Here is a 65,521-nt window from a genome sequence, read left to right as displayed (position 1 = left end):
TCCAAGGGGCCTGAGCTGGGCCCTGTGAGAGGGGGGCGCCCGGGGTCTCCTGTGCCACCCAGGCCCCCTCCTAGCTGTGCTGCTGCTCCTTGGCTTCAGTGAGTAGCCGCCACCGGGATGAGACACCAGGGCCAGCGGGGTGCGTGGGGCTGGCCCGGTGCCCGGGCTGGTCCCGCTGGGGTGGCCCGGCTGCGGGGAGCCCTGCGCTGCACCATGCGTTAGCCAGCGTGCAGTCCTCAGCCCGCGTTGATCGCGGTGGATGGGAGCGGAGCAGCCGCCAGGCTGCGGCTTGCTGGGTAGCCAGTGTCCTGTCGGGGCCGGGCCGGGAAGGGTCCACCAGGGGAATCCACCTGCCCGGCTCCGACGGTGCCGGAGGGCACCGCTGCCTCGCAAAGCTCTGGTCTAGAAACGCAGCCGTGCAGAAGGGATGCAGCCCATTCCGCTCCTGCGCTTAACCCTGTGGGAGCCACGCTCTGGGAGCTGGCGGAGCCCGCGCTGCCTGCAGCTCGGCCAAGGTCGATCATGGCCTGGGGGGCAGGCCCTGGAATGGCAGCCGTGGTTCGTGCAGTGTCTGGGGCTGCCCGCCCCGAGGGTGGGGGTCCTGTGTGGGAAGGGGCTGGGGCACCTTAATCCCGTAAATTCCACACCAGGCCAGGAGCCGGAGCAGGATGGGGCTGAAAGTGGACCTGTGGAAGCTGCCTTCTCGGATTGGGGCACCCTAGGCCCTTGGCTGCCAGGGCTGGGCCAGGCTCTTGCTGAGTGTGTCTGTCTGTCCCATGCGCTCCCCAGTCGTGCTGTGGGTGCAAAGTCTGAGAGCAAGTAGGGGAGAGCTCGCCGCTGCTGGGGCAGCTCACAGAGCCTGCTCGTCCCAGATTCCCGACCAGCTGGTTCTGCTTCTGGCCACTCGCCTGCTGGGGCTCAGGGCGCGGGGAGATGGACCAGTGCGGGAGGGGGGCGAGTCCCCTGGTGGGACCTGTGGTTCCAGGGCCGTAGGGCTGTGGAGTCGGAGCCCAGCTGGGGCTGCTGCGTTCGTGGGGGCAGACGGTGGCTGGGGCAGCAGCAGCTTCTCAGCGTCTGTGCAACGTGCCCGGGATGCGTCACCGAATGTGGTCCCAGGCCGGGTGCTGGCGGGGAGCGTGACGTGCCCCCTAGTCCGTGCCCCCAGCAGGAACAGCAGCTTAGTGTGAGCCACTCAGCGCCAAAAGACTGACCTAGAACGTGGGGCAGGGGAGATCCGGGCTAGCCGAGCCCTTCCCAGCAGGGGGTGCTGTGGGGAACGGGGGGGGCTGCAGGGGGTGATCCCAGCCACTCCCAGCAGGGGGTGCTGTGGGGAACGGGGGGGGCGCGTGGCTGCAGGGGGCGATCCCAGCCACTCCCAGCAGGGGGTGCTGTGGGGAACGGGGGGGGCTGCAGGGGGCGATCCCAGCCACTCCCAGCAGGGGGTGCTGTGAGGAACGGGGGGGGGGCGTGCTGGCTGCAGGGGGCGATCCCAGCCACTCCCAGCAGGGGGTGCTGTGGGGAACGGGGGGGGGGGCTGCAGGGGGCGATCCCAGCCACTCCCAGCAGGGGGCGCTGTGGGGAACGGGGGGGGGCTGCAGGGGGTGATCCCAGCCACTCCCAGCAGGGGGTGCTGTGGGGAACGGGGGGGGGCGCGTGGCTGCAGGGGGCGATCCCAGCCACTCCCAGCAGGGGGTGCTGTGGGGAACGGGGGGGGGGCTGCAGGGGGCGATCCCAGCCACTCCCAGCAGGGGGCGCTGTGGGGAACGGGGGGGGGCGTGCTGGCTGCAGGGGGCGATCCCAGCCACTCCCAGCAGGGGGTGCTGTGGGGAACGGGGGGAGATCCCAGTGCCTCCATTGTGTGCAGGAGCTCTCACCCTTGCTGCCCCATTGAACCCCAGCGGACACTCCCCAGCCCTGTGAGGGGCTTGCCCACGGGGAGGACCACGCCGTGCCGGGGCGCTTGGAAGCTCCCCAGCCTCGCGCCGGTGCACCATAGCGGTGTTGTCAGCACGGAGCCAGTGGGACGCCCGCCCCCCCACGCCTGGCAGCCCGTCTCTCCAGCAGCCTCAGCACCCGGGAAATGCCCCCTCCCCCTCCAGGGGCTAGCGGAGGGGCTCCTTAACGAGGCTGTTTATCAGGAGCTGGCTCTAATGGGCCCCTGTGGGAGAGGCTGGGCTGGTGTGGTGCCATCCCCCCGGGGCAGCCCAAGATGAAGGCGGCTGTTCCTGCTCACAGTGGCTCCGTCCTGGGCTGTGGGGCCCTGGGGGCTTGTTCCATGGCGGGGCCCAGGCAGGGGCCCTGGGCCCTGGGGGCCGCCAGCCAAGACATGCAGTGAACCCTGTGGGGAGCGGGGCTCCGTGAGCCAGGTGGTGTCAGCCCAGGGGGCTGATCCAGCAGGACCCCCGGCCGGTCAGTTGGGCTCCCGCCTGCTGCCCCGGGTCCCACGCGGAGTTAATGACACGATTTGCTCCGGGCTCGGGGCTGTTTCTTTAATAAGGAGCCTTTTTCTCTCCTTTCACACCACATCAAAGGCAGCACTTGAAAGGTCTCTGGCTCCACGCTGGGGCGTCACCTCGCTGGCTGGCTGGCGCTGGGGGAGGAATTACCCGTCCGCCTGGCTTCGGGCCCTCGCTCAGTGGGACTGGCAGGGTTGTACAGGAAGTGTGCGGGCGGGGCTGTGGGGTCTTTGCACCGTGTGGCGTTCACAGGGCCAGGCCCTGCTACCCAGCCGCCCCCTGGTCCCTATTGCTTCGCTAGGGACTGCCCCGCTGCTGGGCCAGATGGGGTCGCACCGGGTAAGCCGAAGCCCCCCTGGTCCCCCCCGCCCGATAACTGCTGCCTGCCGCAGTGCCCCCTGCTGGCCACCTTCCCTGGAATGAGCCGCTTCTGCTGGGGACGGGGGGATCTGCCTGAGCCCCGGAGGGGAGCCCCCAGGGTAACCAGGCACTGCCATGGGAGCTAGGGGAGATGGGTGATCGATGACGGGGGGGGGCCGTTGCTTGGGAAGTTGGAGGGGGGTACAGCTGGGTCACTGTGTCTCCCCAGAGCTCCGGTATGTCTGGGGCAGGGCACCCATCCAGCGATGTTGGCATGAGTCTGGCCTCCACAGGCCATGGCTTGCTACTGAACACACAGGATTCCTGGCTTCTCCTAATGCCTCCTGTGCTGGGGGGGTGTTCACCATCTGCCCCCTTATATCTGTAGTGGCTTGGGGCCCGCATGAGATCTGGGATGGGGGAGGGGATCCAGCCTGGTGCCTGTCTCGGGGTGTCAGGCCCCAGCTCTGGGCTGTGCAGCCCATGGGGCGTGGCTCCCAGCTAGGCCACTCCATAGCAGTCAGCATCCAGCATGCTGGGTTTCGGGGAGCAGAGATGGGCAGGGATTGCAGGGGATGGAGCCATCAGTTTGGCACTTGGCATTGCTGCTCAGAGAGACTTTCTTCCCCACTCCCTTCACGGGCTCAGGGAGATGAGATAACGGCCATCCTGTGTCCAGCTAACTCCGGGTTCTGTCTCTGACAGCGGCCAGTGCCAGATGGTTCCCAGGAGTGAACAGAACAGGGCATTATCCAGTGATCCATCCCTTATCGTCCAGTCCCAGCCTCTGGCAGTCCCAAGTTGAGGGACTCCCAGAGCATGGGGGTGCGTCCCTGACTGTCTTGGCTAACAGCCATTCATTGTCCTCCAGGAACTTGTCCAGTCTTTTCTGAACCGAGTTGTACTTTAAGGCCTACACAACATCCCCTGGCAATGAGTTCCGCAGGTGCGTTGTGTGAAGTACTTCCTTGTGTGTTTATAACCTGCTGCCTGTTAATTTCATTGGATGACCCCTGGTTCTCATGTTAGGTGAAGGGGTAAATAACACTTCCCTCTTCGCTTTCCCCACACCAGTCGTGATTTACAGCCCTCTGTCATATCCCCCTTAGTCGGCTCTTTTCCAAGATGAACCAATCCCAGATTTAATCTCTGCTCATACGGAAGCTGTTCCATCCCCCTGATGGTTTTTTGTGGCCCTTCTCTGCACCTTTTCCCATTCTAATGCATTGTTCTGTGATGGGATGTGCCTTCAGGGCATGGAGAAGGGCTCCAGGCGGGCTTGGCCCGGGTGTTCCTGGGAGGGGATGAGCTGGCGGTTCGAGGTGGGGACCTGCCCTGATGTCCATTGCAAAGCGCCAGACCCTGGCACTGTGATACAGTGATCGCCCTGGGGATCAAGGGGGTGAGGGCAGTTCTGCCAGGGCCAGAGGCAGCTGGTCTGTTGTGGGGGGCAGAGAGGAAGGAGCATGAGGGGTGTTTGGGAGCCACTGCCCCGTGCCAGCTGGGCATGGGGTATGGAGGTTCAGCCCCTTTTGTTTGAGCTGCTAGGGGCCTGTGTGCATGTCCCTGTCGATGGCCAAGCTGCGTGGAGGGTTCTCCCCATCTCTCAGTGGGGCACGGGGACCTGGGCAGGGGCTGGCAGAAGCGTGGAACCCCTGGGTGCTGCTGGGCTCAGTGCCCTGCCTGCAGCCAGCCTGCGCCTCCAGATGGCAGGCCTTGGCCGCGGGAGGAGAGTGAAGTGAGAGGGGCTGGAAGCATGTGCAGCGGGGCTGGCCGTCCAGGCTGAGCAAAGCCCTGCACCCCTGTCTCCATGGCAGGGCAGAGCGGAGCTGGGGAATGGGGAGCCCTGGCCCTGCACGGCTCCGCGTGGGGTAGGCGGTGGATGCACCGTGGCTCCTGGGACGAAGTGGGAGGGCGGAGGGGGAGGCTTGCAGGGACCCAGGGGCCGTTTGCAGCAGCCAGATTGACAGCTCCGGTGTCCCACTCCTCTCTGCCCCGTGCGCCCGGGGAGCAGCAGGAGCAGGGAATGGAGGGGTGGGGACACAATGGGTGAACCAAGGGTAGGGCTCTGACCATACGCTGGGCACGCCACCTGGCAACACCTCCAGGAACAGCCAGCCTGGCCCCCTGCTTGCATGTGCAGAGCAGGGACACACGGCTAGACGCTGGCCGGCTGGACACACCCTGCTTTGTGCCCAGTGCTGCCTAGAATATTCCCGTTCCTTTCCAGCCATCTCGCTAGCAGGGCGACAGAGACAGAGTGGGAGGTGCTGCGATAAGAGCCAGGGCTAGAGCGATCCCACGCCGGGGTGGTGAAGAACCCAGGAGCTGCCCTGAGCTAGACACCGGCTTGGGCCGATGGTCAGAGTCCCTGTGAGCTGCGGGGGGCCCGGTGCTGGGTGGGATGAGACGTAATTCTGGCGGTACCGGGGGGCATAGCCTGGGCAGGACGCGAAGGAGCTGCTTGGAATGGGGAGAGCATGGGGGTTGTGCCAGCATCTCCTCGCCTGGCCAGGAAGCCTCACCAGCGATCCAAGCCCTGGAGCAGGGCCCTGCTCCGTGGGGCAGCATTGAGGATGGGGGCATCTGTGCCCCCCAGGATCTGGGCTTTGTGGACTCGGTCCCCTCTATCCTTGCCCCATTTCTGGCAGCCCCTACTCTCAGCTGGGCCGGGTGGTGCCCGGCCATGCGCCAGCCTGCAGGAGCAGATTGCCGTGTACTGGGGGTCAGTGCCTGTCAGAGAGATGCGGAGCCGTGATGGGTGGATTTGAAATTCCATTGCACGGCCTGGCTCTGTTTGGGACTTGGATGCAGCCGGGACAGAGCGCGGGATGGGAGTGAGCGGGTGGGGGGCAGGGGGAGGCAAGCAGCAAACGCTCTGGTGTCCCCAGATGGGCCCCAGGGCAGTCAGGGCCGTGGTGTAAATGAACCGGCCCTCGGCCCCATTGGCCGCGCTCCCAGGCTCCTGCCGGGACTCAGCCAGCATGCGCTGCAGGACTGCGGGGTTCCAGCCGTCTGGCCCCCGCTCAGCCCAGAGCAGGGAGCGGGATCGTGGCCTGAGCCCAGTGCCATGGCTCCCGTCGGTGTGCGGAGCCGGCACCTCGCATCGCCTGTGGCAGGTCAGCGGGTTGGCTGGGAGGATTATCACCGGCCGGGGTTTCAGTCAGGCCTGGATTAGGAGTGCCGGAGTCTCTCCTGAGTGGATCTGAGGGGATTGCCGCTGTAATCGATGTAAATGAGGCTCCCGCAGGGCCACCCTTTACGGGATTAACACAGTAACAGGATTAGCTGGAACAGGGTGAAAAATCCTTTCTTTGAGCCGTGGCGTGTGGCAGGGCCCAGGAAACCCCCCCCCGCGCACCGCGCTGCACTCCAGAGTGGGGGCTGGCAGCCGGGGGCCACCCTCCACGCCTCACCAGCTCTTGGGAGTGGAGGTGCTGGGGGAGGGCAGGAGAGGTCTGGGGTGTAGCCCGGTGGGCTAACGTCCCTTTATGTTCCCTGCTTTGCATTCTGTTCGGGCTTGGTTTGGTTCTGTTCAGTAGTGATGCAAGGCACCTCCAGGCCTGGCTCCTGGCCGCATCAGTTAGCCCCAGGCACGAGGCCTGTACGGCCCAACAGACACCCCAAGTAGTGGGGAGCTGGGAACAGAGGGTGTCATTCCTCCGTCATCCATAGACTGGGCTCCAGGGTAAATGGAGGGGGCAGCCCCAGGCAGGGGCAGGGGTGGGGGCAGCGGTGCCTGCTGGGGGACACTGAGCTGGGGCTGGATGGGCCAGGGGCTTTGGGGGGCTTTGATACCCCTGCCCATGACTAGGTGGGCAGATGCTGCCTGGGGGTGTCCCCTGGGCACAGACAGAACCTCCTCCCCAGAGAGCCCAGCTCCATTCCCATCCCTCGGCACCTGCTGCAGGGGGCTGAGGACCCTCCAGCCTGGGCGGGGGCTGGGAGTCGGGGGGCTGGATGGAGCCTGCACTGTGGGGTCTGTGCAAAGGACTGGGGGGCCTGGGAGGTCATGGCATTGGGGGAGGGGATCACTTCTGGCACCGGTGCCCAGCGTCCCTCCCTCACGTGGTGCTGGGCCGCGTTAATCTCTCTTCCGGGGCAGCCTGCAGCGAGACCCCGGTAGCCGGGGCACCACGGAGGCAGCCCCTGTCGGTCTGGTGGGGGCGGGAGGGGGGCTGTGTGTGGATTTGCCTGGGGGAGTGGCCTGGTAGCTGCTTTAGTGTGGGGGGAGCCTCACCGAGACCTTGGTCTTCTGCTGTCAGAGCCGATGCAGGGGGGCAGGGAGGGATTGTACAAACTCAACCCCCGCCAGTCTCTGGCTGCCGGTGCCCCTCGATTCCGACCCCGGCTCCCCTCGACAGCTCTGCCGGTGCCCCTCAGTCCCAGCCCGCAGCCCCTCTCCTGAGTCCCCGCTCAGACGGCTCATGGTGGTTTTGAGGCTGATTGTGATTCAGTGTCTGGAGGGGCAGGCAGGGGCCCGAGCCGCTGCCCCCCCTTTGCTTGGGGGGAGCTGGGGGGGCGTTTCTCAGCTCCATGAATGTGAGGATCGGTGCTGCCTCCCGTGGCAGCTGGGAAAATGGCCCCCATGCAGGCCCCCCCTTCTCCACCCTGCCCTGTGGCCAGGCCGGACACGGGAAGGGCGAAGCCCTGGCCTGGGAGAAACCCCTGGGGCCTTGTGCAAAGCCAGGGGTCTGGGCAGCTGCAGTTCCCAGCTGGGTCACTGCCCCCTGTCTGAGGTCTGTCTGGGCGGAGGTGGTTTGTACAGACTGCGGGCGGGGGGCACAGGGATGTGGCTGAGGGTCCCTTCCCTGCAGGTGTGGGGCAGGGCCCAGGGCGGCGCACCTGGAAGCGAGGCCAGGGGCCCTGGGGGGGGCAGTATGGCAGGGTGGGGGTCCTGAGGGGTCCTGCCCGCCCCCTGACGCTGACGCTCTCCCCCCAGCCTGCACCGGGAGGGCTACACGGTGCAGGTGAACGTCAACGACTACCTGGACATCTACTGCCCGCACTACAATGGCTCGGTGCCCGTGCGCAGGACGGAGCAGTACGTGCTCTACATGGTGAACGCGGAGGGCTACCACGCCTGCAACACCAGCCGGGGCTTCAAGCGCTGGGAGTGCAACCGCCCCCACGCGCCCCACAGCCCCATCAAGTTCTCCGAGAAGTTCCAGCGCTACAGTGCCTTCTCGCTGGGCTACGAGTTCCACGCCGGCCAGGAGTACTACTACGTCTGTACGTGGGGCCGGGCTCGGGCGGGGGGCCGGCTCGGGCGGGGGGCCGGGGCCGGCCCTGCAGCCCACAGGGCAGGGGGGTCCCCTGGGCAGCCGCAAGCCCAGAGCTGCCTCTGCAAAGCAACGGGGTCTGCATGTTATTCAGCGCCTGCAGCCCCAGGGCACCGGGGGGGCGGCCCCTGAGGGTGGGAGCGAATCCACAGCTGCGGTGTGGCCCCGTGGCACCCCGGCAGCCTCCCTAAAGCCCTGCCAGGCTCCCCCTGGGGGCAGCAGCCCCCTGCCCTGGCTGGGGGGGGGCCCTCGGGGTGGGGGAGCAGGTGTGATCTCAGGGCTCCTCGTTCTCTTGCAGCAACCCCGACGCACAATCACCGCCGGGCCTGTCTGAAGATGAAGGTGTTTGTGTGCTGTGCCTCCAGTGAGTACAGCCTTGCACGTGCGTGTGCGAATGCCCAGGGGGGTGGGGGCGGGTGAAGGGGCAGTGTGTCCGTGCCCAGCAGGGGCTCTTGGGAGGGGGTTTCGGGAGCGGGGGCGGCCCCAGGGGCAGCGGCTCCCCTGGCTCGTTAGTGTAGGGGCTGGGAGTGGGCCCCTGAAAGCTCCCGGGGTGGCCCCTGGGCTGTGACCCATCTCCTCTCTCTCCTGCCTGCAGCCTCGCACTCCGGGGAGAAGTCGGTGCCCACCCTCCCGCAGTTCACCATGGGGCCCGAGGTGAAGATTGAGGACTTGGGTGAGTGCAGGGCACCAGCGCAGCGGGACAGCACAGGGCATTGCCCCCCAGAGCCAGCACCCCCGGGCCACCTAGGGGGTGAGGCCAGGACTGGAGTAGTCAGGAGCTCCCCCAGCCATGGCTCACACCCTGTCTCCCATACAGCGTTACACACACACACACACACACAGATCCAGTGCTCACACCCGTCCCCAGTGCAGCGTCTCACACACACACACACACACAGCCAGTGCTCACACCCTGTCCCCGGTGCAGCGTTACACACACACCCACACACCCAGTGCTCACACCCTGTCCCCGGTGCAGCGTCACACACCCACACACACCCACACACCCAGTGCTCACACCCTGTCCCCGGTGCAGCGTCACACACCCACACACACCCACACACCCAGTGCTCACACCCTGTCCCCGGTGCAGCGTCACACACACCCACACACCCAGTGCTCACACCCTGTCCCCGGTGCAGCGTCACACACACCCACACACCCAGTGCTCACACCCTGTCCCCGGTGCAGCGTCACACACACACACACACACCCAGTGCTCACACCCTGTCCCCGGTGCAGCGTCTCACACACACACACACACACCCAGTGCTCACACCCTGTCCCCAGTGCAGCATCACACACACACACACACACACAGACACACAGCCAGTGCTCACACCCTGTCCCCGGTGCAGCGTTACACACACACACACACACAGCCAGTGCTCACACCCTGTCCCCGGTACAGCGTTACACACACACACACACTTACACACACACACACAGCCAGTGCTCACACCCTGTCCCCGGTACAGCGCTACACACACGCAGCCGGTGCTCACACCCTGTCCCTGGTGCAGCGTTACACACACACACACACACACACACACACACACACCCTGAACTCCCTTGTAGGGTCCCAGGCCCGGTGGGAACTCGTCCACGCTGCGCGGAGCTCGGCTCTGCATCCTGCCAGCTGCGGGGGGGTGGGTTGACTGCCCCATCCTGTGTGGCCCCTGCCACCCCCCCTCACTCTCTCTCTCTTTTCACAGATAACTTTAACCCTGAGAACCCCAAGCTGGAGAAGAGCATCAGCGGCACCAGCCCCAAGCGGGAACACCTGCCGCTGGCCGTGGCCGCTGCGTTTTTCCTCATGTCGCTCTTGGCCTCCTAGCCTGGTGTCGGCCGGCCTGGGGGCCTGGGCGCGGCTCCGCACAGCAGCTGCCCTGGCCCCTGGCGCTGGGACTCTGGCAGCGGCCGTTTGGAAAAGACAGAAGGGGGCAAGTCGGGGGGGAAGCGGGCCCCGCACCGCCTGGGCACGGAACCGTGGGCCCTGCTGCAGCCAGAGAGCCACGAGAGCCCCCCACCGTGCGGGGGTGCAGCAGCAGACACCAGCCTGGGTGCCGGAGGGATGTAGCCTGGCCTGGGAGCTGCTGCGTGAGGACAAGGAGGGAGCCTGCCCTGCCTCCTGAGCACGGGATCTGCCCCCGGACTCTAGCGACTGGCTCCTGTGGAGACTCGACTCGGCCCTTCCGGGAGTCGGGCACCCTGCATGGCACTGTCCTCCAGCACCGAGCCTCCGTGACACAGCCCCCACCGCGTGCACCGTGCCCTGGCTGCCTCCTGCCCCAATGGCAAATGCACGGGGCGTCTGTGCCCACAGCCCTGTTGAGCCGTCCCATCGCCTGGTAGCTCCACGCGGCTGGGCCGGGGGCTCTATGGTGCCAGCAGGCCCCGGACGTGGTTCAGGAGCGCCCATGCTACGGGCTCCCTCCAGACGCTGGGCCTGGTCTACGTAGCCAGCCATGGGCAATGGACGAGCAGCGCTGGCCCCAGGGCGTGGGCTGTGGGGGTCAGGGCTCCCCAGGCCTGGGGGTGTACATACCTATATAGAGATCTATACATCCTGTACAGAGAGCGGCTATCAAGAGAGATCTGTCTATAAGGCCCGTAGGCAGCAGCGCGGGCCCTGGACCGGCCTGTACATAGTCAGAAAGTGTTGGATTCTCCTTGTCTTCTGTGAAGACCCAACCTATGCAAACGCACAGACACTTTTTGGGGCACAAAAAAGCAACTTGCCCTTTTTTCAAGTGCTTTGGCTGGTGATTTTCATATTCTGCTCTTAGTCTATAAAAAATAAAAGGATAAAAAACCCATCCCTGGGCTGCTTGGATTGGGGCCGCAGGGTCAGGCGCCCTTGGGCGCAGCTGGCAAGGGCCTTTGTCAAGCACTGCCAACTTCCTAGACCCAAGGCATGCCCACCCCCCTGGCTGGGCCCTCTCACCTCTACAGCTCCCCTGGCACACTTGTGTGTGACAGCCCTGGGCACGTGCCCTCCTAGTGCCTCTGCCAGGCCCTCCCAGCTTGCATGGGGCTCAGAGCTGGGTCTGACCCCTGGCACTCCAGGGTCTGGATGCCCTGAAGTCTGAATGGGTCCAGGAGGTGCTATTGCCCCCCAGCCCTCTGGGGGCTCTTGCTGGCTGCATTCCCTGGGCCCTGCCAGGGGGAGCAGGTTCAGTCCAGGGGAGGGCTCTCCCTGTGCAAACAGCAGCTCAAAGGGCTGCCCACCTGCTTTGTCTGTGCACAAAGGGGCCATTCATGCCCCTGCACTCTGTGCTGGGCGCCTGGGGCTGGCTGGCAGCGGGAGGTGACTCCACCACCCCGGTACCTGCTCTGCTCCTTGCCGTGCGGGGGGCGGGGGGCGCGTGCCTACTCCAGCTGCCTGACCCCCTTGGCTCCTCCCCAGTGCAGGGGCTGGGGGTGTCTCCAGGCCTGGGGAAGGCAGGAGTGGGGGCTGCCCTGGGCTCCTGTGGGCGGGGGCTGGGCTGGCTCGGGGCAGAGTGGGCTTGGGGCAGGGCACTCATACCAAGCGCCCAGGGTCTCCTGTCACCAGGGACTTGGCGATTCCCGGCCCAGGAGCCCAGAGTCCAGCATGGGAGCACCAGCCTCAGGTAATGCTGGGGGGCAGGGAAGGTGGGGCTGGCCCCCCAGGTAATGGGGAGGGAGGCATAGGGTGTGGGTGGGGGCTGGGATGGTGACCCACGGTACCTCCATCGGGCCCGTGCTCCATCCTCATTACCCCAGATCCTGACATGTGGCAGGGGTGCTGGCTGGTTGCAGGGTACAGCAGCCTGGGTGGGACTGGCCCCGGTGCCCCAGGACAGAGCTCCCTTGAGCCGTGCGGCTGGTGCCAGGCCGGGTGCCATGCGTTGTGGGTGGGGCTGGCTGATAATGGCAGAGCTGGGGCCCAGGCAAACCAGGCCCTTCGAGTCCAGCCCCCCAGCCCCTGGCCTGGAGAGCTGGGGGGAGGGGAGGGGCAAAGCCAGCCTAAGACCTGCCCCCCTGCGGGGGGGGGGGGGCGCAGTCCCATGGCAAACACAGTGGGCGGAGTCCTGGTTAGCCCCTGGGTATGTAAGTGCTGACACGGGCGGGGGGCGGGGGGTGCTGCAACCCCGGCTTGAAGCAGTTCCCATCGTATCCAGGGTTCCTTTGGTTCAGTGGCTCTCAGCGCCCCTGGCTAGGTATGTCCGTGCGTGTGGCCACTCATCTGGCTCTGCGTGTGAGCATTATGTTGTCATGCAGAAGAGCATGTGTGTGATTGCGTGTCCCTGCACAGGACCAGTGCTCTCCCTCATCCAACCCCCTCCAGGGACCCCAGGCCTGGCAGAGGCAGGAGACACCCCCTCTGGATAAGAGCTGGCACCTGGGGGTGCCCCCAGGTAAGTGGCCCCCCCACCCCAGAGGGGCTCAGCCCAGCTGGGGTTGAGGGAATGCACCAGGCACCTCCTCCTGCTGTGTTTGGGGGTCCTGGTGCTGGCAGTCCCATGGCAGAGGTGCCCAGGTGCTGACTCGCAGCTGCATGCCTGCTGTACCTGGCACCCCTCGCTGGGGCCAGTTGGGTCCCATGGGGAATCCCGAACTCGCCACCAGCCCCCCCACCCCCGCTGGCCACAGTCCCTGTCTGGGCCGGTCTGTTGAGCTCCGGGGGGGGTCTTGCTCCTCCCTGGGTCTGGGCAGCAGCATTCTCCCCATGCCCCAGCTTTTCCCCGATTTCCTGCTAGCACAGGGCCCCCTGCAGTCAAGGGACCTCTGAGTAAGACATGCTCAGCCTGGCCAGGGCTCCCTACCTCCTGGGGGGGCGGGGGCAGGAATGGGAGGGCAGGGAATGGATCTGGGTTTATAGTTTGCAACCCAAATCCCTCTTCTTGCTCTTTGCCTGGCCAGTGTGTGTGGGGATGGCACGGGGGGGAGCTGCCACCATGCTCCCCTTCAGAATGGCTTGGGCAGGAGGGGGATTGGGCCAGGTCCTGCACACCTGGCCCTGCTGCCCCAGCTGTCTCCCTTCGGGACTTAGCACCAGCTTGGTCCAACCTGTTTAAACTCCCCCCTTGAATGCAGATGAGGCCTGGAGGGGCGGGGGCAGGGTTCAACCCCTGGGGGAGCCCTGGACCCCCAGTGCAGGCCCCCATTCCCAGCTGCAGCTCTAGGGGCTCCCAGCCAGCTGCCTTGGCCAGCCCCACAGCTCTGACACCCTCCCCTGTGCAGGGCAAGGGCATTCGAGGGACAGCAGCTGCTGGGGGCATGGCGGGAGATTCCCTAGTTTGCAAAAGCCTCTGCTGGGAAGTTCAATCCAACCCCAGGGTCTGAGCCCTGCCCCCCACAGCACCCCCTGCTGGGAGAGGTGATGGCTGGAGGAGGCGGGGGCTGTGGCTAATGTGTCCTGACACTGTTCCCCAGTAACACAGTAACCTTGTGGGAGGAATCTCACATCACACCACTGGCTGACACAGACCTGGCAGGATGCTGGGCCCCTGCTCCTGTGCCGAGCCCCCTGCAGCCCGCTCCACGGGCTGACAGACCCTGGAGGGATGCAGGGCCCTGGCCCAGGGTTGAGCCCCCAGCAGTCCCCTTGGGCAAAGAAACTCGGTCAGAGCAGCAGATGGGGGCGGGGGAATCTGGTTCCAGGATCCCAGCTCCTGCAGTTGGTAATTCACTGAGACTACAAAACCATTACTGCATCCAACCAGCGCCTGGCTGGCATGGGGGCAGTGCTGGCCTGGCTCGATCCCAGCTGGTATCTTGGGGCAGAGGGTGCCCAAGTGCTGTCATGGGTGCCCCGTGCTGCCCAGTGGGCTGTGCTCTCTGGATCCTGCCACCCCATAGCTCCCCTAGCTCCCCACCTGCAGCAGCTGGGTGTGCAGGCAGCTGCCTCCATGGAGCTGGTCTAGGCTTGTCTGGGGCGTGGGGAGGAGCCAGCAAACCTGCCAGACAGGTCCTGCGGGCGGGTGCTCCAGCCACGAATGGAGTTTACCTCTGGCTCAGCTGGGGAGCAGTGGCGTTTACTCACACCTGGCTGCATGGCCACCCCGCTTGCCCTGGGCCTCCTGGACTGGCTCAGCCTTGCAGCCGGCGCAGGCCTTGTGGCCTGTAAAAACCTGCACCCAGCGAGGAGGTGCTGCGTCAGGCCTGGCTCGCCTGACGCGTTTGCCAGCCATAAAGCACAAGGAGTTTGTTGTCTGCACCTTTACATACTAGCCTGACCCAATTCCCAGTTAGGGGGTCTCTGCATCTTGGTGCTGGCCAGGCCTGGAACCGCACAAACGTCTTTCCCACCCCTGGCTCCTCCAGCGAGTAGGCGCTGAGCGTTGCTGGGGCCTATGAGTGTGGGGCACACCCCAGCCTTGCTATGGGGCTGGGGGCTTTGCTGCCCCTGTTGCTCCAGTGAGCCTAACCCCGTCCCTGCCCAGAAGCGCCCCCTCCCGCAAGCAGGCTAGCCCTGCTGCTCCCTGCCCCGTGACAGGGAGAGCCTTGTGCCTGGGAGCTTAGTTATAGCTGGGGGGTGCCCAGTGCTCAGCAGGGGAGCAGCCTGTTGAGGGTTCAGAAGACCCGTCTTCCCCTGGAAGCAGAGTCAAAGGAGCAAGTGTGGCCCCAGGACCCCCCAAGCCAGCCCGTTACCCAAGCCAGGCTGGGCATGCAGCCATGTGTCCGTCCACGGGCCAGGCTGGGAGCTGCTGACGTAACTGGGGGGTCATTTCACAAAGGAGAGGCAAGCGCTCTCCTCCCTGCTGCCGGCCTCTCGGCCTCCGCCATTCTCTGCTTCCCGTCTGTCCGTCCCACCCTCCTCCTGGCTGGCATGGGGCTCCCCTTCCCTATTCCCACCTGGCCTGCGGTGGAGAGGCCTCCCAGGGGGAAAAGCCAGGCGATTTGCAGTGTGTGTGTGTGGGGGGGGTTGCCTTGGTGCTGGGGGGTGGGGGGAGGTGAGTCACAGGCCCTGGGAGGAGTAGCAGCTCCACTTGCAAAATCCCTTTTGCAACATGCCTGGAACTTGGCTCCTTTCCCCAGCCTGGCCTGGCCCAGAGTCCCCCAGCCATGGGGCAGCCCCATGCGCTCTGCAGGACTCGGGACTCCAGGGCAGGTTCCTGGTAGGGCCAGTGGTAGGGCCCTGCTGGGCTCCGTGGCCTCCAGGAATTCAGTGGGACTGCACCCCTTGTATGGGTATGAGCTGGGTATGGAGAGCGCTGGCCCTTCCAGACCAGGGGCTGCATGGGAACTCCAAGGAGTCACCGCCCTAAATGCTGCGCCCACTGGGAGAGGCCCAGTGGGGCCCTGAGGAGCTCTGAGCCCCCATGGCACCATGCTGGCACCGTGCACACATGCCCAAGCCTCGCTCTCATGGGGAGGGGCAGCCCTTGGCTGGAACCTGCCGTACCTGGAGCCTGAGAGAAGAGCTGGGGGGAGGGGGCCTTGGGAAGCTGGTCCCAGGTTCCTCTCTGGTTGTGGGGGCAGGAAGCCACAGACCCACCCAGCCTGGGACCCTGGCAGGGGATGAGGAAAGTTTTGCACAAGGGCCTCGCTGGTACCAGGCTGGCAGCAGGGCCTGTAGGGCAGCTCGGGCACCAAGCCGCCTCTTAAACCTCCGGCACGCCAAGGAGCCTGTCCCCGCCCCGGGCCCCCTGCCTCCCTGGGCCCGCCCCTTGCACAGGCTTCCCTGTGGTGCCACCCCCAGGTCTCAGCTACCTGCCTGGCTGCACGGATCACACAGCAGCCCTGGCCTTTGCTCCCGAATTAGGCGCTGGGCCAGCCGCCCCCGCCATGTTCCCCAGACCCAGTCACGTCACCGCTGGCAGGGGCCAGCTCCCACCTGGGCACTCTACTCTACCTGCTCAGCCATAAATAGCCTGCAAGGTGTGGGTCCTGGCCCCTTGGGCACCGCCCACTGCGTGCGCCACCCACCGTGTTTGTCTCGCACCATGTTTACACCTTGCACGCTCACCTTTGTCCTGCACACGTCGCCTAGCATGTGAAGGGAGAGTCATGCCTGAGTGGGCATTGCCCTGCCCTGGCACTGACCTCACCCCTACCCCTTGCCCTCACCTCACCCCCCAGCCGGGTCGGGCCCCCAGCGCAGGGGTGACCCCAAACCAACCCTACCCCCAGACCTGTCCTGCTCCTGTGCTTTGCCCAGCACGGCTTCTGCCCTGCCAGCACCGTGGAGAGGCACCCCTGCCCTGCCAGCACCTAGACTCCTGGCCCCTAGATTGGGGGGAGCTCATCATGCACCCCAAACCTCACCTGTATTGGAAATCCAGGGGCTGACAATACGATCACCCCCTTGATCTGCCAGCTATGGGGCACGGGCCTCGCCATGAGGCCCTGAGCTCCCACCCCATATGGCCATCCCAACTTCACTTGGGGCTTTGTCCCTCCACCCCCAGCCCTGAATCCTTCATCCCCACAGAGCAAATGCCGAGGCCCCTGGGTCGCCAGCTCCCCCACCACCACCTCCAGCAAGCGTGCACGGGGTGATGTCCTTGGAGTGAAATCATAGCCATAAATCCTGTTATCACCAGGCTACTGCTGGCCATGGGGGAAGGTCGCCCCAGCGCAATTGGGGGAGGGACAGCTGGGAACCAGCAGGGCTCTGCCTAGCCTCAGCTCACCCGTTGGTTGTACCCGTGCTGGTGGGGGCCTGGCTGCTCCTTGTCCCAGAAATGGGGTGTCCCGGGGGCCTTCAGGCGGGAAGGGGCCTGTCCTGGCTTGGTGTGTCTGGCTCTTTCCTGGGGCAGAGGCCCAGGGAGCTGGGCAAAGGCTGGCATGACGGGTCGTCTCACAACTCCCTTTGCCCACTGCTTCAATTCCTGCCAGGCTCGGCAACTCTGGAGCCTGGGGCGGGGGGGGTCTCTGAAGGTGCCTCATGAGCTGTTATCACCACCAGGGCATCAGGGCTGCCAGTGGTTTGTGGGGAGGAGCTGGGAGTCAGGACTCCTGGGTTCTATGCTTTATTGTGACCCTGACTCTCTGTGTGATCCTGTCCCCACTTTCTGCCTCAGTTTCCCCTGTTAGCTGTACAGTGGGGCTAACCCCACCTTCGCCCTGGAGGGTGTAGGATTAAAGCATTTTGTGCCCCATGTGGGCCACCCCAAAGGTCACTACTGGGAGATTACAAATGCATGCAAGCAGTGGCTGCCCAAGCCAAGCCAGCTTGGTGGGAGCCGGAGTCCTGCTAATGCAGTAATTAGAAGTTATGGGCTGGCTGTGAAGAGGGAAGATGAAAGAGGCCACGGTGAGGGCCCCCCACCACCACAGGAAGCAGCAGCCAGCAATGGTAGCTGGGTGCAGATGCAGATGGGGCAGGTGCTGGGGTCTGGGCAGGCTGTGGGGGCCTATCTGGGGGATCTGGCACCTTGCTGACCCCAGTGGACCTGGGGTAGTGGAAGGAAGGCCTGGCCTCGTTCTGTGGTCATCGCATCCAGCTGCCCATGTGACATGCACATTCGAGAGATGCCCTGGGGGGTGTGGGTGCTTGACCCTGACCGGCACATGGCCCAGTGGTAGGTGACTGGTGTGGGAAGGTGTGTCAGGACCCACTGCTCTAGGGAGCCCGGTGACAGCCACCATGCCAGGACTCAGAGGTGAAGTTGTCTTACCAAGACCTTCCAGCGGCTCCAGGGACCAGTCCCAGTGTGGCTGCAGCCAGCTCCAAGCCTGCGTGGGGCATGCAACATTACCCACAATCAATGGCTCATTATGTAATAAACAAGGGGAAAGTTGTTTTGCAAACGTGGCTGAGTTATCAGCTCACGAGACTCCGGTGAAGCGTCGCTCGGCAAGGCTTAACAAGAATGGATCGGTGTTCGGGGCAGACGCGAGGCATAGCCATGCGCCGGTCAGCTGGCTAAGGACACATGGGTCTGGCCTGGATGCGGGAATGGCTCTCCAAAGGGCCCCAGCGCTGCAAAGCCCCAGCCCCAGGCTGGAGCAATCTCCCTTTGGCAAAGCAATTCTACTGGGAAGGTATTTCACAATATCAAACAAACGGAGAGCAAATAGGAGTGGGGGTGGGGGAGCTGGGCATGTTTGTGGCTGGTGCAAAGCCCTGGGAGAATAGACATGGCTGATAAGGGGGAAAGGAGGCGGGTGCCTGTTATCCAGCTACCTGCCTATCAAAATCTCGCTCTGTCCCCTACACCTCATCAGCTGCTCCCCAAGCCCCACTTGCCCAGATGTTTTTGATGTCCCCAAAACACACCAGATAAAGCAGGTTCTCTGGGAGGTGTGTAGGGACAGCATTGCCTGCAGGCCAGCTGGCCGCTCTCCAGGATCCCTTCACCCATCACTGACACGCAGCCACCTCAGGGCCAGGGAGGGGTAGCCATTCTAAGGCCGCCCGCCTGCAGTCCACAGCTTAGCCGAACCACTGGCAAAACTCCCACTGGCTTCAGTGGGGCAGGAGATTGGTCTTCATCTGTGCCCAGCACCAGGCCAGGACTCTTTGGCCAGGAAGTGAGGAGCCCTGTATCCCTGCAGTGAGCAAGGGCCGCCAAGACGCCTCAGAGCGGGTGCTCAGCCCTGGCTGAGTGGCTGGCAGGCTGCCCGCACCAGGACAGGCTCGTGCCCAGTGACGCCAGCATGAGCCAGGGCTCACTCGGGTGCTGTCTAATAACACAGGGGAGCCGTGTGGGCACCAGTACAGGACCCAAAGCCACCCCCAGAGACGGGACCCAGCTCCTGGGGCAGTGTTCCCAGGTGCCTGGTTTGTGTTGCTGTGTGGCCTTGTGCTGTACTGTGTGTTATCATGGTACCGCTGTTTGTGTGTGTCACTCTCCAGGTTGTTTTGCCATAGGTGACAGTGTGTGTTGTCCTTTTGCTATTTGCTTGTTGTCTAGTGTGATGCTGTTCTTTAGCTGTGTGTGTGACTCGGTGCATTGTCATTGTGTTGTGTGTGCTGTGGCTGTGCCTGTGTGTTGTTATGTTGCTCCATATTGTGACTGTGTTTCTCCATGGGCTATTGTGTTGCTCTGTGTGGTTTTTGTTTTGCTCTGTATGGGTCTATTGCTCTGTGGTGGTGTTGTGGTTCTTTGTGTAGCATTGTGCTGCTCTGATGGTACAGCCCCATGTGTTGAACCGCCCCGTGTTGTTGTCTCTCGCTGGGGGCGGGCCGGCTCCTCCCGCCCAGGGCGGGCCCGGTACATAAGGCGGAGGCTGGGCTGCCGTGCCCGGCACACAGCGACCCCCTGGCCAGCCCCATGGCGCTGCTCTGGGCGCCCCTGCTGGGGCTCTGCTGCTGGCTGGCGGCCGCGGACCGGCACCCCGTGTTCTGGAACAGCTCCAACCCCAAGTGAGTGCGGCGGCCCCGCATCCCGCCTGCCCCCCTCCGCCAGGGAGCCCCGGGCAGCCCCCAGCCCTGCTCCAGCCTGCCCGCCCTCCTCCAGCGCCCGGCCCCGGGACCCCCGAGCCGCCCACCAGCCCGGGCCCCGGGGCGCTCGGGAAGGAGCCAAACGAAACTGGCCTGGGAACAACCCGAGGGTGCCCCCGGCTACGCCCGACCCGTGCCCCGGTCACGCGTCGGGGGATCTCGGCTCAGGCTCCGGCGGGTGCCGGGCTCTGGGACCGGCCGCCCCCGCGCCCCACGGCGGAGTTTGTAAACACGTGGGGGGCGGCCCCCGCCCTGCCCCGCTGGGAGCCCCGAGGTGCCCGGGGGCGCTGCGCCCCCGAGACGGGCTGGAGGCGAACGGGGAGCCCGGGGAAGTTCGGCCTTTGTTCGCGGCGCGCAGGTCTGCGGGCTGAGCCGGGCTCGCCAGCAGGTCCCGGTACCGATCCTTCGCCCAAGCGGCGCCTCCCTCTCCCCACCTAGCCCCCGGCTGTGACCGGCCCCTGCCAGCCGCGGCTCCGCGACGGGACCTGGCCTGAGCCGGGTGGGTCCGGGGGCCCCGGGGCGGGGAGCTGAGGGCTCCCCAGTACTGGGGCCGATCCGGGGGTGCCGGGCTCACTCTCCAGACTCCGCTCTTGCATTGGCACGGGGGGAGCCGAATAAGAGCGGGCTCGCCCCACGGGCTGCGGGAGGGGGTCAGCCCTGGCCCTGCCAAAATCCCGGCCGGTGCAGCTGGCGGGGCTAAAGTTCACCAGCCACGGGGTGTTTGCGCCAAGCGCTGGGGGGGAACCCAGCTGGCCTTTCCTTTCCCAGGACCCAGCTCCCGGCTGGACATGGGCCTCTTCCTTCCCGGGGCTGGCGGGGGGCCAGGGGAAGGCGCCAGGGGCACGGGGAAGCGCGTGCACCGGCAGGAAGCCTGTTGACAAACACATCGGTGGGGCAGCTGCAGGAGGCAGGATGTGGGGCTGGCCGTGGCCAGGCTGTGCGGAATCTGCCCCCGAGTCAGCGCCAGGTGTGGGGCTGATGGGGCAGGCGGGTCCCAGGGGGGTTGGGACCCTCTGTCCGTGCCAGGCGCTTGCCCTCGGCCCGGGTCAGCTGGGGGCCGGGGCCCTGGTGTCCCCTTCCCAGGGAAGATGGGAGCGAAGCGAAGCCCGGACTCCGCCGGTGGAATTACCCGCTGGAGACGCGCATGCTGGGAGCCACCCCCAAAACTCCCCAGCAGGAGGGGCCGATTCCCTCCCCCGGAGCCAGAGCTCTCCACCTGGGCACTGGGGCCAGGCAGAGGGGCCTCCCCAGCTGCGTGGGGCAAGCGGGGGGCTGTTGGTCTTGAACCACTCAGCTGCCAGCCCCAGCTTGCTTCAGGGTGTGAGGTCGCCGGCTCACTGGCCCCAGGAGTGGGCCCCAGGAGAGAAGCTGCTTCCTCCCCCTGCCCCAGCTGTTGTGCTGTCTGCTGCAGCCTGCCCCAGAGATGGCTGCAATTCTGAGGGTGTCTGTGACGTACCTGGACTCCAGGGGCTGGAGCAGGGTCAGGGGCTAGCTAGTTTGGGAGAGGGGAGCTGCTGCCCCCCCCCGTGCCCTCTCAGGGAGCAGAGCCCAGTTCCCCCCTATGTCACCATGTCCGAGAGCCTGCCTGCAGCGGGAGGGGCAGCCCTTGTCTGCCCCGGCACGGGGAGAGGAGCCCTAATGAGGTGATGAGATGGGGGACCAGCATGGAGCAGAGACTGGCCGTCTGCCCTGGCTAATGGGGCAGCTGCGACAGCTGCTCAAACTCCTGGCTCCCAGGGGATGAGCAACAGGACACCGAGGGAGGGAGCAGTTATTCTCTGGGACATGCCTCCCCCACCCCCCGGGGGTGTCTCCCTCCTCCACAACCCCCAGACCCCCAGACTGCATCTCCACTGAGCAAAGACAGCGGGTCTGTGACATCATGGGACAGGTTTGAGGTGTGTCCAGTGCCCACCCGGGGGAAGAGATGGGCCTGTCTGGGGGACAGGGTGATCGGCTCCCAGGAATCTCCCCTGGCGGAACCTGGAGTTCCCAGGGCAGCATTCGGTTTTTCCCTGCTCCAAGGCTCCTGGCCTGGCACCATGGGGAGCAGTGGGCCTTGGGGGTCTCGGCCCCATGCTGGGCACTAGAGGGTTTAACAGGTTGTCACACCAGGGCACATTATTTTCCCATCTGTTTCTTCACCTCATAAAATGCCCCAGACTGCGGTGGGTGGGGATGTGTGTCAGGGGGCGGGGGGGCAAGATACAGTGCTGGGAAATCAACCCCCAATCCAGTGGCTGCTCTGTTACCCCCATCCCCACAATCTGCACTGGCCCCTCTGCATCTGGGGCATCTGCCCCTTCCCTCCCTCTCCCTGGATGTCTGCCCCCCATGGTGCGGGCTGGCTGGGAGTAGAGGGCTGACTTCTTGTCAGCACAGTCTCACCCTGCCTGCATCTGCCTGCTCCGTGCTGACCGCCCTGCCCCCTGCCCACTCCTCCTGGCCCCAGGTTCCTGTTGGATGACTACACAGTGGAGGTCCGGCTCAACGACTACCTGGACATCATCTGCCCGCACTACGAGGAGGGCAGTGTGCCGGCCCGCACCATGGAGCGCTACACTCTCTACCTGGTGGAGTACGAGGAGTACGCGGCCTGCAAACCCCACTCCAAGGAGCAGATCCGCTGGGAGTGCAACAAGCCGGCCGCCCTGCACGGCCCCGAGCGGTTCTCAGAGAAGTTCCAGCGCTTCACGCCCTTCACCCTGGGGAAGGAGTTCAAGGAGGGACATAGCTATTACTACATCTGTGAGTGCCCAGGGAGCAGGGCCTGGGCTATGGTGGGGGGCACAGGGGCTGGCGGGGGTGGGGCCTGACGGGGGGCACAGGGGCTGGCGGGGGTGGGGCCTGACGGGGGGCACAGGGGCTGGCGGGGGTGGGGCCTGACGAGGGGCACAGGGGCTGGCGGGGGTGGGGCCTGGCTGGGGACACAGGGGCTGGAGTGTGTGGGGCCTGGCCAGGGCTATGGATGGGTGCACTGGGGCTGGGGGTTGGGGAAGGGCCTGGCTGGGGATAGGGGTGGACGCAGTGGGGCTGGGGGGTATGAGGCCTGGCCTGGACTATGGTGGCTCACATGGGCTGGGGCGGCCTGGCCAGGGCTGTGGTGGAGGATGGAGGCCAAGTGGGAAGGGGAGTGCGCTGGTTCGTGGGAGGCAGGGACTAATGTGCGGGTGACATGGTCTTTAAGGTGTTACATGTCCCCCACCCCACAAGGGTCTGCTCTCTGGCCCCTGCTCTGATTGGCCTGGGAGAGACCCTGACTCCGTGGGCCTCTCCTGACAGCGGGAGAAATAGCCCCTGTGGGTACGGAGAGCACAGCTCTGACCCACCCGTCTCTTGCTTACAGCAAAGCCAATTCACCACCACGGGGATGGCTGCCTGAAGCTGAAGGTGACTGTGGCTGGCAAAACCAGTGAGTATCTCTGGGGTCTTGGTCCCGCCCAGCCGGGCACAGAGCGCCCCAGCAGCCTGACTGTATCACCATGCCCTGCGCGCTCTCCAGGCATCCAGGGAAGGGCAGCCTGAGTCACTGGGACCCTGGCTCCCTGCGGCTCTGGGGGAGGGTCACGGCCCTGCGCGGGTACAAAATGTGCATCCCCAGCGGATCTGCCAGCATGGTCCATGGCTAGAAAGCGGCTCCCCACAGATTTGCAGGGCTCTAGGCATGGGAACGACTCAGGCTGCAGAGCAGAGAAGGGGTGAGGCCACACCTGGGGCACGGGTTGGCTGCTGGGGCATGCGGTCAGTAACGGGCCTTCAGTGCTGCCCTTCACCTGCTTGTCTCTGTGTTTGCTTTGCAGCTGGGACGCCGCCCGTCCACACCCCGGTGCAGAAGGTGGGGATCCAGGCAGGTACGTTACTGGCTCTGACCAACAGACCCTAATGGGCTGGTGTGGTCTCTGCCATATGAGGGGCTGTGGGGAGCAGCAGGCAGCTGGGCAAAGGCGTTCCCCATGGAGCTGTGCATCTGGCAGCCTCAGTCCAGATTCTTGAGATCCCCTCCCACTAGAGTACAGGGAAGAGCCTGCTCCAAGGCCTAGGTCTGGACTGCCAGGGCTGTGGGGGGCTGCAGGCCAGGCAGAAGGGAGCAATGCAGGATTGGGGGTCAGGATGAAGGGCAGCCACAAACTGCAGGAGGGAGCTTGCACAGCATGTGCCTGGCTGGCTCGCCGTTGGCTTGCGGCTCACACGTGACCCCGGTTGCTGGGTGTCAGCCACTGGCTGCAGCTCAGTCCCCGGACCCCCACGCCCGAGAGCTCACGCGGCTCCTGCTGTCTCTCCTCTTGCAGACGACGCGGACGTGCAGGTCCTGAGGAGTGTGGGCCAGAACTCGGCGCTGCGGAGCGGCAGCCCTGTCACCTTGCTCAGCCTCCTGCTGCCCCTGCTAGTGCCGCACGGCCTGTGAGGTGGGAGCCTGGCTGAGCCACTGGATGGCTACGGCTGAGCCGCTGGATGGCTACTGCTGCCGGGAATGGACCCTGTGGCCCAGAGAGATGCAGGCCCCCGGCTGGGCTGTTGCAAACACTCACGTGAGCGGCTCTCACGTGTGCGCACCCAGCTGGGGTCTCAGCCAGGCGTGCGTTGGCAGCCTAAGGACTTATTACGGGTCGGATGACCCAAAGGGGTCAGTATTACGGGTCGAATGACCCACAGCTGAGCTGAGCAACCAAAGCCGCCACAGCCCTGCGGGGAGCGGCCTCTCCTCCTTACTGCCAGAGAAGAGACCGCCAGAACTTTCCACCACTCGCTTTGAGAGCGGACGACTGCGGCTGCTGCCCTGGCCGGGTGGCCGGCCAGTGGCTCTGGACTCGGAGGGGGTGGGGTGCTGGCACCTCTGGCCGGCTGAGCCAGCCCCCGCGGAGTGCGCAGGGTGGACAGGCCTTGCGGGCTGGTGGTGTGGAAGTGTCCTGCAGGCAGAGGCACGTGTGCGGCCCACACAAATGGCCCATGGACAGCCTGTCGGTAGGGCTGAGCACATCCCAGGCTGGAGCAGGACCTCCTGGAGCAAAATATTTCTTCTGGCGCAGGACCCTAGTGTCAGTGACGTGGGGTGTCGGGATTCCGGACGGTGTGACACCTGGAAAATAATGTATAGCCCTGTCTGGAGCAGGTGCCCCCTCCCCAAATTCTGACCTCCCCTGGCAGTTCTGCTGACTGCACATTGGCCAGGAGCCTGGGGCTGGCTGGCCTGAAGCAGGGAGCTGGGCTGCAGGCTCCCCAAAGGAGATGAACATGTCCTCCACAATCACCTGAGGATGGAATGAGCTGGCAGCCCCAAACCCATGACACCCCCATTCCCTCTATCCACCCCAGCCTGGCCTCTCCAGAAACACTGAGAGCTGGAGTTCCTTTGGCACTAACTCCCAGCCCCATTCCTGTCTGCCTAGGCTCATTGCCACAGTATCTCTTCCTCCTCTCCTTGCCCCACCCAGGACTGCCTGTCCTCTGTAAAGCAGCCACCTGTAAAGGAAACAGGGTGGGGCAGAGGCTGAGTGTAGCTGCTGCCTGGCTGGAGTTCCCACTACCTGCAGGTCTCTAGACTTCCTGTATTCCCATCTCCACGGCCTGTGTGCGCCTCGCTGCCTGGATGGGGTGAGGGGCTCATTCAGCCACACACCTGCTGGGCCCTGCACAGAGCAGTGTATATAATGTGTCTCAATTTGTAAAGCTTCCTTTTTACCACTGAAATTTTTATACAAATGGTCTTGAATAAATACTTTTGGATACGGCTGGGCCGCTGCTGTGGGAGAAGGGGTGGGGAAAGGTGCCAACTGCACTTGTCCAACAGGCCTGGCAGGACAGTACCGTAGCACCTCTGGGACTCCCCCAACCTGGGCAACAGGATGCCCAAGCATCTCCACCTCCTCCCAAGCTTCCAGCTAAGATCCAGACCCCCCTGAAGGGGCAGCACCCAGGCCCCAGCTGGATCTCCCTGGCTAGAGCCACAGAGAAGGTGACAGGCAGAGAAAGCGACCCCTGCTCCAAGCCTGCGCTGCCCTCTCCTATCAACCAGAGGCCTCCTGTGGGTTCAAGACCCTCCCCGGGCAGCGTGCCCCTTGCCAGCCTTCTCCACTCCTGGGAAAATGGCTGGCTGGTCCTGCTGGCCAAGTGGGTTGGGCCTCTGGGGGTGAGGTGGGTTGAGCAGTGGGCTCTTGGCTACATGGCTGTTGTAATTAGTTAATTAACTGGCTGGGTTTGCAGAGAGCTTTGGAGTGGAAAATGCCAAAGCCCCTGTGGCTGACGCTATCCATTATTTCGATCTAGATTCACAAATGCTTCCCGAGCAGGGCGGAGGAGAGGGGAGGGGACTCACTCTGAAGGGGTGGGCTGAGTTGGGCCATGAATGCCCCTGACCATCTCTCCCTGCGCCCCCACCGAGCTGTGCTATGTTTCCAGGCCTCTGGCAGCTGCAGCCCCACTGGGACAGACGTGGCTGGCAGCAATGAACGAAAATCAAACAGACTCATCCAGGGCCATGCAGCATCTCTTTGACTCCCGCTCCCCAGAGCGGCCGGGCTCGGCTCCTCTCCCCTTCCCCAGCCTTGGCCTGAGGGGCGACTCCTGTCCTGGGGAGGAGGAAATGCCTTCAAAACCCTGCTCCAGGAGGCAACTCCCAGGCCAACTCCCCCTTTGTGCACCAGAGCCAGGACTGTCCTGGGAGCAGAGGTGTGAACACCGCAGCCCTGATTGTATTTATTCCCCTCCCGTAGGTACCAGGGCTGCGCTGTTACCCCATAGCAGAGACGGGAACTGAGGCCCAGAAAGGCTGAGTGCCTGTGGCAGAGCAGGGATTGGACCTGGGTATCTGATGCCCAAAGCGCTGGGCTCTCTGTCCCCTCCAGGGTCCTCCTAGCCCAGCGCTTGGATGGGTCCCACTGGCCACAGCACTTGACGCTGCACCACTAGGCAATCAACTGCTCCACAGGGAGACCCGAGTCTACAGCAGAGCCAAAACCGAGCCCAGCTACCAGGCTGTCCCTTCACGCTCACAGGCAGCAAACCCCTCGCCCCACTCAGCTGGGGAACCCCAGGAACCCTGGTTCCAAACCAGGCCATCTCTCGGTGGCCTGTGGCTGGCAGCTGGTCTGACCGGTGCAGGCTGCAATGAGTCAAGGGAGAGACTGGCACAGCCGGAGCCTAATTACCACCCGCTGGAGACAGGCCGAGATGCAACATCCAGGCAGATGTGCAGGCATCACCCCAAGCCCAGCTGATGAGCAGACACAGGTGCTGAGGCGGCCACTCACCCTGCCAAAGTCACCGGCGGCTCGCCAGTGTCCTGGGCAAGGAGGGGGGCAGTCCCCAAGCACCTGCAAGGTCCAGGCATGGCAGCCTCGCTCCTCTCTGCCCAGCTGGGAATGGGAAGGGGCCTAGGAGCCTGAGCAGCCTTCACAAGCCCTTGAGCTGGCCTCCTGAGGCAACTAGCCCGCTTCCCAAAGAGGCAGACCCCAGGAGATGGAGTTAGGCCGGAACCAAACTCTCCAGGCCCATCAGCCCAAAGCAACAGCCTCAGCCGAGCTCTGGCAGCTGGGCACAGATCGAGCAGGAAATGTCCTGCCTCTCAACGCCTGTAGCAGGTGCTGCCCGCCCCATCTCTGCCACCTGGTTAACGCACTGGCCTTGCCACAGCCCTGCTGTTCCACACCAACCCCCCGTCCTTGGGCTGGGGGCAGACGACACGCGACCGCGCCCTGCCCGTTCATTCCGTGATGTGTCCACGCACGGCCGGGGGGAAGCAGCTGGGACACCGTCACGGCAGGAATGGGGCACAGGAGGGCAGCCAGGCCCACGCAGAGTCCCGCAGAGCAGCAGCAGCCAGTGGGCCTGGGAGGCAGCCGCAGTGGATCCACGGGGCAGCGGGCCCAGGGAATGTGCAACAATGACACCAGGCCCAGGCCCTGGCTCCGGCTTCCGTTCAGGGAACCCATCTAGCTACTTTTGCGGCTCCGGGTGTGCAGACAGGGCTGCGGCTCCCAGCCTGGGAGGTAGGTGAGTCAGGCTCCACCTCCCCCACTTCAGAGACAGGCTGGGAAAGTTGGGAAAGGGGCAGTGAGTCACCCAAGGCTGCACAGGGCCTCGCAGACAGGAACTGAACCCAGGAGTCCTGGCTCCAGTCAAACACGGCCAGAGCCACTGGTGCCCCCTGCCCTGGGGACATCACCCCCTCTCTGGACCAGCCTGCACCTGGGGTCATGGGGGACGATTCCCCCACATCCCAAAGCCCAGGGCCACAAGGTTCCCTGCTGCTCCCCTCTGCCCCATGGGGACGGATCTGAGAGTGATATTGTGGGGAGGAGGGGGCTGGGATGGCAATATCTGGGAGCACCCAGGGAGGGCTGTTATGGGTGGCAGTGATTTTGGGGGGTAGGCAAGGACTGGGGGAATATCTGGGAATGTCAGGGGATGGAAGTACAGGGGGTATAAGTGGGGAGCATCGGGGTGGTAATGCCCTGGGAGAGCAACTGCAGATGGTGGTGCTGGGGGTGACAGCGGGGGGGGGGGGTGGTTGCTGAGTGTGTGTGTGAGATACCCTGGGCGTTTGTGGGCAATGTTGGGTGCTGGAGGAGTGACGGGGGCTGGGTTTTGTGACAGGGGGCTGTGGGGGGATTGTTGGAGGGCCGTTATACTATGATACTGAGTGGGACTGGGGGGTATTGAGGGCTGTTGGGGTGTGCCGAGGGGTGTCACTGTAGGGGTTTATTGGGGGTGACATGCAGGGTGTTCGGAGGGGCTGGAGCTTTGGTGTCATACCAAAGGGGCTGTGGGGTGACATGGGGGACTGGGAGGTGACACAGGGAGCTGTGGGGGTCCAAGGGGTGACATGGGGGCTGTGGGGCAGTTGGAGGGGCGAGGTGTGACATAGGGGGCTGTGGAGGAATTGGGGGGACGTGGATGCTGTACGGGGATACTGAGGGGGGTGCTGGAGGGGCTGTGGGGTGACTTGGGGGCTGTGGGGGAGTTGGGGTGCCCCGGGCGCTGGGCTGGGGGGCCGAGGGGGTCTGGGGGGCCCCGGGTGCTGCGCTGGGGGGCCGGGGGGGTTGGGGGCCCCGGGCGCTGCGCTGGGGGCCGGGGGGGTTGGGGGCCCCGGGCGCTGCGCTGGGGGATTGGGGGGCCGAGGGGGTTGGGGGGCCCCGGGGGCTGCGCTGGGGGGTTGGGGGGCCGAGGGGGTTGGGGGCCCCCGGGCGCTGCGCTGGGGGGTTGGGGGGCCGAGGGGGCTGCGCTGGGGGGCCGAAGGGAGCTGAGGGGGGTTGGGGGGCCCCGGGGGCTGCGCTGGGGGGCCGAGGGGGGCCCCGGGGGTTGGGGGGCCCCGGGGGCTGCGCTGGGGGGCCGAAGGGGGCCGAGGGGGGTTGGGGGGCCCCGGGGGCTGCGCTGGGGGGCCGAAGGGGGCCGAGGGGCCCCGGGCGCTGCGCTGGGGGGCCGAAGGGGGCCGAGGGGGGTTGGGGGGCCCCGGGGGCTGCGCTGGGGGGCCGAAGGGGGCCGAGGGGGGTTGGGGGTCCCCGGGGGCTGCGCTGGGGGGTTGGGGGGCCGAGGGGTGGGGCCGGCGGGCCCCGGGGTTCGGGCCCGGGGAGGTGCCGGGGGCGGGTCCCGGCGGGGCCCGGCCCCAGTCTCGGTCCCCGCCGGCCGCAGCCCGGGATGGAGCCGCCGCCGCTGCCGCTGCTCTCGGGGGCCTGCGTCGCCTGCACCCTCGGCATGTTCGCCACGGGCCTGTGAGTGCGGCCGGGCCGGGCCGGGCCGAGCCGCTTCCGGGTCCGGGTCCGGGCCAGATCCGGGCGGCGGCCGGGCTGGGGGGCAGCGAGGGCCGGGGCTGGGGGTTACGGGGGGCAGCGAGGGCCCGGGCTGGGGGGGCTGTGGGTTACGGGGGGCAGCGAGGGCCCGGGCTGGGGGGGCTGTGGGTTACGGGGGACAGCGAGGGGCCGGGCTGGGGGGCTGTGGGTTACGGGGGGCAGCGAGGGGCCGGGCTGGGGGGGCTGTGGGTTACGGGGGGGAGCGAGGGGCCGGGCTGGGGGGGCTGTGGGTTACGGGGGGCAGCGAGGGGCCGGGCTGGGGGGGCTGTGGGTTACGGGGGGCAGCGAGGGCCCGGGCTGGGGGGGCTGTGGGTTACGGGGGACAGCGAGGGGCCGGGCTGGGGGGCTGTGGGTTACGGGGGGCAGCGAGGGGCCGGGCTGGGGGGGCTGTGGGTTACGGGGGGGAGCGAGGGGCCGGGCTGGGGGGGCTGTGGGTTACGGGGGGCAGCGAGGGGCCGGGCTGGGGGGCTGTGGGTTACGGGGGGGAGCGAGGGGCCGGGCTGGGGGGCTGTGGGTTACGGGGGGCAGCGAGGGGCCGGGCTGGGGGGCTGTGGGTTACGGGGGGCAGCGAGGGGCCGGGCTGGGGGGGCTGTGGGTTACGGGGGGCAGCGAGGGGCCGGGCTGGGGGGGCTGTGGGTTACGGGGGGCAGCGAGGGGCCGGGCTGGGGGGCTGTGGGTTATGGGGGGGAGCGAGGGGCCGGGCTGGGGGGGCTGTGGGTTACGGGGGGCAGCGAGGGGCCGGGCTGGGGGGGCTGTGGGTTACGGGGGGCAGCGAGGGGCCGGGCTGGGGGGCTGTGGGTTACGGGTGGCAGCGAGGGGCCGGGTTGGGGGGCTGCGGATTACTGGGAGGGACTAGGGGCTGGGCTGGGGGGGCTGTGGGTTACAGGGGGTTGGGGGACTATGTGTTACGGGGGGGACTAGGGGCTGGGTTGGGGGGCTGTGGGTTACTGGACGTTGAGGGTGTCTGTGGGTTGCTGTGGGACTAGGCTGGGAAGAGCTATGGGTTACTGGTGTTGTGGGGTGCTGGGGGTTGGGGTGCTGTGGGTTACTAGGGGGCTGCGCTGGGAAGAGCTATGGGTTACCAGAGGCTGGGGGTTGCTGGGAGCTGGGCTGGGGTGCTAGGGATTACTAGGGACTGGGTGGGCCTGGGCATCGCTGTGGGTTGGCAGCTCTATGGACACAGGAACTTACCCCTGGGGGCTCCCTCCTTTCCCAGTGGCTACCCTGCCCCCAGCCCTGTGGGGCGGGCCGTGACTCGCATGGGCAGCTCCTGGCATGGCTGGGCCTCTACAGTTTGGCCAACTCCGAGCTGTCCTCAGTCACGAGGATTTTTAAAAGAGCGACGTCCTCGGGACCGTCAGGGCTGGGGGGAGGCGGGTTCCGTTTGCCAGCATTTCTCTGCCGTCGTGAGGGCTGGGAATTTGCGCCTTGCCGGCGCTGGGAAGTTACCCCGGTTTATCCATCCCACTGCAGCTGGTTCACGCAGCCCGAGTGCGGACGCAGTGGGTGGAGGCGCTGCCAGCGCGGGACGTGTCCCGTCAGGGGCGGGGTGAGCTGGCTGGGGGGGGCCGTCACACCGGGGGACTGGCCCGTCCCTGGGGGTGCACCAGTCAGTATAAAATCCCAATGCAGCTGGGCGCTGCCCCTGTTCAACACCGAGTCCAGCGCAGGCCCTACCCGCCATGTAACCACCTGACACCAAGGCTGAAAAATGGCAAACGGCACCACTGCTTCTGGGTGTCACCCTTGTCACAGCCACTGTGGCAATGCCCTCTTAGACTCGGGGGGGGGGGGGGGGGGCTTGGGCCGGGATGGGGGGTTGGGTCCCCTCAGACTTGGGGGGATGGGAGGCATTTCTCCCCTGTCTTATCCCTAGGACTGACCTGCGCCAGATGTTTCGCACAAGGAGTGTGGAGAATATCCAGTTCCTGCCCTTCCTTACCACCGATGTAAAGTATGTCCAGCCCCTGCTGACATGAGGGGGACAGAGGGGGCGCAGGCCGGAGGGTCATGTGGCTGTTGGAGTTGGGGCTCAAGTGGAGGGGTGTCACGGAGTCCCTGGGCGATGCTCTGGAACTGCTCCCCATGAAGCCAGTCAGGACTCTGGGGCAGTCGCCTTTCTGTGAGCAGCCTGTCTTCAGGACACACAGCTCACACAGCTTCCACCTTCCTGGGTCTGACCTCGGAGCATTCAGCATCCTCTGCCCCTCCGTGCGCTTCCCCCAGCGAGTTTGCTCAGGCGGGGCTCCTGGGGAAGCCAGAGGGTCCTGCCCCCCAACTCCGCAGTCAGACGTGACTCTCAGCCAGCCAGTAACACAGAGGGTTTATTAGACGACAGGGACATGGTCTAACACAGAGTTTGCAGGTGCAGAGAACAGGACCCTTCAGCTGGGTCAATTTTGGGGGGTAGTGAGCCAGACAACCCCGTCTGCACTTCACTCCATGTCCCCAGCCATCCCCAAAACTGAAACTCTCTCCAGCCCCTCCTCCTCTGGGCTTTGTCCCTTTCCCGGGCCAGGAGGTCACCGGATTCCTGTGTTCTCCAACCCTTTAGCTCTCACCTTGCAGGGGGGAAGGGCCCAGGCCATCAGTGGCCAGGAAAGAGGGTGTCGGCCATTCTCTGTGTCCAGACCCCTGCACACCCCTGCCCTCTAGGGCTCTGCAATGATCATACACCCTTATCCCACCCCCTAGATACCTAAGAACTGCCTAGGGGAAATTGAGGCACCCCCACACTATTCGGAGGAAACATTAAGAACAGTCCCACTTCGTCACAAGGGGGGCTTGGACAACAGCTGGGCAGGGCGCACGCTCCAGCGGCTTGTACAGTGGTGGGGAGCACGTGCTCCGGGAGGTTCACGTACAGGGACGTGCTCCAGTGCTGGAGGGCTCCCCAGCCCAGAGACAGCAGTACTGGTGACTACCCAGCCTGGTCTCCCCTTGCAGTAACCTGAGCTGGCTGAGCTACGGGTGCTTGAAGCAGGACTGGACACTGATCACCGTGAACGCCATCGGGGTGGCGCTGCAGACCCTGTATATCCTGGTGTACCTCTATTTCAGCCCCGAGAAGGTGGGTGGAGAGCAAGTCCCTCCCGCCTGCCAGGCTCCAGGGGGAGGGGGGAGCTGCCCTGTTCGGAGGGATACCTGTGAAGGGGCGGAGTTGGCATGAGGAGGGAGGTGCCTGGGGTGGGCATTTCTTGGGAGGGGGTTTCCTGTGCCATCGTGGTATCGGCCCTGACTGCCCTCTTCCTGTCCCCCAGCGCCGGGTTCTGCTGCAGAGCACGGCCCTGCTGGGGGTGTTGACCCTCGGCTTCTGCTACTTCAACCTCCTGACCCCAGACGTGGACGTGCGCCTGGCACACCTGGGGCTCTTCTGCAGCGTCTTCACCATCAGCATGTACCTCTCGCCCCTGGCTGCCCTGGTGCGTGTGGGAAGCATGCGGAGGGGAACCTGTCTAACTGGGGCGCTGGCCTGGGGCATGGGCCATGTCACTGGCCTCTGGGGGGCGTTCTGCTGGTTTGGGGCAGAGCAGTGCATGCTGGGGCCTTTGGGTTCCTGCAGGTGAGGTGCCCAGTCCCTCAGCTTGGAGGCCTTGGGGTTGGGAGCCCAAAGGAGACCCCAGTGGGCCGTTCAGCTCTGGTTCTTCCTTGGCCCCACGGGCTCGCAGGAGACAGCTGTCACTCTGGGAGGGGCCCTGGCTGGGATCTGCAGGAAGCTCCCCTCAGTGCCCTGAACTTAGCCCCTTCTGTGTTCCCTGCAGGCCAAGGTCATCCGGACCAGGTCAACCCGGTGCCTGTCCTTCCCACTGACTGTGGCCACCTTCCTGGCCTCAGCCAGCTGGACGCTCTATGGCCTCCAGCTCAATGACCTCTACATCATGGTGAGTGCCATTTGGCGGAGGGCTGGGGCCCCTCCCTTCCGCTCACTGCCACATGGGGGGGGCTGCCCTGGGAATCGTGGGGTGCAGGCCCAGACCCCCAGCGAGCGCGGGGCGCTGTTCCCGAGCCATCCCGTGGAGCCCCCTGTGCTGCCTTGTGACCCGCGCTCAGGGCGATGGGTCCTGATTTTAATTAATTGGCTGGCAGACAGCCAATACAGTGTTCCCATGACACGTGCATGGACATGGAGCAGCTTGTGAGGGGAAGGCATGGGAACAGTAAAACTGCTGCAGGATTTATAGCTCTCCTGTCTCTGTGCCCCCCCGTTCCCTTCCCACTCAGGTCCCTAACGTCCCCGGGATAGTCACCAGCATCCTGCGGCTCTGGTTATTCTGGCAGTTCCCTCCGGACCAGGACAAGCTCTACAAGCCCCTGCAGGCCTGAGGCCTGGGACCTGCCATCTCCGCCGTCCTGGGGCAGGAAGAAGCATCACTGAGCCCTTGTGGTGGGGAGCCAGCGGCAGGTGCAGACCCAGCTCCTCAGCCCGTGGGTCGAATGATTTCCCTCCCCCCAGTACCTTCACTGACCGATGAAGGGAGGAGCCAATGCTCACACTGTGATTCTACTGCCCTTGCCCCTGCCCTGGTGGCGGCCCCTGCCAGCCGCCCCTTAGGCCTGCCTTAGCCAAAGAGCCTTGCACGGCACTACACGGGTACTGCCCCCTGCCTGGGGCTCTGCTGCTCCTGGGGGGCTCTGAGGAGTCATGGCTGCCTTGCCGCAAGGGATGCCCCCACACCTCCAGCCATTTTCATTTTTCTTTGGTTTGCTCTATTGGGAATAGTGCCTTTGACACTTCAGCAGTGCCCCTGCACCAACCCCCATGCACCTGGCCAGCTCTGGGGACTCTCTTCCTCCCTGCTGTGCTCAACCATTCTAGGGGGGCTGTGGTGGGAGCCAAGTGCGGTGCTGGGGGGCTGCCCTCTTCTTTGTTGGATGCCTTGGTTTGTAGTGCTGTTTTGTATGAGCATAAGTGCCTTTTAATAAATCAAAGCCAGAGCATGGTGCCTGTTTCCTCAGCTCGGGGCACCCCCAGGCACAGAGAGCAGGCCGGGGCTGTGGAGGGCCTGCACCCCCTGGTGCCCCAGAACTTGGTGGGTACATGTGAGGATACACCCAACAGCCCAGGTGCACTCAACCCCCCCAGCTCTGGTGGCGTTACTGGGAACTGGGGGCCCTTCCCAGATCTGTTTGAGGCAGAGGAGAAAGAGCAAGAGAGGGGCTACCCTAGGGCCTGATCCTGCAGGTTCCCCTACCCCCCAAGTCAATGGGTGCCCTGTCCCAGGAAGAGTCACACAGGGCATCATGTGCAAACACGTGGACAGCACCTGACAAACAGCCTGCTCCCACTGGGGGCTGAAGGGACAGCCACATTTGGATCAACCTGCTCCAAAGAGCAGCTCCCCCTCCCCTCAGCCCAATGGGGGTGGGGCTGTTCTGATCCTGGCTGTGTCCCCAGGGAGCTGAGAGGATGGGGCGGCTTCTGGCAGAGCTGACCTCCTGTTACCTCGTAACACGCAAGATGTGCAGGATCATCCTGGCGAGGGCAGCTCTTCTCTGCCCTGGGCTGGGGCTCGACAGGGTGGCCTGCTACTGGGAGTCTCTAGTGGGCTCCATCAAGCCCCCTCCCTCAGTATCCACCCTGCAGGGCCCCAGCCAGGGCCATGCTGGGAGCTGGGGAGCGTCCCTCAGCTGAGCCAGCTGCCCAAGGCCATGGCTAGGCGCTGCCGGGCCATGACTGGCCACGCATGTGCATGGACGAGACTGCAACTAACTGGCTGTCCCGCCTTCCTTGCTGCCACTGTTGCTCAGGAAGCAGCTAATTAGTCGCTCCTGCTAATTAGCCCCATTCCTGCCTTTGATATCAACTGCTCCTTTTGCAGAAGGATGCGCAGCCAATAATTAAGAACACGAAAGTCCTTTGGCTGGTATGCAAGGAACCCAGGGAGTCTGCCAGGGAGGCAGGCCCCAACATGTGTCACTCAGGCAGCAGCCCGGCCCTTCTGGCTGCAGGGAGCCCCATGGGCCCTGTAGCAGGGCCTGTGCCAGCCAGGGAGACAGCCCATGGATGGGGCTGTTGGGTTGCTCAGGAGAAAGGGATTCCCTGAAGGAAGCAGCCTCCGCATTCACCTTCTGGAGGGCAGGGGGCTGTACAAAACCCTGCTGAACTTGCTCATCATCTTCAACCAGCGTGTGAAAGTCACTGTGCCATGGAAGCAAGGTTCTCGCTAGCACGGCCTGGCCCAGGCCACCCTGGAAATGACAACTCTTCCCACGTCCCTGGGCCAGCAGTGCCACCCACCACCTAGACAGCATGCTGGAGCCTGAGCTGGGGGGCTGCAGCCTTAGCATGCGGTCTGGTTGATAGCCCCCCACTGCCCTGATTTAATGCCCACTGGCTGCTGAGAGCCAAGGAGGGGCCCTGGGGAGAGGGGAAGGTAGAGGAGTCAGAGGCAAGACTAGATCTCTGCAGCTTCCCACTACGAGTAACCAGGGGAGTCGGTGGGTGAGGTGTAGGCAGCTTGGGCTCAGATAGCTGCCTGGGGGTGGCTAGCCCGAGCAGTGCCACGCTCAGGGGACTGAAGGAGACAGTACAGAATTATCCACCTCGCTTGCACCTTGCATCTGACACAGAGCAGCACAGTGTTCCCTGCTGCTGACTCAGAGGGAAGAGCAGCAGCCAGTGAGTCACCCCTGGCAACACATGAGTGATTCCTGGGACTCTCTCATCCAAACCCTGGCCCGGTTTGCTTGTGAGAGCAGCTAGGAAACGCACCAAGGGGGCCTGGCTGCAGGAGTGAAGGGAGTCACCTAGCAGCAAGCTGCTGCACTGACCACTTCTAGTTACCATCACCATCGAGTCCCCACCCGTCTTGTGCACTCAGTGCCACATGTCACCTGCCCCTGTTCTCCTGAGGGGATGGACCAGCTCCCTGTCGCAGCAGGAACCCGCCCAGAGCCCACTCTGTGACCGCCCTTCCCCAGGCTGTCAGCAAGGCTCAGCTACATACACTGATTCTTTATTGTGCTAATCCAAGTGAGGTGAGCGGCCCAGCTCCCTGAGGTGCAGCCTCCCCACCCCGCAGGTCAGAACTTCAGCCCTCGCCGGCTCAGGTCCGCTCGGGCCTCTCTGATCTGCTCCTGGAGCTCCTTCGCAGCAGCCTCGCAGTCATTGAATGTAGCCAGGCGGTAGCCAACGGTCGCCAGGGAGTAGCAGCCGAACGCCACCAGCAGGTACACGGGGAACGGCCAGAGCACCTGCTGGCAGGGCAGAGGGAGGTGGAGGCCCAGGGGGTCCAAGGCCAGGGTGGCCCAGGCAGTGCCCAGCAGGGCCAGTCCGCACAGCCACTGCACCAGCTTGGTCATGGTGCGCGTGGCCGGGTCTCGGCGCAGGACGGGCTGCAAGAGAGGCGGGGAGAGCAGGTCAGCAATGGAGAGCGGGTCGCGGCTGAGATGCCGATACCCCCCCAGCCCCGATAACCCCCCAGCCCCGCTGGGCCGCACTACACCCCCCCCAGCCCCGATACAGCCCCCCCAGGACCCGATACAGCCCCCCCAGCCCCGCCGGGACCCGATACAGCCCCCCAGCCCCGCTGGGCCCCATTACACCCCCCCCAGCCCCGATACAGCCCCCCCAGCCCCGCCGGGACCCGATACAGCCCCGCTGGGCCGCACTACACCCCCCCCAGCCCCGATACAGCCCCCCCAGGACCCGATACAGCCCCCCCAGCCCCGCCGGGACCCGATACAGCCCCCCAGCCCCGCTGGGCCGCACTACACCCCCCCCAACCCCCCCAGGCCCCATTACACCCCCCCAGCCCCGATACACCCCCCCCAGCCCCGCCGGGACCCGATACAGCCCCGCTGGGCCGCACTACACCCCCCCCAACCCCCCCAGGCCCCATTACACCCCCCCCAGCCCCGCCAGGCCCCATTACACCCCCCCAGCCCCGATAACCCCCCAGCCCCGCTGGGCCGCACTACACCCCCCCCAACCCCCCCAGGCCCCACTACACCCCCCCCAGCCCCGCCGGGCCCCACTACACCCCCCCCAGCCCCTCACCGGCCTCCCCGCTCAGCAGCCAGCGGCCTCTCCCGTCGCGGAGCTGACGTCATTCTCAGGCGCCGTGGCCCGCAGGCGGCGTGCACGGCCCGCGGCCTTCTGGGAGTTGGAGTTCGGGAGCCTGGGCCGGCCTGAGCCACTAGGGACCGGGCGCTCCCCCCACCCGGGGCAGGGCGCTCCCCTTGCCCCGCCCCCCGCCCCCGCAGCCCCCCGCCCCCGGGACCGGGCTCTCCCCTTGCCCTGCCCCCCACCACAGCAGCCCCCCACCCCCGGGACCGGGCTCTTCCCTTGCCTGCCCCCCACCCCCGGGTGCTCCCCTTGCCCTGCCCCCCACCCCAGCAGCCCCCTGCCCCCGCCCCCGGGCTCTCCCCTTGCCCTGCCCCCCACCCCAGCAGCCCCCCGCCCCCGGGACCGGGCTCTCCCCTTGCCTGCCCCCCACCCCCGGGTGCTCCCCTTGCCCTGCCCCTCACCTCTGGCAGCCCCCTGCCCCCGCCCCCGGGCTCTCCCCTTGCCCTGCCCCCCACCCCAGCAGCCCCCTGCCCCCTGGACCGGGCTCTCCCCTTGCCTGCCCCCCACCCCCGGGTGCTCCCCTTGCCCTGCCCCCCACCCCAGCAGCCCCCCGCCCCCTTCCCCGGGCTCTCCCCTTGCCCTGCCCCCCACCCCAGCAGCCCCCTGCCCCCTGGACCGGGCTCTCCCCTTGCCTGCCCCCCACCCCCGGGTGCTCCCCTTGCCCTGCCCCCCACCCCAGCAGCCCCCCGCCCCCTTCCCCGGGCTCTCCCCTTGCCCTGCCCCCCACCCCAGCAGCCCCCTGCCCCCTGGACCGGGCTCTCCCCTTGCCTGCCCCCCACCCCCGGGTGCTCCCCTTGCCCTGCCCCTCACCTCTGGCAGCCCCCTGCCCCCGGGCTCTCCCCTTGCCCTGCCCCCCACCCCAGCAGCCCCCCGCCCCCGGGACCGGGCTCTCCCCTTGCCTGCCCCACACCACTGGGAGCCCCCTGCCCTGCCGCGCTCCACCCCTTTGCACTAGGTGCCACCGCACTGGACTCTGCACGCCGTGGGCTGGGTGCCCCCCCTTTCCCCATCACTGGGACTGGGTGCCCCCCTCGGATCAGGTGCCTCACCTGGTGCCCCGACCGGTCCGCTTTTGCAAGGAGCTCCAGGTAGGGATGCAGTGTTCGCGGGAGCCCCACGCTGGACCGTGCTGGGAAACTTGGCAAATGCTGCAGGCTCCCAACGGGTAAGTCAGTGCGTTCCATCCAGGGGCGCCCGGAGGGCGCTGGGTGCCTTCCGCGGGGTAAGCAGGTGACGCTGGCACTGCACGAGACCGGCCAGCCGACTGCAGAGACAACGACCTGAGGAAGAAGGCTGAAGTGACTTGGGCAGGTTAAAAAAAAAAAGTGTATTTCTAGACAAGGCCTTGAATGGGTACCGCTTGTGGGGGACCGAAAAGAGGAGGACAACAGGTGACATAAGGAACCTGGGGAGAAAGATGTCGCTGTCATGGAAACAGACTACAAGAGAATTACAGAACTGGTCTGAAATCAACAAGCTGAAATTCAGTAAAGACAAGTGCCAAGTACTTCACTTAGGAAGGGAAATTAAAATGCCCAGCTACAAAATGGGGACTAATTGGCTAGAAGGCAGGACTGCGCAAAGGATCTGGGGGTCAGTGGGGGTCACAAATGGAAGGTGAGTCAACAGTGTGAAGCAGTTGCAAAAAGGCTGCTTCTATTCTGGGCTGTATGAACCAGAGGTAATTGTCCTGCTCTCCTCAGCACTGCTAAGGTCTCAGCGGGAGAACTGCATTCAGTTCTGAGCACCACACATCAGGAAAGATGGGGACAAATTGGGGAGAGGCCTGTGGAGAGCAACAAACCTGACTGAAGGTTAAAAAAAACCGGACCTAGGATGGAGGAAAGATTTAAAACGGGGCCTGGTCAGTCTTGGGAAAAGCCAACTGAGGAGCGGGACCTGAGAACAGCCAGCATCTCTGTTAAGCCAGGAGCGCTCAAACGGGGTCGTAACCCACAAGGTGGTTACACGGGGGTCACCAGCTGTCAGCTCTGTGGGGCTGACAGCCCCAAGCCCCCATTAAATTACCCCCCCCATTTTGAATTTATAAGGGGGGTCACACTCAAGAGTTTTGCTGCGTGAAAGGGGTCACCAATACAAAAAGTTTGAAAACCACTGTGTTAAGGGCTCTTATAAAGAGCTGGGAATGGGCGACGGGGATGGATCACTTGATGATTCCCTGTTCTGTTCATTCCCTCTGGGGCACCTGGCAGTGGCCACTGTCGGAAGACACTGGGCTAGATGGACCATTGGTCTGACCCAGTAAGGCCGTTCTTATCAATTGTTCTCCACATCCACTGACGGTACAACAAGCAGTGATGGGCTTAATCCACAGCAAGGGAGATTTAGGTTAGCTAGGAAAAACTTCCTAACTCTCAGGGGAGTTAAGCTCTGGTACAGGTATCCAAGGGGGGTTGTGGAATCCCCATGACCGGGGGATTTTAAGAACAGGTTGGACAAACCCCGTCAGGGATGGTCTAGGTTGACTTGGTCCTGCCTCAGCGCAGGGGCCTGGACTTGATGACTTTGTGAGGTCCCTTCCAGCCCCACATTTCTATGGGTCTATGAAAGGAGCAAGAAATGTGGAAACACTGGGTTGTGTCGTGTCACAAGGCACTGGACCACCTAATCTAATAATTCCCCCACCTCTGGAACTGGGTGCCCAGCCTTGCCCCCACAGGTGTCCCACCCTACCCCTCCACCCTGGAATTCGGTGCCCCACACTGGCCCCTCCTGCCTCACACTGCCCTCCCTTTCCCTGGCACTGGGTGACCCATCCTGCCTCGCAGGTCCCTAACGCAGGACTGGATGCTCTTGCAAGTACCAGGTTTATAGCCTGAGCTCAGGGTCCCGCAGCCCTGCACAGAGGCTGCCTGGCTCCTTGGCACTGCAAAGAGTTGGTGGAGCTGCCTGGCACTGGCTGTGTGTGGGGGTGGCTAGCACCCTCCCTGCCCTCCTCTCCCTGGGAAGCGAAGCCAGGCCCCGGTCACAGGGCACTGGGAACGGGTGCCTTGCGTGTTCTCACTGACACAGGGCAGGGTGACGCACAGGAAGGTCTGGGAGCCAAGGGCAGCAGCCGCCGCCATCCCAACAGCAGGAACTGCAGGGAGAGCTGGTCACGGGGTGCAGAGCTCCACGGCTCCTGCCCCTGCACAGACCCCACGGGGGCAGCACAGCCCCCGCCAGAGACCCCAGCCCTGAGACCCTTTGGCGGAGAGATTGGGGGGGGTTGCAGCAGTGCCCTGCACCTGAGGCCCCGCCATGCCCAGAGTGCTCGTGATGCCCTGGGCCCACGAGATCCTGCCCTGGGTTGCAGTGGTGGCCGTGCCTCTGGGTTCGGGGGGGGGACGACAAAGGGGGCCCTTAGCAGGACCCCTAGCTGCCTCCCCATCCCACGTTGCCTGTTTTGCCTGCTTGTTTCCTGGGGTTCCCAGCCAGCCCCAGAGGAAGCAGCCAGATTCCTTGTTTGTCACGCTGGGAGCAAAGAGGCAGCAGCAGCAGGAAACATCTGGTTTCCTCCTTGTCCGGTGACAGCCAGGGATGGAGGGGACAGCAGCCATGGGGTGGGGGCGTGCACACCTGACCTGGGAGAGGGAGGGAGTCCTGGCAGGCAGAGACAGGGTGTTGGGATGGCGGCCCCTCCCTCCTGCCTGCAACTCACTGGTACAGATGCAAAATGTCCTCGGGGTATGTGGGTGAGGGCCCCCCCCCACCCCCACCGCAGTGCAGGGATGGGCCTGGTGCCTCCAGCCCTGATGGCTCCAAGGGTGCGTGTAACCCCCAGGCAGGGGGACTGAGTGGCTCACACATCATCCAGGGCAGCAATGAGGGGGAGGAGGAGGGGAAGGCTCCATCAGCTGCAGCCTGGCCCCAGGGCATCTCCGCAAGAATGTGCAGCTAATTAGTGGGACAGAGCCCAGCCTCCCAGGCCAAAGGCAATGTCTCCTCCTGCAGCCTGGGACCCCCACTCACCCTCTGGCAGAGAGCAGAGCACAGATCCACTCATTCCTCCCCCCTCACACACTTACTGTATCCCCTCCTGAGCCCAGCCAAACCCTCCAGCATGAGGCATTCCTGCAGCTCCCCAGCCTGCCTTGTGGGGCCCAGGCAGAGGAGGGGGATCTCCCAGCAGCAGGTAAAGGGACTGCCCCTCCCTGCTGAGGTATCGCTGCAGCACTGAAGCCCCAGTCAGGGTCCGGCCCCGCTGTGCCAGGTGCTGCACATGCAGCGGGAGACAGTCCCTGCTCAGAGAACTAGGGGCACGGCCTAAAGTCCTGCTGGCTCTTGGCCCTCTCCCCCCACACTCCCTCCCTTTGAGCCACCAGCACCTGGAGCTGAGCCTATTGGCCCTGGGGCACGGCAGACCTCCCATCTGGCTGCATCTGAAGGGACTAGGGGGCTTGGATGGAACAACTGCCCTCAGTAGGACTCGGCTGCAGCTTGAGTGCCACTTGGCCATGCTCAGGGAAGGGCACAGCAGGGGCCTGCCCCCATTCTCTCTGTTGCCAGCTGATAGCTGCCTGGGACTGGCTGGGACCTCTGCTGCCCCATCACCAGCCCCTGTGTAGGGGTCAGGTTGCCATAACTTCCCTGTTCCAACAGCTCCCCTGAGCCCCGGAGCCTGGCCCAGCCCAGACTTCTGACAAACCAAACACGGGGGAGCGTGTCCCAGAGAGCAGGCCCAGGCCTGGATTTGCTGTCTCTACACACCAGGCCTGGAACTGACACAGGGCTGCCTCTCCCTTGGCCCGGGGGCTCTGCTGGTGGGCCCGAGATAGGATAGCAGGGGCCTGCGTCAGTGACACCCCCCCCAGCATTGCTCCAGTTCTGCCCTAGGGCCTGCAGCACCCACTGGGCCTAGGCTGGAGTCCCTGTCCCCATCACTCAAACCCCCTCTCCCAGGCACTGTGGCCCCAGCCCAGGCGGGGAGAAGGACTGTTGGGTCTCTGCTCTCTTCCCCCTCAGCTTCAACGCCAAGCAAGAAGCCTCAGAGTAGGGGAAGTGAGCCCGTCCGCAGGGGAGAATGTTGAGGCACAAGGCCCCTGGCTGAGCTGACTAGCTTTGGGGGGGCGGGGAGGGTCAGCTCCAGCCAGGCAGGGACACCCCTACTACCTGGAGAGGCCAGGAACAGCTCCATGATCCCAGGACTGACAGCAGCTTAGGGCCTGGCAGTCTCCTGGCCTCCTGGACCCACCCTGCACAGGGAGAGGCTCCCATCTGCCCCTGTGGGCCAGGGATATGGCAGGGCTGGGGAATGTGCTGGGAGGAAGGGGGTGGGAAGGTGCCTTTGTTCTCCTGCCAAGTGCTGGCACAGGAGCCTGAGTAAATGCTTTGCCTCTTGGAAGACGCTGGCATACCAGCATCTCGTGGGCCTGGCCCAGCAGCTGGAGCAAAGCGGGACCAGGGACAGTGAGCGATATGCTCCTGAATAGGGTGGGGCACCTGGCCAGGGCAGGGAGATGAGGGTCAGTCCCTCCTAGCCGATGGCCACACCTCTGCCCCGCCAGAGAGGCTCTGGAGTCATCGTCCTGTGGCCCTGGAGGGACCCCAGCTCCTGGGGCCGGCCTGGAGCTCCTGTCCCCTGGACAAACGCAGGGGGCAGAGGCTCTGGGGAGCGACAGCTCAGCCCTGGGGGAATGGGCTCTCCAGGCGACTGGGAACACTCGCCCACCCTCTACCAGCTGCAGCCGTGACCCACTTGGAGACGCTGCACATATGCACCAGCCACATACTAAACCCCTGCTGGAGCCAGGGCATGCGCCTACCTGCCCAGCCCTGCTAGGCTCTTCCTCGCCTTGCAGGTCTAGACAGACAGCGTCAGCACATTGACACTACCTGCAGCTGGGCAAAGGGGGGCTGCCAGGCTCCATCCCAACCCAGACAGCACTCAGCAGGACAGACCCGCTCTCCTCCCCCAGCTGAGTCACAGCCTGTCTGGGCTGTCCCAGGCAGATAGACTCTTTGTCCAGCAGTCAGATGCTTCAGTCAGATGCCCCCCGCACCTCTCTGACTCCAAGGGGAGAGGAAGGTTCGGCCTTACGCTGCCCTCTGCAAAGAGCCTGACTTGCAGGAGGCCACCCACCGGCTGCTCCCATCCCAGCCCCTCTGGAACAGACCATTAATCCCTACAGCCCCCCCCCCCCCCCCGGGTGAGAGCCTGTGATCACTGCAGGTGGGTAGCAGACACAGGTGCAGCCAAGGCCTGGGGCCACACACTGAGTCAGCAGCAGCCAGTAGGGCTCAGCTGTTCCCAGCTCCCCTCGGGCACAGTAAGTGTGATTTGGCTCCCATCTGCGGAATGGTTTCAATGCAGTTTATGGTACACAGCGTCTCTGCTACACCCCTAGGGTGACCATACATCCCATTCTGGCTGCCACAGGCCCTTCTTGAAGACCTGTATCAGCCATCCTGACTTTTCTGGCAAAAGTGGGCATTTGTCCTATTTGCCCTTGACAACTGATCAAGTGTGGAGGATCATGCCGGGGGGAGGGAGCAAATCCAGCCCTGCCTGGGGAGGAGGCAGGGCTCGGACTATCGGCTCAGGCCAGCCCCATGCAGGGAGAGGAGATCAGGCCAGCCCCACCCAGTGTCCCATTTTCCCTTTGGGAAACATGGTCGCCCTATACTAGGGGTGCTCAAACTTTTGTACTGGTGACCCCTTTCACACAGCAAGCCTCTGAGTGCGACCGCCCTTATAAATTAAAAATACTTTTTTATATATTTAACACCGTTATAAATGCTGGTGGCAAAGTGGGGTTTGGGGTTCAGGCTAACAGCTCGTGACCCCCCATGTAATAACCTCCTGACCCCCTGAGGGGTCCCAACCCGCAGTTTGAGAACCCCTGCCCTATACACACTGTTTTGCAGAGGCTGGTAACAAGAAAGGGAGATGTCCCTAGAAGAGAACTGGAGGGGGAGGGGGCTAGGACTGCCAATGGGTTTTGCAGCTGTTGGCTCAGGGCTGCTGCTGCTGCTGGGATCCTAAACATCACAAGCTTGGAGCTAAAGATGGGCCAGCCCATCCTTGCTCCTGGAGAGGCGAGTCACGGGGGTGGTGCTGGCTCTTGGGAAGGTCCCAGTCATAAGGAACTCCACAGCCCGGGGCCCCTGCCTGCCTCCCAGGTAGGAGTGCTAGGTCTGTTAGAGAATAAACAGAGCAGGGACTGGATTTCCCCCGGAATGCGATTAATTGCAGCCTGGAGGCAGTGACCTCCGCTGACCCCTCTTCTCCTGAGGAATGAGCTGTTCCCAGGGGGCTGGAGGATTCATGGGGGGCAGGCCGAGCAGCCTGGGGTTTGCAGGGTGACAGAAGGCAGCACCACCCAGTGGCCGTGGCCTGTGCTGCCCATGTGTTCAATCCGTGTTTTGTGTCACCTCCCGGACACGCAGAATTACTGCCAAAACCACAGTGCCCCCTGCTGGACACTGCTGGCTATTGCACAGGATGAAGCCACCACACTGTCAGCCGTTTGTGTAGAGTGGCCCCTGCTGCCTGTCGGACACAAAGACAGACCTTACCCGGCCACCCGCGGCCAGCACCTCGCCCTGGCGTGAACGTGCAGGGGAGCTGGGCCCTGGGCAAGGGGAGCAGGCATGCCCAGTCACCGAGGCCAAGGAACCCACAGGAGCTACTGACCAGAGGTTACAAAGAGACCGTTTTATTGGGTACCCCAGAGTCCCGGGCAGGCTGGATGGGAGGGTTCATGGGGGCATCAATTCCTCTTCTTGCCTTTGCCAATGGCCTTGGCGGGCGCTGCCATGGGTGCTGCAGACTGGTAGAGCGTGGAGGAAATCTTATTGATGTAGTAGAGGGCAATCATGGAGAAGATGAAGCTGGGAGGAGAGAGGAGGGCAGGCCAGTCAGCACCATCCCTTGCCCATACCTGCTCCCCACATGAGCTCCAGCTATTAGAGACCAGGCGGGCGCAGCTTATCCCACACCACCTTCCTCTGAAGCAACTGGCACTAGCCTGGTGGAGACAGAATCCTGGGCAAGATGGACCAGGAGTCAGAGCCAGTCATGCAATTCTTATGTGCTTTGTTACCAGCCGGGAAATGGACCTGCCACCCCTCGCCTGGCACAGTGGCAGCCCTGCCAGCCCCATGCCCAGCCGGGGAGCAGCCCCGCTGGCCCCGCAACCCCTTGCCTAGTACAGGGGCAGCACCACCAGCCCAGGAAAGGAGCTCAGTAAGGCCCAGCAGGTCTCTTCAGCCCTGACAGCACCTTCTTAGAGGAGGGGCTGGATGTTGGTGCTCCCCAGGGCAATGCCCTCCCCCCACTCCAAGACTGAGGGTACCTGTTCCCTGCTACCACCCTGGGATAGGCTTTCTACATACCAGGTGGTCACACACACTCTGTGGATGAGGCCTGATGCAAAGAGAGCGAGTAAAAGACAGACGAGAACTGGAGCAAAAGAGAGAAGGGGAGAAATGTCAGAGGCAGTGAGTGTCTGCCCTGGGCATGCTGCATTGGCCGGCCAGCATCCCCCAAGGGGAGGAGCAGCAAGTGGGAACCCTCCCCCAGTAGAGCAGGGTTAGGGTTCTTTGGCGGGGAGCAGCACGTGGGAACCCCAGAGCAGGGTTAGGGTCCCACTGGGAGTGCAGCATGGGGAGGATTTTCCCAGGGCAGGGCTGGGGTCCCAAAGGCGGGGCAGTGCGTCTGCTCAGTGCAGCACTGGACTCTCAGCAGGGCAGCTCCCTGCAGACCCAGCGTCTCAGGAATAATCAGACCCCCCTGCCCCCCACTTGCATCCTCTTGGATGTTTCTTTTAATTACCTGGGAGCTATGGATGTGACACCCCCTCCCCCTCCCCCTCTCTGGCAGGGCTGGGCACTTACTCTCCGGGAATATTTTGGCTTGGAACCCTTTGCCGAAGACCAGACTCTCCAGGTTGTTGAAGGCCTGGAGCCAGAGTTAAGGAAAGGAAGGGAGGCAGCTGCCCCTGAGGAGGCAGCGCAAGGTCCGCCCCAGCTCAAGTCTCCCCCCATCCCATCCCCATCATGTCCCAAAGGATACGGTGAGGGAGAAGATGAAGAGCGCGGATCCCAGCAGCCCGCCCTGGATGGTCAGCCACTCGGTGGAGGCCAGCTGCTTGCTGTACATCTGCATCCCGGTGAAGAGCAGCAGGGAGAGGAGCGAGGAGAGCGCCAGGGACGTGCCTGTGCCCACGGCTGGGGACAGAGCAAGAACCACACAATGGGGCACTGGGCCACTGCCGGGCCCTCCCCAGCAACCCGCAGCCACCCGCCAGCTCACGCTGCTGTGTGAAAGGCCACGCGGCGCCCGGTCGCCAGGGTGATGGGTGCCACACGAGCTGTGTGCTGTGCAGCAGCCCTGCCCCTAGTGCCCAGGCAGCCAGGTGCCAGCAGCCCCCTGTGAGCGCGGGGGGCACCATGGGCACGAAGCCTTGGGGTGATCCCTGCCCACCTCTCCTGGCGGGCACCCCTAGACCCCCCTGCCTGGGGCACCTCACTTCACCCCCACTGTGCCCCCCCAGGGCACCACACTCCATCACCCTGCCCACCCTGGGGCACCTTCCCAGCGGGCACCTCATCCCCCCAGGGCACCATACTGCCCCACCCTGCGCCCCCAGTCCCCCCCGGGCACCTCCCCTGGCAGGCACCCCCAGCCTCCCCCGCCTGGGGCACCAAACCTCACCCCCCTGCCCGGGGCACCTCACCCCCCCGCCCTGCACCCCCGCGCACCCCCAGTCCCCCCCGCCTGGGGCACCAAACCTCACCCCCCTGCCCCCCGCAGGGCCCCCCGCCTGGGGCACCAAACCTCACCCCCCTGCCCCCCGCCTGGGGCACCTCACCCCCCCAGCCCTGCACCACCCGGGCACCCCCAGTCCCCCCCGCCTGGGGCACCAAACCTCACCCCCCTGCCCCTCCTGCCTGGGGCACCTCACCCCCCCAACCTGCACCCCCGCGCACCCCCAGTCCCCCCCCGCCTGGGGCACCAAACCTCACCCCCCTGCCCGGGGCACCTCACCCCCCCGCCCTGCACCCCCGCGCACCCCCAGTCCCCCCCGCCTGGGGCACCAAACCTCACCCCCCTGCCCCTCCTGCCTGGGGCACCTCACCCCCCCACCCTGCACCCCCGCGCACCCCCAGTCCCCCCCGCCTGGGGCACCAAACCTCACCCCCCTGCCCCCCGCAGGGCCCCCTGCCTGGGGCACCTCACCCCCCCGCCCTGCACCCCCGCGCACCCCCAGTCCCCCCCGCCTGGGGCACCAAACCTCACCCCCCTGCCCCCCGCAGGGCCCCCTGCCTGGGGCACCTCACCCCCCCCACCCTGCACCCCCGCGCACCCCCAGTCCCCCCCGCCTGGGGCACCAAACCTCACCCCCCTGCCCCCCGCAGGGCCCCCTGCCTGGGGCACCTCACCCCCCCGCCCTGCACCCCCGCGCACCCCCAGTCCCCCCCGCCTGGGGCACCAAACCTCACCCCCCTGCCCCGGGCACCTCACCCCCCCCACCCTGCACCCCCGCGCACCCCCAGTCCCCCCCGCCTGGGGCACCAAACCTCACCCCCCTGCCCCCCGCAGGGCTCCCCGCCTGGGGCACCTCACCCCCCCCACCCTGCACCCCCCGCGCACCCCCAGTCCCCCCCGCCTGGGGCACCAAACCTTACCCCCCTGCCCCCCACAGGGCCCCCCGCCTGGGGCACCTCACCCCCCCCGCCCTGCACCCCCCGCGCACCCCCAGTCCCCCCCGCCTGGGGCACCAAACCTCACCCCCCTGCCCCGGGCACCTCACCCCCCCCACCCTGCACCCCCGCGCACCCCCAGTCCCCCCCGCCTGGGGCACCAAACCTCACCCCCCTGCCCCTCCTGCCCGGGGCACCTCACCCCCCCGCCCTGCACCCCCGCGCACCCCCAGTCCCCCCCGCCTGGGGCACCAAACCTCACCCCCCTGCCCCCCGCAGGGCCCCCCGCCTGGGGCACCTCACCCCCCCGCCCTGCACCCCCGCGCACCCCCAGTCCCCCCCGCCTGGGGCACCAAACCTCACCCCCCTGCCCCCCGCAGGGCTCCCCGCCTGGGGCACCTCACCCCCCCCACCCTGCACCCCCCGCGCACCCCCAGTCCCCCCCGCCTGGGGCACCAAACCTCACCCCCCTGCCCCCCGCCTGGGGCACCTCACCCCCCCGCCCTGCACCCCCGGGCACCCCCAGCCCCCCCCGCCTGGGGCACCTCACCCCCACCCCCGTTACCCATGGTGCCCCGCGAGACGCCGCCGCCGACCCGTCCGCTCTGAGACCCAGACCCGCCGACCCGGTCTCCTGCGCACGCGCGGCCAACCCGGCACGGAGAGCCGCACTGCGCACGCGCGAGGCCGAGGCTGCTCGGGAAGGGACGCGGCAGTGAGCGAGTGGTGAGTCTTTTGCGCATGCGCAGCCCTACGGCGTTCCAGTGATCTCTGAGTCCGCCTGGCGGCCGAGAGCCGACGATGCAACCCGCGTTGTGCGATTTCGTGCGCATGTGCAGAGCCTTATAATGCAGCGCCCCCTGGAGGCTGGACGTAGACATTGCAGTTATCCTAAAGCGACCCCACTCTACCAGCCTGGCAGGAGCTCCCTCCCCTTCGGCCCTTATGGGTGTAGGGGCTGGACCGGGGGTGCCGCACCCCCCATGCCTTGAAGTGGTTTCCAGCATATCCAGGGGAAGTTGGTTCAATGGCTCAGCACCGCACTGTACACATTGCTCCAGCACCCTGCTCTTGCGGGGAGGGGTCTGGGGCTGTGGGGCCCTGGGCACTGGGGTGGGACCTGTCTGTGCCCACCGAGGCGCAGTAGGGACAGACAGACATAGACCGAGGGGTGGACAGACGGGTGGATACAGAGACCTGTCTGCACTAGCCATGGTGGTGGAGGGGGCACAGCAGTGGGGCTAGGAGCAAAGGGGGTGGGAGCAGTGGGGCTGGAAGCAGCAGATCACATGTCTGGTGCCTCCCACACTGTGGCCAATGCCCTCGGCACTGAAGTGGTTTTCACCAACTCCCCATCCCCTCCCCTGTCCTCGTTTCCCCCCTTTGGGCCCTTTCTCAGGGTCTGGGTGTTAACTGCTGCACTAAGAGGCCCATTAGGGCTCTCTGGTGACTCACTGTTCTAGCAGTGCCCCTGGGTGCTGGCATCTTCCAGCCCAGACAACTCAGCTATAACATGATTCAGAGGAGCAGCCGTGTTAGTCTGTATTCGCAAAACGAACAGGAGGACTTGTGGCACCTTAGAGACGAACCAATTTATTTGAGCGTGAGCTTTCGTGAGCTACAGCTCACTTCCTCGGATGCATTCAGTGGAAAATACCGTAACATGGAGCTCGTGCCATGACGTCTGGACCCCAGAGCGTGCCTCAAGTTTTCAATCCTCTCCTTTCCGGGCCTGGGCTGCCAGTCACAGGGCCTTTTTCCTTCTGCTCTGGCTCTGCACAGCCCGGGGCTGGAGAGACACACAGCCCAGCAGCTTGGCAGCCCCTAGGCCATGTCCACATTGGCAAACAGTGTTTAGCTTGTATCACGTTCACAGTGCGGACAGACAGTCGTCGAGTGGGTCGAGGGAAAGCCCAGGGGGAGCCGAGGGCTAGGCACCAGGGGTTAAAACACACCTTTTTCCTAGGGAAGACAAGGCCTGTGGAATCAAGAGAGATGAGGTGGGGGAGGGAATATCTTTTACTGGACCAGAGTCTGTGGGTGAGAAACAAGCTTCCGAGCTGCTCAGAGCTCTTCGACAGGTCTGGGGAACAAATCAGACCGGCTCCCAGCAAGAGTCCCCGTTGTACACAACCCCCACGACAGCAGGCACTACCCAGCGGCCGTGCTGGCAGCCAAACTCCCCTCTCCATTGGTGCGAGATCCCCAGCGGGGATGGGGGAGCCTGGCTCTCAGGTCATACGTCTGGCGTTGCACAGGGGTGTGGACCATGCAGGGAGGTGCTTTCACGGGGCCCCAGATCCCCAAAGGGACTGAGCTGAGGGGGTGGGCGTCCTGGTGTCAGGGGGTGTGCAGGCAATGGGCCAGTCTCCATGATGCTGGGCTAGTAACCCCAGCCAGGCTGCCTCTGTCCCGCTCTCCCCTCCCCGGCACTGGCTGTTGCCCCCTGCCACACGAGGGGCAGCCCTGACCCGAGGGTGCCAGCCCCCCTCCTCTGTCTGCAGGAGCAGGGGGGCAGCCCTGCCCCCCCTCCACGTGCCAGCCCCTCGCCCCTACCCCGGGAGCATGCGCACCGCTCCCTGCCTCAGCTCGGCTCCTCCGTGCGCCCCCCCGCCGCAGCGTGGGGTGTTCGCCGCCGCCGCGCTGCCGTCGGGACCGGAGCCCGGCCGGGGGCGGCCGGAGCCATGGCGGAGGGCGAGGAGCTGCAGACCTTCACCTCCATCATGGATGCGCTCGTCCGGATCAGTGTGAGCGGCTGGGGGCTGGCTCCTCGGGCGGGGGGGCACGGCCCGTGATGGGGGGTACGGGTATGGGGCGCACGGGGGTGTGCAATGCACGGGGGTGATCGGTGTGCATTGCACGGGGATGGGGCGTGCAGGGGCCGGGAGGATGATTGTGCAGTGCAAAGGATACTCGGGTGTGCAATGCACGGGGATCACTGGGTGTGTAGTGTGTGGGGGATGGGCGTGCAATGCACGGGGTGGGGTAGATGATGGTGGTGGCATGGGAGGGGGGTGAGCAGGAACCAGACCAGCTGCTTCTGGGGATGAGAGGCCCCCGGGGCTCCCCATTCGCCTCCATCCCTGCCCTGGACCCGCCTTCCCCAGGGGCTGAGAAGGATCCCGAGCATCCATGCAGCTCTCAGTCTCCATGGCAACCCTATGCAGGAGCGCCCAGGGCTGGATGCCAGGCAGCAGCAGCAGGGCCCAGTCCAGCTTCTGTCTCTGCCCTGCCCCCTTCTCCCCCTGCCCCTCCCTTCACCACCTCCCCTCCTCCTCCCTCCCCCCCCTCGCTTTGTGTCGTCTGCGCCCCTTCTCCGGAGGCAGAGATGGCATCCAAGAGATGCAGCAAGGTGAGCGCGGGCCCTGGCCAGCTGACAGCTCGCCCGCCGGGGGTCTGGGAGCAGGGGGACTGTCTGGGCTTTGTCCTCGGCCCCTGCGGGCCAGAGATGGATGGCCTGGCAGGCTGCAGGCTTGCTGGCTGCCTCGATCCCCAGTGGCATTGTGCAGCAGCGAGGTGGGGGTGTGTGTGCATGTCTGCGGTGTGCACCGAACTGGGCAGATGCACCTGGCAGGTGCCAGCCACACAAGGGGCAGCCGCAGGGGCAGCCTAGCCAGGAGCGGAGGGCCCATGAATGGGGCTTGGGGCAGAGGGAGCCGTGTGTTTTGGGCCGGGGGGAGGCTGTTTGCCCCACTGGGGGAGTTGGCAGCTTGTGGGCTCCTCAGGACAACGCACTGGGACTTGGGGCCTGCCCTGGGACTGGCTCCGGGGCCCGCATCAGGCCCTTCCCTTGGTCGCTTTGGGCCACAAGCAGAGCCGGGATTTCGCTCTTTCTGGGTTGGAACTGGACGGGTTTGGGGGCTGGGTGGGCGATTGCAGAGCAAACCCGCAGCGAACAGGCCCGGTGTGTGCAATGGGGGCGGGGAGGGGGCGTTTAGGGGGAAGCAGTGTGCCCCAGACCCTCTAATGAAGCAGCAAATTCTGCCATCGTTCCGAATGCAAAGCGCAGTGTGGAAACCAGGGTCCTTCTGGAAAACGCCCCGAGCTCTGCTCTGAGGGCCGGGGAATGGAGAAGGAGCAGCCTGGGGAGCTGGGGTCAGAGCCCACGGGAGCGCGTGGCAGGCTGGCCAGACTGGAGGAATCTGGGACCATGCACCTAGCTGGGGGCTGGCTGGGCAGGTTCTGCAGCCAGCTGGGCACCTGCAGGGAACCTGGCACCTCTTGTTACCTGCTGAAAGCGGCCAGTTGGCAGCTGTTTCTGGGGCGAGCGGCTGTGAGACTGGGGGGATGGGAGGGGCCCCCCTGGGGAGTGGCTGTAATACCTGCCCAGCAAAGGCTCCCCCATGTGGCTGCCAGCATGGCGCTCCCGGGTCAGGACTGAGCCCCAGCACCCCCTCTGGTGGGGGTGGGGAAAGGCAGTTCCTAGGGAGGCAGTTGTGACCTTTCTCCTTGGTCCCTCTCCAGACCAGCATGAAGAACATGGAACGGGAGCTGATCTGCCCTGTCTGCAAGGAGATGTACAAGCAGCCGCTGGCCCTGCCCTGCATGCACAATGTCTGCCACGTCTGTGCCAGTGAGATCCTCGTGCAGCATGGCTACATCTGCTGTGACCCCAGTTCGGAGCCCACCTCGCCTGCCTCCACACCGGCCACCCGCAGCCCCCGCATGGGCCGCAGGGTCGTCCCCAAACCCGACCGCTTGGATCGGCTCCTCAAGTCAGGTGGGGTCAGAGCAGCACGTCCTGGGATCCCCAGCCCTGCCACAGGAGGACCCTGCTTCTAGGGTCTGGGGGATGCAGCTTCCACATCCTCTGAGCCCTGGAAAACCCCCAGAGTGCATTGGGAGCAGAAGGCTCCTGATCCCCCTTGGCAGAGTGGGAGGAGTCTGTGCATCTCGGTGCAGGAATTCACTGGGGAAGCTCAGTCAGGGGCCGGGAGGAGGCTGCGGGGCCTGGGAGGGTAACCAGGCCTGAGGTCTCTGTGCAAGGGGCAGAGGGCGGGGGTGGGTAGGTGACGGCCGTGGCAGGGGGGTGACGGCCGTGGCGAGGGTTCGTGGCCGTGGCAGGGGGATGGCGGCCGTGGCGGGAGGGTTAATGGCTGTGGTGGGGAGGGTTCGGCCGTGGCAGGGGGGTGACGGCCGTGGCGAGGGTTCGTGGCCGTGGCAGGGGGATGGCGGCCGTGGCGGGAGGGTTAATGGCTGTGGCGGGGAGGGGTCGGCCGTGGCAGGGGGGTGACGGCCGTGGCGAGGGTTCGTGGCCGTGGCAGGGGGATGGCGGCCGTGGCGGGAGGGTTAATGGCTGTGGCGGGGAGGGGTCGGCCGTGGCAGGGCTGAGTGTCATGTGACAGGCTTCTGGGGTCCCCCAGGGTTTGGCACCTACCCGGGCCGGAAGCGGGGGGCCGTGCACCCCCAGACCGTCAGCTTCCCGTGCCCGTCCTGCCAGCGGGATGTGGAGCTGGGCGAGCGGGGCCTGGGCAGCCTGTTCCGGAACCTGACGCTGGAGCGGGCTGTGGAGCGGTACCGCCAGACCATCAGCATCGGCACCGCCATCGTGTGCCAGTTTTGCAAGCCCCCCCCGCTGGAGGCCACCAAGGGCTGCACCGAGTGCAAGTCGAGCTTCTGCAACGAGTGCTTCAAGCTCTGCCACCCCTGGGGCACCCAGAAGGCCCAGCACGAGCCCACGCCGCCCACCCTCAACTTCCGGCCCAAGGTAGGGGCTGCCCAGGGCGTCCCGGGCCAGGCTCCAGCGAGGCCCGGACGCGAGCAGTCCCCAGGCTGGGCCCTGGGCATGGCTGGGGAGAGGTCTGGGCGCTGGGACTCGGTTGGGGAGGGGGTGGCGTGTCTGGGCCCGGCGTCACCCGCCCTGTGCCCAGAGCAGGGGCCAGTGGGCACCTGAACATGGCTCCGAGGTGAAAGGGCCTCTGGCCGCTGCTGCATGGGCGGCTGGGGTGGGGGCAGGCGGGGGGGCTCCATGCATCTTGTCCATCTGGAGGCGTGCAGGGCGATGCCAGCCCCGGTGTCACACCCCTGCATGCTGGCAGGGGGCCTGATGCCAGGGACCCTGGGGGGGGTGCCGAGATCAGGGGGCACGTGGATGGAAGGGGGATGCTGAGGCAGCTGGGGGGGGGCACTGAGTGGGGAGGGGGGTGCTGACACCCACTGGCGGGGTGGGGTGCTGGCTGGAAAGCAGGGCGCCGGCCCCTGTTGCTGAGCGTGGGCCTTGCTGCGCAGGGTCTGATGTGTCCGGAGCACAAGGAGGAGGTGACTCACTACTGCAAGACCTGCCAGCGGCTGGTGTGCCCTCTGTGCCGTGTGCGCCGCACTCATGCCAGCCACAAGATCACACCTGTGCTGAGCGCCTACCAGGCCCTGCGGGTAAGGGATGCACCGGGCCTTCCCAGGCCAGAGCTGGGGGGTGCAGATGGAGTATGGGTGGTGGGGAGCTTTGTGCTGGCACTTGGGGCATGGGCAGGGTGGGGCGTGGGTCTCCATGGCAGAGAGGGTCAGGTACAGATGGGGGATTGGCAGGCCGGGAGGACTGTCTCTCTGTCAGAGCTGGGCAACACAAGTGGGATGTACCCTGAGGGGGGAATCCCATCCCGGAGCTGGGGGTGTGCAGATCAATAGGGCATGCACAGGGTGGGGGTCCAGAACCAGCAGTGGAGGGTGCAGATGAGACATGCAGTGAGCAAGGTGCATGCAGTGTGGGGGGATGCAGTGAATGGGGTACATGTCGTGGGGGGAATCAGTGAACGAGGTGCATGCAGAGGGGTGATGCAGTGAGCAAGGTGCATGCAGAGGGGTGATGCAGTGAGCAAGGTGCATGCAGTGGGGGGGATGCAGTGAATGGGGTACATGTCGTGGAGGGAATCAATGAACGAGGTGCATGCAGAGGGGTGATGCAGTGAGTGGGGTGCATGCAGTGGGGATGCAGTGAGTGGGGTACATGTCGTGAGGAGAATCAGTGAACAAGGTGCATGCAGAGGGGTGATGCAGTGAGCAAGGTGCATGCAGTGGGGATGCAGTGAGCGGGGTGCATGCAGGGGGGATGCAGTGAGTGGGGTGCATGCAGTGTCGGGGGGTCAGGTCCCTTTGTAAACCTGCCGCCACCCTCATGGACTGTGCATGTTGGCCCAGGCATGGGGCCCGGCTTGTTCAATGTGCACAGCCAGGTGGCTGGGTTCAGAGCCCTCCCCCCTCCCCATGGACTGGACGGTGCGAGGTGAGCGGCCTGTGTGTCTCTTTTGCCCACGCTGCCTGTGTAGGAGAAGCTGACGAAGAGCCTCACCTACATCCTGAGCAGCCAGGACACGGTGCAGGTGCAGATCGCGGAACTGGAGGAGACGGTGAAGCACACCGAGGTGAGCGGGGGTCGCCAGCAAGGGGCACTGCCAGGGCCGGGGGAGGGGACGCTGCTTCACCCCTCTGGGGTGAGGGCAGGAGGTGTCCCGGCACTGTGCTCCATCCCCAGGGCACCCCCAGGCCAGGTGCCAAAGCCCCGAGGCAGCGGGGCCCCTGTGTGGAGGGAGGCCCCATGGTGAATCTGCTCTGGTCGGGCAGGTGAGTGGGTCCCAGGCCAAGGAGGAGGTTTCCCAGCTGATACGGGGCCTGTGCACGGTGCTGGAGGAGAAGCAGACGGCCCTGCTGCAGGCCATCCAGGAGTCCCAGCAGGAGCGGCTGGCCAGTCTGCACCACCAGATCCAGGAGCACCGGGCCATGCTGGAGAACTCAGGCATGGTGGGCTACGCCCAGGAGGTGCTGAAGGAGACCGACCACCCCTGCTTTGTCCAGGCAGCCAAGCAGCTGCACAGCAGGTACCGTTCCCTCTGATTTCGTTGGGGTGGGTCCTGCTTTGAGCAGGGGGTGGGACAAGAACCTCCTGAGGTCCCTTCCAACCCTGATCGTCTGTGGTTCTGTGGGCGCCGCAGGGGATCTCCCGGGGCCAGGGATCTGGCTGATGCGCTGTCCCCATCTCCCAGTGCAGTGGGACACATGCAGGAGGAGCCTTCCACCCCTGTGGGCTAGCGGGAGGGACTCGGGGTTCAATTGCCGGGAGCCCCCATACTGGTGCGTGAGTAGGACTGGGCACTGGTGCCACTGGGAGCCCCTTACCGGGGCCCGTTGCACCGACGCCTGAATCTCCCGTCGTCGCAGGATCGTCAGGGCCACAGACTCGTTGCAGAGCTTCCGGCCTGCTGCCACTTCGTCCTTCAGCCGCTTCCAGCTGGACCTCAGCAGAGAGATGAAGCTGCTCGCGGACCTGACCTTTATCAAAGGTAAACATGACAGCCCGAGACCTGCGGCCAGCCGCAGGGGCGGAGCTCTGGGCTGAGGGGGAGGAGCTTCCTCTGTGGCTTCCTTTAGGGGGAGGAGCTTCCTCTGTGGCTTCCTTTAGGGGGAGGAGCTCTGGGCTGTGTGGGAGGAGTTCTGGAATGAGGGGAGGGGCTTCCTGGATGGGGAGGAGCTCTATGCTGAGAGGGCGGAGCTTTCTCTCTGCTTTCCTGGAGAGGGAGGAGCTGTGTGCAGAGTGGAAGGAGCTTCCTGCCAAGCACCCTGCTGCGGGAGAAGCAGGGGGAGGAGCTCTGGAGGGGGAGGAGCTCCCTGCCTGGCAGCTGGAGTGGGAGGAGCTCTGTCTGGAGTGGGAGGAGCTCCTGTCTGGCAGCCTGACCCCCACACCTCCCTTCTGTGTGGAGCTGGGTCAGGGGCTGGCAGCTGCTGGAGAGAGACCTGTGGGAGAAGTGGCCTCATGGGCTCCCGCAAAGCCTCCCACACTTCGGGTCCTGCCCTCAGCTTCCGCGTTGTCCTGCCCTACCCAGGGGGCCCCTCCTGGCAGGAAGCTGCTCGCTCTCGGGGCAGGCAGGGTATGTGAAATACCCAGGGGGGCTCGGGGCTCCCTATAGAGTCAAGAGACGGGTCCCCTGGCCCAGCAGCCCCCAGAGTCCATGGGGCTCAGCCAGCGTCAGCCCCCACCCTGTGCTCCAGGCTCCCTGCAGGCAGGGCAGGGGCGGAGGGTAGGAAGCTGGGGGTCAAGAGCCTGTGCGGTGGGACTTGGATGTGAGCAAACAGGACCAGGACCCTGTGCCAGATGCAGAAGGGTGAGTAGCCAGCTGGGCCAGGCTGGGCCAGGACTCCCTGTGGGGGAGCGCTCCCATGGGAAGGGCAGGTGCCCTCCCCCACGGGCAGGTGCCCACCCCGGGCCCTGCACTGCACCGGCTGGGGACTCTTTTCAGACTCGCTTCTACCTCTGTTTGTTTATAGGCTATGGCCGCTGCTGAGTCGTCACTGAAGTACCCGAGGCAAGTCACGCTCCCGCCCCTAGAGCTGCCCCTGCTCTCTCTCACCAGACCTCTGTCCTCTTCCCCCATTCATCCCCCCATCCCTCGCTTCTGTGCCCATGCCCCATCTGCCCCCCATCCCTCGCTTCTGTGCCCTTCCCCATCTGCCCCCATTCCTCCATCCCTCGCTTCTGTGCCCGCCCCCCACCTGCCCTCCATCCCTCGCTTCTGTGCCCGCCCCCCATCTGCCCTCCATCCCTCGCTTCTGTGCCCGCCCCCCATCTGCCCCATCCCTCCATCCCTCGCTTCTGTGCCTGCCCCCCATCTGCCCTATCCCTCCATCCCTCGCTTCTGTGTCCGCCCCCCATCTGCCCTCCATCCCTCGCTTCTGTGCCCTTCCCCATCTGCCCCCATCCCTCCATCCCTCGCTTCTGTGCCCATCCCCATCTGCCCCATCCCCCCATCCCTCGATTCTGTGCCCTTCCCCATCTGCCCTCCATCCCTCGCTTCTGTATCCGCCCCCATCTGCCCTCCATCCCTTGCTTCTGTGCCCGCCCCCATCCCTCGCTTCTGTGCCCGCCCCCCATCTGCCCTCCATCCCTCGCTTCTGTGCCCGCCCCCCATCTGCCCTCCATCCCTCGCTTCTGTGCCCGCCCCCCATCTGCCCCATCCCTCCATCCCTCGCTTCTGTGCCCGCCCCCCATCTGCCCCATCCCTCCATCCCTCGCTTCTGTGCCTGCCCCCCATCTGCCCCATCCCTCCATCCCTCGCTTCTGTGTCCGCCCCCCATCTGCCCTCCATCCCTCGCTTCTGTGTCCGCCCCCACCTGCCCTCCATCCCTCGCTTCTGTGCCCTTCCCCATCTGCCCCCATCCCTCCATCCCTCGCTTCTGTGCCCATCCCCATCTGCCCCATCCCCCCATCCCTCGATTCTGTGCCCTTCCCCATCTGCCCTCCATCCCTCGCTTCTGTATCCGCCCCCATCTGCCCTCCATCCCTTGCTTCTGTGCCCGCCCCCATCCCTTGCTTCTGAGCCCATCCCCCATCTGCCCCCCATCCTTCGCTTCTGTGCCCACCCCATCTGCCCTCCATCCCTCGATTCTGTGCCCATCCCCCATCTGCCCCCATCCCCCCATCCCTCGCTTCTGTGCCCATCCCCATCTGCCCCATCCCCCCCATCCCTCGCTTCTGTGCTCGCCCCCCATCTGCCCCCATCCCTCCATCCCTCGCTTCTGTCTCCATCCCCCCATCTGCCACTCCATCCTTCTGTGCCCATCCCTCACTTCCTACCCATCCCTGTCCCTATTCCTCCATCCCTGTGTCTCCATCCCCCACTATCCTCGTCCCATCCCTCCGTCCTCTCTCCCCTCTGTTCCAGCTCCCCACCCCTCACCGCCCAGTCCCCGCCACCACCCTCCATCACGCTGTGCCCGGTTCCATCCCCTGCTCCATCCTTCAGTTCCCTGCTCCCCCTCATCCCCTCCTGTGTCTCCAGCCTCTGCTCCCTCCCTGCCTCTCTCTCCCCACACTTGCACTCAGCCCGCCTGGTCCCTGGAGCCTCTCAGCAGCCCCTGGCCCCGTCTCCCTGACTCTCCCCCTGGTGCTCACACAAGCTCTCGGCAGTCAGAGTCCCCTAGCCTCCTGCTGGTTGTTCGTCCGTCCGGAATGCCCCCGCCCTGCGTCTGGCCGCTCGCCTGCCCCCCAAGTGGGGCCTGCTCGCTTAGCCTGTGTCTCTCCCTGCAGCCCCCGAGGCGCCGGTGATCGACACGCAGCGCACCTACGCCTACGACCAGATCTTCCTCTGCTGGCGCCTGCCCCAGCTCTCGCCGCCCGCCTGGCACTTCACTGTGGAGTACCGCAAGAGCGACGCCAAGGCCAAGGCGCTCAAGCTGTGGCAGCGGCGGGAGGAAGTGCGGGGCACCAGCGCCCTGGTGGAGTACCTGGACACGGACAGCGTCTACGTGCTGAGAGTGAAGGGCTGCAACAAGGCCGGCTTCGGGGAGTACAGCGAAGATATCTACCTGCACACGCCGCCAGCACCAGGTGAGGGGGGATCGACCTGCACACGCCGCCCGCACCGGGTGAGGGGGGATGGACCTGCACACACCGCCCGCACCGGGTGAGGGGGGATCGACCTGCACACGCCGCCCGCACCGGGTGAGGGGGGATCGACCTGCACACGCCGCCCGCACCGGGTGAGGGGGGATCGACCTGCACACGCCGCCCGTACTGGGTGAGGGGGGGATCTACCTGCACACGCCGCCCGCACCGGGTGAGGGGGGGGATCGACCTGCACACGCCGCCCGCACCGGGTGAGGGGGCATCGACCTGCACACGCTGCCCGCACCGGGTGAGGGGGGAATCTACCTGCACACGCCGCCCGCACCGGGTGAGGGGGGATCGACCTGCACACGCCGCCCGCACCGGGTGAGGGGGGATCGACCTGCACACGCCGCCCGCACCGGGTGAGGGGGGATCGACCTGCAAACGCCGCCCGCACCGGGTGAGGGGGGGATCGACCTGCACACGCCGCCCGTACCGGGTGAGGGGGGGATCTACCTGCACACGCCGCCCGCACCGGGTGAGGGGGGGGATCGACCTGCACACGCCGCCCGCACCAGGTGAGGGGGCATCGACCTGCACACGCCGCCCGCACCGGGTGAGGGGGGGATCTACCTGCACACGCCGCCCGCACCGGGTGAGGGGGGATCGACCTGCACACGCCGCCCGCACCGGGTGAGGGGGGATCGACCTGCAAACGCCGCCCGCACCGGGTGAGGGGGGGATCGACCTGCACACGCCGCCCGTACCGGGTGAGGGGGGGATCTACCTGCACACGCCGCCCGTACTGGGTGAGGGGGGATCTACCTGCACACGCCGCCCGCACCGGATGAGGGGGGGGATCGACCTGCACACGCCGCCCGCACCGGGTGAGGGGGCATTGACCTGCACACGCCGCCCGCACCGGGTGAGGGGGCATCGACCTGCACACGCCGCCCGCACCGGGTATGGGGGGGATCTACCTGCACACGCCGCCCGTACCGGGTGAGGGGGGGATCTATCTGCACACGCCGCCCGCACCGGGTGAGGGGGGATCGACCTGCACACGCCGCCCGCACCGGGTGAGGGGGGATCGACCTGCACACGCCGCCCGCACCGGGTGAGGGGGGATCGACCTGCACACGCCGCCCGCACCGGGTGAGGGGGGGATCTACCTGCACACGCCGCCCGCACCAGGTGAGGGGGGGGATCTACCTGCACACGCCGCCCGCACCGGGTGAGGGGGGGGATCTACCTGCACACGCCGCCCGTACCGGGTGAGGGGATATCCCCTCCTGTTCTGCCTGCACCAGGTGTGGTGGGACCTACCTGCACACACCGCCTGCACCAGGTAAGGGATATTTATATGAGGGAAGATTAATAAGACTGGGAATTTTCAGCTTGGAAAAGAGACGACTAAGGGGGGATATGATTGAGGTCTATAAAATCATGACAGGTGTGGAGAAGTGAATCAGGAAATGTTATTTACTCCTTCTCATAACACAAGAACTAGGGGTTGCCAAATTAAATGAATGGGCAGCAGGTTTAAAACAAACAAAAGGAAGTATTTCTTCACACAGCGCACAGTCAACCTGTGGAACTCCTTGCCAGATGATGTTGTGAAGGCCAAGACATTACCAGGGTTCAAAAAAGAACTAGATAAATTCATGGAGGATAGGTCCATCAATGACTATGAGCCAGGATGGGCAGGGATGGTGTCCCTAGCCTCTGTTTGCCAGAGGCTGGGAATGGGCGACAGGGGATGGATCACTGGGCGATTCCCTGTTCTGTTCATTCCCTCTGGGGCACCTGGCATTGGCCACCGTCGGCAGACAGGACACTGGGCTGGATGGACCCTTGGTCTGACCCAGTCTGGTCGTTCTTATGAGATTATAGGAATTTCCTGTTTTCACAATATTTTTCTGAAACTTTTTAAATCAACCTTTCATTCACTATATACTGTACTCCCTCCCATCCCTCCACCTGCTTTAACCCAAAACCTGAGTTTTTTCGAAGTGAAATCATGGAATTATATTTTTTGCGAAAGACTTTGATATACATTTAAACATCTGATGGGCCCCACCCCAGAGATAGCTGCATGTCAGCACTGGGTGAGCAATTGCCGCACAAGGTTGCTATCTGGCTATCAACCAGCTGCTGCACCCAACCCCAGAGGTGGTTGCATTTCATGCCCTGGGGCTGTGATACACCACAGGGATAAAGAAAGATGAGGACTCAGAAGCAGGCCTAAAACCTCAGTATCTAGATACTATGGGAACTGATGATCTCCCTTCTGTTTGCCAGAAGCTGGGAATGCGCGACAGGGGTTGGATCACTTGGTGATTCCCTGTTCTGTTCATTCCCTCTGGGGCACCTGGCACTGGCCACTGTGGAAGACAGGACACTGGGCTAGATGGACCCTTGGTCTGACCCAGTCTGGCCGTTCTTATGTTACCCCCCCAGCGCCGTCTGTGCCAGGTTGGGGGGACCTACCTGCCCACACCTCCCACAGCACACATCTGTGACCTGCAGACGGAGGGCTCTAAGCCAGCCCTGGGGATCTCCATGGGGATGCACCTTGGGAGTCACCCCAGCCCCAGAGCCGCAGCACGGGGAAGTGCTGTGAGTGGTCAGTGTCTGTGAGTCCCGTGCACTCGACCCAGGGTTGTGGCGACTCCCAGCTAGGGGGAAGCCCAGGTTGCTGCACCCCTGAGGAGTCCCACGTGTCCCTGCGTCCCGCCAGGAGAGGAGCCTGTGGGGGTGTGGGGCCCCCCCTGTCTTTCAGCCCTTCCCCACTCTCTGTTCTCTCTCGCTTCTCAGTCCTGAGCTTCTTCCTCGATAACCGCTGGGGCTTCAACCGGGAGCGCCTGGCCATCAGCAAGGACCAGCGGGCCGTGCGTAGTGTACCTGGCCTGCCCATGCTCTTTGCCGCTGAGCGCCTCATGACCAGCTGCCACCTCTCCATCGACCTGCTCATCGGCGACGTGGCCGTCACGCAGGGCCGCAGTTACTGGGCCTGCTGCGTGGACCCCAGCTCCTACCTGGTCAAGGTGGGCGTGGGGCTGGAGAGCAAGCTGCAGGAGTGGTTCCAGGTGCCGCAGGACGTGGTGAGCCCCAGGTGAGGGCAGAAGCTGGGCCACCCACGCTGGGGGTGGGGGAGGCAGGGCCCAGCAATGCCCCCAGGTCCGTGGGCCTTGGGCTGGAGCTCCCATCACACCGTCAGGCCCTTGGGCTGGTTCTCTGGAGCTCCCAGCATCCCCTCGGGCCCCTCCCTCTGTCACACCCCACACCCGGCTAAGCCCTTGGCATGCTTTACTGCTCCCTGAGGGAGGGGCCTGGATGCTAACCGGGCAGAGGGGCAGAGACCGTGGGGGGCTTCAGCCCCCTCTGTCTGAGGCTGCCGTGCCCCAGGGGATGGGATCGTCTCAGGGCGGATCCATCTGTGTGTCTGTCCACACCATGCACTCATGCTCCCCCTCCTGCCGGGCAGGTACGACCCAGACAGCGGGCATGACAGTGGGGCGGAGGACGCCACCGTGGACGTGCCCCCCCCATACGCCTTCCTGACCATCGGCATGGGCAAGATCCTGCTGCCCCATGGCTCGGCCCTCACCTCCCGCGACCCCAGCGGCTGCACCATCCCCCTGCCCCCCCGCATCGGCGTCTGCCTGGACTACGAGCGGGGCAAGGTGAGCTTCTACGACGCTGTCTCCTTCCGTGGCCTGTGGGAGTGCGGCGTGGACTGCTCGGGCCCCGTCTGCCCGGCCTTCTGCTTCATCGGGGGCGGGGCCCTGCAGCTGCAGGAGCTGGTGGCCAGCAAACAGGAGCGCAAAGTGACCATCGGGGGCCTCTCCAAGCTGGACTGAGCCGGCCATGGCACACGCCGGCCGGGGATTGGCCCCGGGGCCAGCTGCCGGCAGTGGGATTGCACGCCACGGACATGCCACCAGGAGGAGCCGCCTGAGCCCTGCCCTCCGCCCGGCGTGGGAGTTTGGCTCTGGGGACCACTGAGCTCTGGCCAGTGGGGTTAACGAGGGGGGCCTCAGAGCTGACGGGGAGCGGAGCGAGGCTCTGACATGGGGCCAGTTTAGGGCCTCAGCCCCCGGGCCCGGAGCGCAGGCTGCAGTGACGGCAGAAGGGCGGCGTAGGGCAGACCCCTGCCAGCGTGGGACCCAGCCATGAGCTGAGGCCTCGGGGGCCAGGAGAGCCCGGCTCTGCTCCCCAGTGTCTCCGTGCTGGGCTTGTGAATCCTTCCTGTTCTGGTGGATTGTGGGGGGAGGGTTGGGGCCTGCTGCTCCCCCTCACTGCCCTCCCACCAAAACCTCTCCCCTCCCACCCCCAGCTCCTCTCCACGGCCTGCCAGGGGCTCCCACCTGAAATGATGCCCTCTCCAGCACGTTTAACTATGGAGTCTGAGCTGTGGGCGCTGAGGACACTGGGCAGAGACTGGCAGTGCCCCTGAACCAACCCCCATCCTGCCAGGCTCTGGCCTGAGGATGGGCCGGGCCTGGGTGAGTGTCACGTTCCCGAGATCCTCCTTCCACATGGACCAGGGCGCAGCAGCCAGCTGCTGTGCCCGGGCCTGAGAGGGGGAGCTGGGTGGGGCCGAGCTGGGGAGCTGCCTGAGCCCCGGGCTGGGCCCTGGGCCGGGGGAGGTTGGGCTGGGTTGGGCAGAGGGTGATTGTAGACGTGGCTCATTGACCCAGCCAGCCCAGCTGCTGCCCAGAGCCAGGGCTCGTCCTGCCCCCTGCATCTGGGCTCATCCTGCCACTCCCTCAGCGCGGCTCTGCGGAGGAAGCGGGTGACGGCGGAGGGGTGCAGAGAGCCCTGCTCACTGGGAAGGCACCAGGCTGCAGAATGAAGCTCCCTCCCCAGGCTGGGGCCTGCTGGAAACATCCCGTCAAGTGCGAGGGAGGATGGGAGAGCACGGAGGGGGTCTCACCCCGACCTCCACGCTGCCATGCGGGGAGCTCCCCACGTGGGTCCAGCCCTGCCCTGCTGCACCTGTCCTGCGAAGCCCCTACGGCACCGGCATGAGGTGTCCGCACTCGCTGCCCTGCACGCGCCTCCTTCCGGGGGACAGGGGGGCTAGTGCAGCTTCACCTCCACAAACAGCAAAGCGCCAAGGAGCAAATCCACCCGCTTCTATTCTTCCCCAGCCTGTGCCATGGGCAGGGGCAGGCGTTGGGCTGGCTGGGGACGGCAGGGCCAAGGCCTCTCGGGGCCTGGGCTCCGGCACTGGGAGCTCCCAGAATTTCTGTGGGGTCTCATGGGGTCTGTACTGTGCAATCGCTGTATTTTCATGGTTTCCTACAATAAACTGCAATGCCAGAGACTCTAGGAGCAGCGATTCTCACTGGGCTGCGCCACCCCCGCGGTGGGACCCAGCCCTGGAGGAGGCACCCAGGCACACTCTTGCTGGCTGTACGCATCTGGGCCCCTCTCCCTCGTACAAATCTTTGGCCTTTGTGTAGCACCTTCCAGCAGCTGCCCCAGAGACCTTGGACATCCCAACCGCCCTAGGGAGAAGCCCGTGGGGGTGAAGAGATTTGCCCAAGTCAATCAGTGGCAGAAGGGGAACAGAACCCACAACTCCTGACCACTGCTCTCACCACTAGGCCATGGTGCCTGCTGAAGAATGGCTGGTAGCTGCTGGGGGAGTGTCCAGAGCCCACGCCTGGCCTGGGTTCTGCTACGCTGGCCCGCCTCCCCCCGTTAGCAGGGGGCCTGGCCCTGGGGGGTGAAAGTGGCTTCCCTGGGGTCACAGCTGCTGCTCCCCGGTCTGTGCAGTCAGGCGTCCACCCGAACAGGCCTGTGGGTGGCAGACATGGGGCTGCACCACGACTGACGGCTGGCAGAGGGCAATGCCAGCCCAGCGATGGACACCGGGAGCCAGGGGAGGGGCTGCTGTGCAGACAGCTCCATGCGCTGCCGTGCCAACCCTACACTCTGGCCGTGTGTCCCGATGCCGTGGGCAGCAGGGGGCCGCCTCACGCCCGGGCATGGTGCGGGGCTGAGGCCCAGGGGCGTGCAGGGCTGTGGACACGTAGCTGGGAGGGCGCTGCCTGCTCGCCCGGCCCTCGGACGGCCCCAGACACGGGCTCTGCAGGGAGCAGCCGGGTGGGACGTCTGGGGCACCACTTCCTCGTCCCTGCCCAGCCTTCCCGTAAGGAGGTGGCATGTCCTTGCGGTGGGGACTGTAAAGGTTTATGAACGGTGTAAAGGGTCATAAAAGATCATTGTGTTGCCGGCA

The 65,521-nt window shown here is 65.2% G+C and overlaps 6 protein-coding genes across 11 annotated transcripts in view; 4 read left to right on the top strand and 2 right to left on the bottom strand.

The window, feature by feature from the left end:
- The window catches only part of EFNA3 (ephrin A3), a 21,747-nt gene extending 10,837 nt beyond the window's left edge, over positions 1-10,910 (top strand). The window contains exons 2-5 of the mRNA XM_084613886.1: positions 7,759-8,048; positions 8,397-8,462; positions 8,694-8,771; positions 9,814-10,910. Of these exons, the coding sequence (XP_084470012.1) occupies positions 7,759-8,048; positions 8,397-8,462; positions 8,694-8,771; positions 9,814-9,935 (556 nt within the window). The 3' untranslated portion in view covers positions 9,936-10,910. The remainder of the gene's footprint in view (positions 1-7,758; positions 8,049-8,396; positions 8,463-8,693; positions 8,772-9,813) is intronic.
- Positions 10,911-19,222: 8,312 nt separating this feature from the next.
- EFNA1 (ephrin A1) lies at positions 19,223-25,183 on the top strand. The gene is made up of 5 exons (XM_084613308.1): positions 19,223-19,379; positions 21,910-22,205; positions 22,804-22,869; positions 23,258-23,308; positions 23,747-25,183. The coding sequence occupies exons 1-5, from the start codon at positions 19,288-19,290 to the stop codon at positions 23,860-23,862; spliced, it is 621 nt and encodes a 206-aa protein (XP_084469434.1). The 5' UTR covers positions 19,223-19,287; the 3' UTR covers positions 23,863-25,183.
- A 3,859-nt stretch (positions 25,184-29,042) lies between these two features.
- Positions 29,043-34,178, top strand: SLC50A1 (solute carrier family 50 member 1). 2 transcript variants are annotated; one of them, XM_084613059.1, is made up of 6 exons: positions 29,043-29,164; positions 31,119-31,196; positions 32,189-32,312; positions 32,503-32,664; positions 33,004-33,123; positions 33,464-34,178. In XM_084613059.1, the coding sequence occupies exons 1-6, from the start codon at positions 29,091-29,093 to the stop codon at positions 33,563-33,565; spliced, it is 660 nt and encodes a 219-aa protein (XP_084469185.1). In that variant the 5' UTR covers positions 29,043-29,090; the 3' UTR covers positions 33,566-34,178. The 2 variants fall into 2 exon arrangements, with proteins under 2 accessions (XP_084469185.1, XP_084469184.1); XM_084613058.1 differs by lacking the exon at positions 29,043-29,164 and adding an exon at positions 30,353-30,791.
- Positions 34,179-36,182: 2,004 nt separating this feature from the next.
- On the bottom strand, positions 36,183-37,356 carry DPM3 (dolichyl-phosphate mannosyltransferase subunit 3, regulatory). The gene is made up of 2 exons (XM_084614090.1): positions 37,242-37,356; positions 36,183-36,577 (listed from the first exon to the last, which is right to left on the bottom strand). Exon 2 carries the CDS (start codon positions 36,542-36,544, stop codon positions 36,266-36,268), a length of 279 nt encoding a protein of 92 aa, XP_084470216.1. The 5' UTR covers positions 36,545-36,577; positions 37,242-37,356; the 3' UTR covers positions 36,183-36,265.
- Positions 37,357-38,184: 828 nt separating this feature from the next.
- TRIM46 (tripartite motif containing 46) lies at positions 38,185-64,603 on the top strand. Of its 5 annotated transcripts, XM_084614086.1 has the most exons (11): positions 49,261-50,704; positions 52,422-52,677; positions 53,321-53,664; positions 54,186-54,329; positions 55,220-55,315; positions 55,515-55,768; positions 56,109-56,230; positions 58,972-59,271; positions 62,089-62,386; positions 62,759-62,957; positions 63,611-64,603. In XM_084614086.1, exons 1-11 carry the CDS (start codon positions 50,642-50,644, stop codon positions 63,728-63,730), a joined length of 2,196 nt encoding a protein of 731 aa, XP_084470212.1. In that variant the 5' UTR covers positions 49,261-50,641; the 3' UTR covers positions 63,731-64,603. The 5 variants fall into 5 exon arrangements, with proteins under 5 accessions (XP_084470213.1, XP_084470214.1, XP_084470212.1 ...); XM_084614087.1 differs by lacking the exon at positions 49,261-50,704 and adding an exon at positions 38,185-38,475 and having other exon boundaries at positions 62,759-64,603; XM_084614088.1 differs by lacking the exon at positions 49,261-50,704 and adding an exon at positions 48,556-48,683 and having other exon boundaries at positions 62,759-64,603.
- KRTCAP2 (keratinocyte associated protein 2) lies at positions 44,947-48,617 on the bottom strand. Its single transcript, XM_084614089.1, has 5 exons — positions 48,523-48,617; positions 46,327-46,481; positions 46,149-46,212; positions 45,648-45,714; positions 44,947-45,143 (listed from the first exon to the last, which is right to left on the bottom strand). Exons 1-5 carry the CDS (start codon positions 48,524-48,526, stop codon positions 45,023-45,025), a joined length of 411 nt encoding a protein of 136 aa, XP_084470215.1. The 5' UTR covers positions 48,527-48,617; the 3' UTR covers positions 44,947-45,022.
- Positions 64,604-65,521: the final 918 nt, after the last annotated feature.

Source organism: Lepidochelys olivacea (assembly GCF_965140295.1).
Source record: "Lepidochelys olivacea isolate rLepOli2 genome assembly, chromosome: 24".
Lineage (NCBI taxonomy): Eukaryota > Metazoa > Chordata > Testudines > Cheloniidae > Lepidochelys > Lepidochelys olivacea.
The sequence above is the reverse complement of the archived record's forward strand: the minus strand, read 5'-3'. Positions and strand labels throughout refer to the sequence as shown.

What these genes read in the sequence shown, in the direction of transcription:
- EFNA1 (XM_084613308.1), top strand. Translation starts at nt 19,288, where the DNA reads ATGGCGCTGCTCTGGGCGCCCCTGCTGGGGCTCTGCTGCTGGCTGGCG. An exon ending in TGGAACAGCTCCAACCCCAA is followed by an intron (nt 19,380 to 21,909) that starts GTGAGTGCGGCG and finishes TCCTGGCCCCAG; the next exon opens with GTTCCTGTTGGATGACTACA. An exon ending in GAAGGTGGGGATCCAGGCAG is followed by an intron (nt 23,309 to 23,746) that starts GTACGTTACTGG and finishes CTCCTCTTGCAG; the next exon opens with ACGACGCGGACGTGCAGGTC.
- SLC50A1 (XM_084613058.1), top strand. Translation starts at nt 30,502, where the DNA reads ATGGGCAGCTCCTGGCATGGCTGGGCCTCTACAGTTTGGCCAACTCCG. An exon ending in TCTATTTCAGCCCCGAGAAG is followed by an intron (nt 32,313 to 32,502) that starts GTGGGTGGAGAG and finishes CCTGTCCCCCAG; the next exon opens with CGCCGGGTTCTGCTGCAGAG. An exon ending in TCTCGCCCCTGGCTGCCCTG is followed by an intron (nt 32,665 to 33,003) that starts GTGCGTGTGGGA and finishes TGTTCCCTGCAG; the next exon opens with GCCAAGGTCATCCGGACCAG.
- DPM3 (XM_084614090.1), bottom strand. Translation starts at nt 36,544, where the DNA reads ATGACCAAGCTGGTGCAGTGGCTGTGCGGACTGGCCCTGCTGGGCACT.
- KRTCAP2 (XM_084614089.1), bottom strand. An exon ending in TCTTCATCTTCTCCCTCACC is followed by an intron (nt 46,213 to 46,326) that starts GTATCCTTTGGG and finishes CTCTGGCTCCAG; the next exon opens with GCCTTCAACAACCTGGAGAG. An exon ending in AGCCAAAATATTCCCGGAGA is followed by an intron (nt 45,715 to 46,148) that starts GTAAGTGCCCAG and finishes CTTTTGCTCCAG; the next exon opens with TTCTCGTCTGTCTTTTACTC.
- TRIM46 (XM_084614084.1), top strand. Translation starts at nt 50,642, where the DNA reads ATGGCGGAGGGCGAGGAGCTGCAGACCTTCACCTCCATCATGGATGCG. An exon ending in AGACGGTGAAGCACACCGAG is followed by an intron (nt 55,316 to 55,514) that starts GTGAGCGGGGGT and finishes CTGGTCGGGCAG; the next exon opens with GTGAGTGGGTCCCAGGCCAA. An exon ending in CAGGACGTGGTGAGCCCCAG is followed by an intron (nt 62,387 to 62,758) that starts GTGAGGGCAGAA and finishes CCTGCCGGGCAG; the next exon opens with GTACGACCCAGACAGCGGGC.